Source organism: Hypanus sabinus, chromosome 2 (genome assembly GCF_030144855.1).
Source record: "Hypanus sabinus isolate sHypSab1 chromosome 2, sHypSab1.hap1, whole genome shotgun sequence".
Lineage (NCBI taxonomy): Eukaryota > Metazoa > Chordata > Chondrichthyes > Myliobatiformes > Dasyatidae > Hypanus > Hypanus sabinus.
This window is the reverse complement of record NC_082707.1, coordinates 173,279,753-173,332,009: the sequence shown is the minus strand read 5'-3', so window position 1 is coordinate 173,332,009 and position 52,257 is coordinate 173,279,753. Positions and strand designations below refer to the sequence as shown.

At 38.1% G+C, this 52,257-nt stretch overlaps 1 protein-coding gene across 1 annotated transcript; it reads right to left on the bottom strand.

Annotated features, from left to right (window-relative positions):
• Positions 1–1,516: 1,516 nt before the first annotated feature.
• Positions 1,517–46,294, bottom strand: mis18bp1 (MIS18 binding protein 1). Its single transcript, XM_059990606.1, has 16 exons — positions 45,676–46,294; positions 44,958–45,116; positions 40,868–41,379; positions 39,107–39,186; positions 30,930–31,060; positions 27,769–27,856; positions 27,491–27,672; positions 19,829–20,010; positions 19,645–19,738; positions 16,901–18,014; positions 11,971–12,152; positions 9,678–9,814; positions 8,141–8,286; positions 3,859–3,937; positions 3,717–3,771; positions 1,517–1,788 (listed from the first exon to the last, which is right to left on the bottom strand). The coding sequence occupies exons 1-16, from the start codon at positions 46,187–46,189 to the stop codon at positions 1,685–1,687; spliced, it is 3,759 nt and encodes a 1,252-aa protein (XP_059846589.1). The 5' UTR covers positions 46,190–46,294; the 3' UTR covers positions 1,517–1,684.
• Between the last annotated feature and the right edge of the window lie 5,963 nt (positions 46,295–52,257).

Genomic DNA, 52,257 nt, shown 5'->3' with positions numbered 1-52,257 from the left:
AAACATTAAAAATAGCTTGTAAAAGAAATTTTACAACCAAGTACTTTACCTGGTGTATCCAAGCAAAGGTTCCTAGTTCAGCATTTGTATTTCAGTGAAGCCATTACCTCCTTATGAAAACCAAATAAATTGGAAACAAGTACAAATATTTATATTCCAGTGTAAGAATCAAGCCAAGCCCAATTTGGATTCAGTAATTATGTTCTAGTTCCCACTTCTGATCTCTACATTGAAACTATTTGGTGTTTACCCCTTTTACCTGAGGGGGAAAATACATTTCTTCTCTTTCAATAATCCTCAATACCAATAGACAGATATCCATTCATCTACCCTCTAAAGACATCATTCCCAGACTCCTAACAAGCTTTTACAGTTAAAGTTAGTGAATTGCCCAGATTCTACATGGATATAGCAGCATTAAATTGGCTGAACTAATTCAGGGTGCCTTAAAATGAAAGAAATTTAAGCACAATAGTTAACGTGAAATGCATTCACTATTGCTGTACAAATCTAAAGCCTATTTCTAACTATGTTGGCTAAATTATTTTGGGCTTTCTTGGAACAGTAAGACATTAAAAGAACAATCCTTAAGACCTCTTTTAACTGCTTTAGTAAGAGTTGACCAGAATATCCTAAGGTAATTTCTAACTTTATAGCATCATTTGTTCAAGATTTGATATATATTTGCATTTTCCACATAGTTATGCCTCGTAGCATTACCAGCAAAGAGAGGCTTTAATCCCCTCAGGGAGTACTTTAGAGCAATTCTAACTGAAAATTGTTGCTTGGTATTTGATGGGAGCCTTCCAGAGACAGTAACATTCAGTAAATGGTGAAAAATGTTGTACACTGTGAAGACATATGATGAATATTTCAGTCCTTTGTGCTCTATGATAGCCTCTTGTGGGAGTGGCATTCAACTTTCATGTATCACATTTTCGAGAAGTGCGTTAAGAAGCAAAACAGTGAATTATTTTAAGAATGAGTTGTTTCAAATTAATTTGAATATAACGCAAGGATTACCTTTTCATTTGAATCCTTCCACTCGAATAACTACCACCATTAAGTTTTTGCGTACCAAACCATGAATAAAAAGAGCAATGAAAACTATTTAAAAACAACTAACTTCAATTTCTCTTGCATGATGAATGAAAACAAAATATAACTTGAGAAGCTGCACGTCCCTCCCTTCAGCTATCTGCGTTCTGTTATTGTGGTAGAAATACTGAAGCTTGTTCCTATATGTTTCTTTACCTACATGCCATATATTCACATGTATGCACACTCATATTCAGTCACTTTAACAAGTTAAACCCTGAAGCTGCAGTAACAGTTCATCAAATAATATATTACAAGAGCTGGCCACAAATTATAATTAATGTAGAGTTATCCCAATAATTAGCACACTAATGGAATATTGAAACAAAAAAATAAAAGCAATGAAGATAGATAAATCAGAAATGTTATATTGGAGAGAATATCATACATTTATAACAAACATTACAAAACACTTAAAATTTGATGTTGAATTTATACATTTTATATACATTTTCACTATTTAAAAACCATCAACAGAAGGAACCACAACTTAAATTCCAGTATTTAAATATCACTACATTTCAGAGTCCTATCAACTAAGTAGCTACTCTGAGTCAGGTATTTTAACTTTATCATAAAATAAGATCTATTCCGAATTTGAAAAATAATAATCTTCATCCTCTTTGTCATCATCTGGTTGAACGGTTTTTCTATCCTGGAATAGCTTCGTTATATTGCATTTCTGTTGGCCTGAAAAATATAAAGCCTTAAGTTACATAGGGCATATAACTGCAAATTGACTGAACATTAGATGTGTAGGCTGGTGCACATTTTCCTTATTAGTTTAGTTAGCATTTCAAGCAATGCATCAGTTGTCATTGTTGTTCTTTCATGTTGCTGGGGATAAGAATCCTGACTTACTATAAGATTGGATGAATCAGAATGTTTTAAATAAAACCAGTAAGCCAACAAACATTTGGACCAAGACTGCAGACTCTAGGAGTGTCATTTTCAAATTAGAGCAGAAACTAGACTGATGTCATTGATGGTATGCACAGTGATATTAAATAATGTAGTTCTGAAGAAGGATCAGGGGTTCCAAAACATTAACTCTGTTTCTTGTAGGTGCTGCTGACCCATTGTAGATATCTTCTGGTTTTTAATGTTGCATTTGATGTTTGGTGTGTTCAATGACGTTGACCAATATATAAGGTTACGTTGATACCACTTGTGTAAAACACTTATGCAAGGTCTACTCTCCATCAGAATTGCTGCAGGAATGCATTAAGTGTTCATCCTTCTCGAAGGAGGCATCTTCTGCATCTTGCCATCATTATTGATCATACGATTTTGCATGTACTAGTGGCAAGGTTCCAAATACCATCAGCAGAATCTGCTCACAGGTCCCCACCCCTGACTATCCAGTCATCTGTCTGACCAATCCCACCACACAAATTTCTGTCTGTGAAAGTGTTGCCCAGTCTCCTTGCCATTAACAATGCTTACCATGGGTTGTCATCTGCCAACCTACTCTACAATTACTTTCTGTGTGATGCTCTTTTCTGAAACATACAGTCCAGGAATTTAAGAGCAGGCCATTCAGTCCTACAAGACTGATCCGCCATTGAATAGGATCATGGCTAATCTTTCAATGCTATGTTCTCGATCAATAGGAACAATTGTGCAGACTATTATCTAAATGGGGAGGAGGTTCAAGCATCAGAGGTGCAGAAGGACTTGGGAGTCCTCATGCAAGACTCCCAGGAGGTTAATTTACAAGCTGAGTTTGTGGTAAAGAAGGTAAATGTAATGTTGGCATTTATTTCAAAGGGAATAGAATATAAAAGCAAGGAGATCATCCTGAGCCTTTATAATACACTAGTCAGGCCACACTTGGAATATTGTCAACAGTTTTGGGCCCCATATTTCAGAAAGAATATGTTGTCATTGGACAGAGTCCAGAGGAGGTTCATGAGGATGATTCTGGGAAGGAAGGGGGTTTATAGATGAGGAGCATTTGGCAGCTTTGGGCCTGTACTCACTGGAATTTAGAAGAATGCAGGGGGGTGATCTCATTGAAACTTACTTAATGTTGAAAGGACTGTTTCCTCTGGTGGAGGTATCCAGAACTAGAAGGCACAGCCTCAAAATTGAGGGGTGACCCTTTAGAACAGAGGTAAGGAGGAGTTTTTTTTTAATTTTAGCCAGAGAGTAGTGAATCTGTAGAATGCTCTGCCACAGACTGTGGTGGAGGCCAAGTCTGTGGGTATATTTAAGGCAGAAGTTGATTGTTTCCTGATCGGTCAGGGCATCAAAAGATATGGTGAGAAGGCAGGTGTATGGGGTTGAACGGGATCTAGGATCAGCCATGATGGAATGGCAGAGACTTGATGGGCTGAATGGCCCAATTCTGCTCCTATGTCTTATGCAGTTTGGTCTAAGTATAATTTCAGATCCACAGCAATGGGTTGCACTCAATTAGGCCATGAAATAATTGAACCAGCTACTTTGTTCACAGAGCAAAGTCAACAATATTGGCCTTACTGTCATTTTGGTATTCTACTAAAAATTCAAAACTACTTCTTGGTCCAAAGGCAAAACTTACCTTTGCATTTAGTTTACTGACATGTGGGATAAAATTGAAAAGATGAAATCTTTAAAAAATGCAGTATTCTTACCTTCCGTTACACGTGATGATTTAAGTCTGTATGGTGTCATTAAGAATGTTTGTTTCTGAAATAAGAATAATAAAGAAATTGAGTTCTTGAGCTGTATGCATTTTAAACATTTACATACAAAATTTAGTTATTTGCTTCCTACCGACTTCTTCTTGACTTTGGACCAGTTCTTCATTTTGGATTTTTTTTGTAATTGATGCACATATTTGTCATTACTTGCACTGTAACATATAATAAACGTTATTCAAAATATGGTATATATCATACTTTTAAAGTATGAACTTATGAAAATACTCGTTTATAATTCAAAATTATGAAAACTATACAAATCTTTCACATTTTTATGACAATTTCTTGATTTTTTTAAAGTAATAGAAGTAGTAAAGCCAAGTACATGTGCTGATGTTAAAACCTACATATGAACTAATATCAAAGTCAATAAAACTGGAGGAGAAAAGAAAAAATGGTTGGCATTGGATAAAAAGACTAGAACATTGAAAAAATAAGATTATTGTCACTTTTAACTCCACCATTCAATAAATGTGGCTGATCATCTAAATTCCCGACCTTGTTAATTGTTCTCTCCCCATATCCTTTAATCTCCTCAGCTGTTAGAACAACCTCTAATGACATCTTAAATGCATTTGGCCTCAACTGCATTCAATGGTTAAGAATTATGTAGCTTTACCTTTCTTGCCGGAAGAAATTAAATCCCTAAATTTCTTACTTCACAACTATACACTGTAACCTCAAGTTCCCAACACAGGAATATACTTTCCAAATTTAGTCTATCCAGTCCATATATGTTTCAGTGAGACTCCCTCTCATTCTTCTAAGATGCTGCAAATGTAGTGAAAGACCACACCATAGATGGCAATGGCAAAGCTTAAAGGAGTGAGATAGACTGGCTGGTTGAGTGGTGTTGTAACCTTTCACTCAGTATCAGCAAGATCAAGGAATTGTGTGTGCACCTTAGGAAGGGGAGTCGGGAGAATACACACTCGTCCTTGTTGAGGGGTCAGTGGCAGAAAGAGTGAGCAGCTTCAAATTGCTGTGCATCTACACTGCAGAGGACCTATTATGGCCTCCAGCAACTGTGCTTCATTAGAAGAGATCTGGCAGGTTATTAGCAAATCTCTACTGATATACAGTGGACAGCATTCGGAGTGGATGCATCGGAGCTTGGTACCGAGTATCATTGCGAAGGATTGCAAGAGGCTGCAGATGGTCACAGACGCAGCCATTTCCATCACAGGCACAACCCTCCCTCCTATCATGGACATCTTCAAGAGCTGGTGCCTCAAGAGGGTGACACTCATCATTAAAGAGTCTCACCTTCTGTGTCATTGCCTCTTCATGGTACTACCATCAGGGAGGAGGTACAGGAGCCTGAAGACCTGCACACAATGTTTTTAGGGACTGTTTCTCCTCCTCTGCCATCAGACTTCAGAACAATTCATGTATGAATGAAAATAATTCACTATTCATCTTTTACACTATTTACTTTTGCAACTTACAGTAACTTTTATGTCTTGCACTGTATGCATGTCAATGATAATAAACCTAATTCTAATCCTTAGCACTTTGAGCTCACTCTGCCATTGAATATTATGGTTCCCTTAGCATTATTGATATTAAGATCATAAATAGGATCAATGGCTCAGAATCCAGGGCCCCAAGACTGGGATCAGAAAAAATCTCCATTTTAAATGGTGAACTTCAGAGACAATGCCCGCTTGTTTTAGGTTCTCCAACCAAAAGAATCAGCAAATAGACTTAAGATCCATCGGTCCTTTTCTTTATGTCTCCATCTGATTATCTCCTGTTTTATAAATACCTATGAACATAAAAAATACAGCGCAAAAACAGGCCCATTGGCCCCAAAATGTCTGCGCTGACCCTACTGTTAAATTAATCCACATATCTATACGACCTTTATCCCCTGCTTGTTCATAGGTCTAAGTGCATCTTTAATCTTGCCATCATATTTGCTTTCACCACTTTCAGGCATCTACTAAACATACACTGAATAAAAGAAACCTGCTTTGGTAAAATCCTTCAAACTCCCTCCCCCCCCTCACTTAGAGCTATGCTTAGAGTATCTCTACCCTAGCAGAAAGGCTCTGGTTATTCATGCTTCTCATAGCTTTACATAGTTCTGGCAAGTCACCCCTCAGCTGCCAATGCTCCATGGAAAGCAATCCAAGTTTGTCCAAGCTTTCTTTATAGGCATTACTCTCCCTAACCCAGGCAACATCTTGATGGATAGACACAAGAGATTCTGCAGATGCTGGCAATCCAGAGCAACACACACAAAATGTTGGAGGAACTCAGCAGCTTGGAAATGAATAAACAGTCGACATTTCAGGCCAAGTCCCTTCTTCAGGACTGGAAGGAAGGGTAAGATGCCAGAATAAAAAGGTTGGGGGGAGGGGAGTAGGTCTTGCTAGAATAATTGGTGAAGCCAGATGTGTGGAAAAGGAATGGGCCCAGAGAAAAAGGGATCTGTCAGGAGAGGAGAGTGGACCATGGCAGAAAAGGAAGAAGAGGGGCGGTGGGGGAGGTGATAGGCAGGTTTATTGACCAGGCGCAGTGAAAAGCATGTCCTGCACACTGCTCATACAGATCAAGGTAAAACAATAACAGCCTTGAGCCTGGTGGTACATGCTTTCAAGCTTTTGTTTCTTCTGAATTGACTCAAAGGCAAATGCATCTTTTGGTGACGGAGAGCAAAACTGCACACAGTAGATCAACTGATTCACCAGAGCCTGTATAATATGTATCTCAAAACTTCTTTATCATTGGACTCCAACTCCTTTACAAGGAGTCAAAACTGTGTTTATCATCTTGATTGATGACTGCACATGCACATTTATGAACCATGAGTCAGCTGTGAAGGATACAGTGTTTACTACCTTCTCACCTTATTAGCTCAGCTTGCATCACTAGCAGAATCTACCTTCTTCTCAGTGCACTTTCCCTCCTGTCATCATCCAATAACGTAGATGTCAATAGCAGCAACTTAGTGTTGAAGTGGCACACTACTAGGAACTCTTTGCCAACTTGAATACTACACTTCTATATCTATATTTTTCTGTTCTTTCACTCATCCTGTTCATGGTAATATGACACCTATTGTGAGGTATGCAACTAAACACTCTTTCGAAGTCCAGATATGTTATATGCACTAATTCTCACTTATTCACCCATAAGATTCAGCAGCAGAATTAGGCCATTCAGCCCATCAAGTCTGCGCTGTCATTGCATCATGGCTGATTTATTATTCCTCTCAACCCCAATTATCCTGGCTTTCCCCTGTAACTTTTGATGCCCTGACTAATTAAGAACCTATCAACTTCCGTTTTAACTATACCCAATGACTTGGCTTCTGCAGCCGCCTTTGGCAATGAATTCCACGGATTCACCACCCTCTGGCTAATGAAATTCATTCTCATCTCCTTTCCTGTATTAGGACAACCTGTTAATTACACCTTCAATGAATTCTATAATAAACTCATTAAACATATATTTTCCTTCATATAGCTATGTTGACTCTGACTAATCAAATTAATGATGTTCTACTGTTAAGAGATGTCCATGTAATTAAAAGCTTTGTGTTTCTACATTTATTTACACATCTAAACATAAGAAGAGAATGTGTACTAGGAAGACAGATATCGGAAATAATAAGCAATCTAATTATATTTCACAATGTAGTACTTATTCTATCGCAATGGAGGACCTGAGCACCTCAAGCCTGGCACACCACTGAAATTGATCACGGCTGATCAATGCTGGCCTCAACTTATTTTCCGTATCAGTTCCCCATAATACCCTGGCTAGGATGGCAAGTATAGGAGGACTGCAGCAACTGTTTCAACCAGAAACAGATTGCTCAGATTCTTTGGTTTGTCTTGGCATCAGTTGGATGCCGTCTGCCCCTTAATTCATTTGGCTGCACAGTCTTTTCTGGTACATGCTCAAGAGACAGCACCATTATGAAACATCCACGCTGGGAGAACTGTGCTACCATGGGGAAAGAGAGCAGCTTCTGTAATATTTATCAGGAGGTGATGAGGGAAAATGTTGAATCAACACTTGCAAGTGCTGCTAATCTCTGACAGTGGCCTGCCTTCACTGGCTAGGGTGCAGCCCTAAGCCCCATCACTTAGTGCTAAGTAGAAGCACTGCTTGTTACAGCACACTCAGTGCCATCAATCACAGGCAACCTCTCTGGACAGAGACACGAGGGCAAATCTTTGATTGTATTAGGCTCTCCGAGCAAAATGGCTGTCATATTATGATCACTTTAAACACAGATTCCATCGGCATTTTCATTGCTGAGAAGGCAACTTGCATGCTAAGCAATGTACTTATTTATAAAGACCCATGGTAGCAGTAATATGTACTGTTGTATTAATTACCCATCAGTGGGAGCTAACATTCGAGGACTGATGTGATTCCACTGTGGCGTTTTTGCTATAGGAAAGATGATTGAAGATGGAGTAGTTGGATTTGCCTGAAGTTTGAAAAAATCATCTCCATCTTCTTGGCCCGAAAAACTTGGAAGCTGCAATACAGTTACAAAAAGGGGAAAAATATTTTTGAAATTCTAAATTTGTAGGTTAAGAAATTTGTGATCTAAGTTTTTATTTGCATGCTGCAACTTTATTCAAAATTCAATAATTCGCATCATAATGATTGTCTTTTTGTTACTTTAATTTTTCAATTTATCCCAATACAGTTTATATAAAACCACACTTTAATAATATGTTTATCTAGACTGAATAAACCTGGTAGAGGTTAAGAAAACAAAAGAAGGTCTAAATGAGCTAAGCTCTAAGAGCTCCGTTTTAATAGTCTTGGGTACAAAAATGTCTAACACTAAACACACTGGAAATATTACTGTACATCTGCTTTCTAGATGGAGTTGTACATAGCTTACATTCAAGAAATTATTTCTTTGTTGTATAATTTTACTGATTGTTGGCTTGTCCACTTATAAAATTGAGAGGGTGGTGACCAAAGCCTGTAATAAATGATAATGTCTAACCCACTGTAAAAAGATAATTTGGCAATACCAAATCACCGTGAGAGACACAAGATGATTTCTGAATAATTTTAAAGTGCATTTTTATGTGGCATCTTTGGTGAATTGTGTCACTGCCACTTCCAATTAAAAATGCTCAAAACCACTTTTAGCAGGAATAATTTGCTGATGGTGCTCTGGCTATTGTCCATTTCATATTTCCTTATGACATTAAAAGGAAGCCATTAAGTCCATTAAATCTACATCATTTGACAGGACAATCCTAAAACCACTAATTTTTTTCTTGAATCTATTTTCCCCAAACTGGCATCTACCCTTCCTAGATTTGATAACTTACTTACATACTGGAGGCAATTTACAGTGGCCAATTAACCTACCAACCAGCACGTTATTGGGATGTAAGAGAAAAATGGAGCACCTAATGGAAACCTGAATACTACAGTTTCTTCCTACATCCCAAAGAAATAGGTACAGGAAGAACATGCAAATTGGATGGAGGCCACATAAGAGATCAGGACTGAAACCAGGTTGATAGAAACACAAGGCAGCAACTCTACTAAAGTAGCAATTTGTGCTTCATATTTGCCCATCTTATAGCTTGAAAGGCTGAACTAGGGGCTGAAATGTGTGGTGTAGAGATACGTATGTCTTCACTCTTTACCATCATAGCATCATCAGAGCTATGCTTGTGAAGACTATAATTCACAATCATTTTTAAATGTCCTGCAACATGAAGTGCACAGATATAAATTTGTCTTTCCATTTTGTCCACAATTTTTCAGCTGCATATTCAATTGAAGAAGACATTTTATAATCCTGGTCCAATAGAAACAGCAGTAGATAGAAGAATTTAGTTAGAATACTTCAACATTTTACAATAATTGAAGATTTTTTTGAATGAGTGTCCAAACCTTTATTCTTTTATGCTGAAATTCTGTATCATTGAAAAGATCTTCACGATCATCCTTAGGAATATGTTCTAGGAAAGACCTTACTTGCTGCTTTCTTTTCAGTGTTCCAGCCCGTGCAGTAATTTTCTTGGGTTCCTCTATGGAAATACCATTCATTAAATAATTAGGGCACATTTGGTTAACTTGCCTAATCATACAATCTTGTATGAAGATTAATTCTCATAACTATATGGTAGTTGCATTTTAAAACTAATAGAAGCTCAAAATGAACGTATGAATATACAACATACTGCTATACACAATTTAATCTTTTTAGAATCAAATCTGTTCTGAATGTTTTAGCTGAATTTTTAATTGTTTTCTTTATTGTAGAGTGGAACGGGTAAAAGGCATTAAAATAGCCCAAGAACAAGTAATCCATCAGTCCAGAAGCACTGATAGCATGTTTCCCAGTGTGTATTGGTGCAAGTTCTTTACCAAATACAGTGAACCATTTTCCTCAAATATATGTGTGTAAATGATTAAGAGTGAGAGAGAGAGTAGAGAGCAACATTATTTAGTGATTCCAATCTTAAAAACAATAGGGAACTGTGATTGCAGTTGTCATCATTTTCCTAGAGTCTAAACCTAAGCTAAGCATGACCTCCCTAGGTTACCACAGAGGTCTGCACCCTAGAATTGTTCAGAATACAAGTAGCTTGCAAGTTGAAAGTACAAATAGCCACTGATATATTTAAAAATACGGGTCAAGTACAGGCAACGTATAGTTAATCTCAACTACTCAGATGTGACCACATAGCAGAAGATGCTTTCAAGCCCATAGTAGCCAGAATCCAATTTCCTACTTCATCCTGAATGTTAAGTGGATGAACCTTCCAGACCAGCTTCCCATGCAGGACTGTCCATTAAGATAAATCCTTACCGAAGTCTATCCTTCAACAAATTTTCTGGTAATCTCCTTGAAAAACTCTATAAGATGGTTAGACATAGAGCCATGTTTACTATCCCCAATTAGACCCTGTCTATCCAAATACCTTTATATCCTATCCTTTAGAATACCTTCCAATAATTTAATCCACAACTGATATCAGGCTCATTGGCCTATAATTTTCCAGCTTTCTTGAACAATGGAACAACAACCAGCTATTCTCCAGGTCTCTGGCACCTCACGTGAGGCCAAAGACATTTTAAGTATCTCTGTTAGGGCCCCCAGCAATTTCTGCACTAGCTCCCACAAGGCTTGAAGAAAAACTTTATCAGGCCCTGGGAACTTTTCCACCCTAGTTTGCCTCAACACAGCAAGCACCTTCTCTTCTATAATCTGGATATAGTCCATATTGTTATTACTGTTTGGCCTCAGTTCTATAAACTCCATGTCTGTCTCCAATGTAAATATAGATGCAAATAAAAGATCAATTTTAGATCTTTGGTTACACGCATAGATGACCAATTTTGTTTCCTGCTATCCTTTTGCTCTTAATACATCCGTAGAGGGCTCTGGGATTCTCCTTCACCTTGTCTGCCACAGCAACCTCATGCCTTCTTTCATGCCTACTGATTTCCCTCTTAAGTGTTCGCTTCCTTTTCTTATATTCCTCAAGTGCCTTATTTGTTCCACGCTGGCTATACCTGCAATGCACCTCCTTCTTTTTAACTAAAGCATCAATATCTCTTGAAAATCAAGGTTCCCTAAACCCGTTAGGCTTGCCTTTTTTAAACAGAACATAAACTCAGTGGCCATTTGTTAGGGACAACGGCTTGTTAATACAAATATTTAAACAGCCAATCAAGTAGCAGTAACTTGAGAGGTTCAGTTGTTCAGACCAAACATCAGAATGGGGAAAAATATGACCTAAGTAAGTTGGATTGTGAAATGATTGTTGGTGCCAGATGGGGTGGTTTCAGTATCTCAGAAACTGTTGCTCTTAGTATTGTTATGCACAATAGTCTGTAGAGTTAACAGAGAATGGTGTGATAAACAAGAAAAATTCTAGTGAGTGGCAGTTCTGTAGGTGAAAAACACCTCATTAATGACAGGAGTCAGAGGGGGAATGGCCAGACTGGTTTAAATTGACAGGAAGGTGACAGAAATGTTTTACAACAGTGATGTGTAAAAGAGCAGCTCTGAATGCATAACGTGTTGAACCTTGAAGTGCATCAGGTTCTACTCCTGACCCTAATAAAGTGGCCACTGAGTGTACACACTCAGTCCTCTCAAAATTTCACTCTTGAGGGGCTCCCACTTATCAAGCATCCCTTTGTCAATACAATTTAATAAGTTTAATATTCTAACCTTGCTTGTTTTCATTACTGGAGCTCTTTTTCTTCTTCTGTTTCACTTCAGATATTTTGCACAATTTAGGCTGTTGCTCAGATAGGTACTTCTGTTGGCACTCTTCAGCAGAACGTGTACCGACAGATGCTGCCACATCTTCCCAGAAACCATGTTTATGTTTTGGCAATGCTGCAATGGTTCTATTGGGACAGAGATCATAGACGAGCAAAATAATACAAATGTATAATAAAATTTTTTAAAAATGTGTATCTTCCACATATTGCTGGAAAGAAGCAGTAATAAATCAAAGGAGAGAAGACCTAAACACCCATATAAGATATATAAAGGTGATTTGTGTCTTGCTGATAACCAACAGTAATCTAAAAGACTGGAGGCACCCATGCTAAAGTGTCAATTTTTCAAAATATTTCCTTAAAAAAGAGGATTATTTTGGATTTTCCTGTCAGATTTAAAGAATGAAGACTTAAGAGCAATTTATGGAACTTGCTCCTTTCAACAATGAAGGCAATAATAAACTCCATCACCCAGGACATGCCATCTTCTCATTGCTACTGTTACGTACCCACAGTTTGAACACGGGACAGTGGGATGATGTAATTGTCTCTTGACCGTGGGGTGATGTTATGTCACGTGATGGCACGTTCCAAACGGTATTTAATCCAAACCCGCGGTCTGTGACGCAGTTCTCATTTTAATTTTTGTCCAATGTTGTTGTTCCCTTTCGGAGGTGTGGAGGCTCCACCGGTTTTGTTTGTTGCACGTTTATTTTTCCCTCACAGTCCAGTATCGGAGAGTGAAGGCATTACCAGAGTTATCCAAGTTCAAAGGATTGGATAAAGTTAATGTTGTTCAGCGTTCTGAGGAACGATAGACCGTTGTGACTTTGTTCAGGAATTGTGGCATGCACATTTGAGTTAAACCCCTGCAAGTTCAGGAAGGTTTGTGCAGTGACCACCCTCCAGTCAAAAGGTCAGTTCCTTCTATTTCCTCATGATTTCTGTGAACAAGGCATCTCCTGGCTGTGGAATTGGCAGATCGTCGATACTTCAAAAGAATTGTTTGTTTCGGGGAAGTCTCTCCTTACTGACTGTATAAGTCACATGGACTTCTGAACTTATCACTTTAAGTTTGTGCTTGGATGAGAACTCGTTAAGAACAGTTTCTAAGTTTGAACGTTATGCCGCCTAACTGTTAACTTCCGGTTAAGTTAGTTGTTTGTTTTCTTTTCTAAGTTTGAGCAGAGGTTAGTAAATCTCGGGATTTGTTTTAACTCCTGTCTCAGTTTCATATTCATTGCTGCTGCATTCGTAACACTACCATCAGGAAGAAGGTACAGTATCCTGAGGGCACGCACTCAGTGATTCAGGGACAGCTCCTTCCCCTCTGCCATCCAATTTCTGAAAGGTCACTGAGCCCATGAACACTAGCTCACTACTTTTTTATTTCTAATTTTGCTCTAGTTATATATATAGGAAATATTGAGCAAGATACACAAATTGCAGGAGTAACTCAGCAAGTCAGACAGCCTTCCCTCACTTTTTTATCTGGCTTTTGCCTCCTTACTTTCCAGTCCTGATAAAAGTTGACAGCCCAAAATGTCAAATGTGTATTCTCCTCCATAGGTGCTGCCTGACTTGCTCAGTGAAGGTAATTATGCAGGTTTCTATATTTTAACAACTTTCACTGTGCTTGCTGGCAAGAGCTTTGCTGCTTAACAAAGAGGAGGGGATCCGATATGGATGTTTCAGATCAATGAATTCTGTTAAAAGCTTGTTAAACTTACTAGCACCATTCTTGCTTCATTAGTCAATCTATCATGACTCAGTGGGAAAGTGCAGGGTCAGTTCATTTGAAAGTCTGTTCAATATTCTGAATCAATGGTGAAATTAGACCAATGTGCAGTATAAACAATAGTATATACATAATGCACCTGCTGGCTATCAATCACCCCGTTGCTTCCAGAAATCATCCAGAATCCCTAGGCTCTAATTCAGTGAGACTCAAGAACATGTGTTCTGTTGAAGCTTGAAATATTGGAGATTTATGAAAAACGATAATCAATTGCTCACAGATTTTCAGGAGTTGGAAAACACTCTGTAACTCCAATTGTAAAACACGTTAAAGAATTTTATTATCTAATCAGGTAGTATTGGGTCAGTTCAAGGAGATCTATGATCTTCCAATTTTAGATTAATGTAGAGATTGGTAATTTCAGGAAAATTGTCTGAAAAAGGAAAGATGATAATCTCTGCAGGGAGATCACTTGAGTAATGTGATGAATTCTGATAGGGATTGGAGCATAATTGGAGACAAATAATTACACGGAAAAGCAAAATCTGTTATGAGCTAGTCAGTATAAGAGAGAGTCAGATTAATATATGGCTAAAGGGATGCTGCAGGAGGAGAATTTTAGACTTCTGGATCACTGGTACCATTTTTGAGTAAGGTGGGATCTGTAAAATCTGGGCAGGTTGCAACTGATTTGGCAGAGGAATGGAAACACATCTGGGGAAAAGGTGCCGTTAAATACAGAAGGAAGTTAAGTTCCTCCAGTACACAGAGCAGACAAGGATGACATAAAATACATGGGAATCTTTTGGAAATCTTTATTTTCTACAATTTCTAAAGCTTTGAAAATTAACTTACAACCTAATAGATTGACTGTTCTATTTGGAATAGTTCCGCATCATATTCAGGGTATCTCATCTTAAGGTCAACATGTAATTGCATTTGTTACACTACTGGCAATAAGGGCTATTTTATTAAAATGGAAAGATATTTCTTCCCCTACATTAATTGAATGGTTTTCTCAAGTAATGTTATGTCTTAGTTTGGAAAAAAATTAGAAGTAGAACTTTTGATCCTCGATTTGATTTTGAGAGATGATGGGGTTCTTTTGCCAAAATATTATCATTTAATTTGAAATAAGTTATATGGTTTCCTTCCAATTTTATTTTTTTATTATAAATATGAAATGGCAGTTGATGACTCTTTTTTTATATTTAGATGATGGTCAAACGTATTGCTCTGGGGGCGGGGGGGGGGGGTTGATTCCTAATGGTTTTTTTTCTTTTTTTTTGTAGTTAGTGGGCTTTTTTTTCCTAGTTAGATGGGGTTCTTTTTTCCCCTTCTTTTTCCTATATATATATAAATTTTATTTTCCATTTTTATATTTTATGATCGGTTTTTTTCTTCAGCTTTATTAATTGTATACATATTAATCTGTTGAAGTTTTGTATCATTTTATAGCTGTTGAAGATTACATACCAATAAAAAATTCTAAAAATGAAAATGAAATACACGGGAGGAAAGGAATGCTGATTTAGTCCTGACGAAGGGTCTCGGCCCGAAACGTCGACTGTACTTCTTCCTATAGATGCTGCCTGGCCTGCTGCGTTCCACCAGTATTTTGTGTGTGTTGCTTTATAAGCATGTGGGAATATGACATTGCTGCTATTGCAGTGACATGATTGAAAGAATAGGAATTTCTGCTCAACATTCTGGAACATAAAATCTTCACATAGGACAAAGACAGAATTAACATCAATGTAATATTGGGTAGTAAAGTTGTTCAAACACAACTATCTTCAATCAATGAACAAGGAATTATCTATTTCTCCTTCTGGTAAAACCCACCCCCATCTTCCTCTAATTTGAATTCTGACCTTTCACCTCTTCTCTCTTGTCTATCACTTCCCCCTTGATCCCCTCCTCCTTCCCTTTTTCCTACGGCCCACTCTTCACCTGTATCAGTTCTCTTCTTCTCCAGGCCTTGACCTCCCCTCCCCAACTTGGTTTCACCATCGCCTCCCAGCTAGCCTCCTTCCCCTCCCCCTACCTTTTCATTCAGGTGTTTTCCCCCTTCCTTCTCCATCCTGAAGAAGGGGTCTTAGCCCAACATGTTGACTATCTATTCATTTCCATTGAAGCTGCCTGACCTGTTGAGTTCCTCCAGCATTTTGTGTGTGTTGCTGCAGAGAATTTCCAAATTTTAACTGAAAAAGTAGTAAGAAATTATTTAACTGAGCAATTATGGCATTGGTACCTTGAAATCAAACATTATTATTGAATTAGGAGGAATGAACTAATAACTCTGGTGCTATATAGTTTGACAAGGGAGTAAAACAGGAACATCAGAGGTCTTAACCAGGTGTTTTCAAAGTATATTGTAGCACTGCTTCGTTCTGGGCCACTTCAATATTGTCCAAAAGATACTATTTCTGAATTATTGGGCTAGATCTATACAGGTGTATGCTGCTTATCGTCTGATCGCATATAAGTCCATAGTCCTGATCGGAGAACGTGACGTAGTGGACGTAACCAATCTCGTGTATTGTGCGTCTCTTAAGTGCAGTAGATATCACTCTGTTTAATTTTCTTTTGAAAATATTATTTAGCCAATACAGGTACACGACAGTACTCCCTATAGGTTTGCTAAGTATATAATATAGTGTTCACACACCCACATCTAAACCACATAACATCCGATTTCACAGAACATGTCATGGACGTTAAGCAACGCATACCTGTATTTCTTTTCTAGAAGTTAACAAACTAGATTATTTTCCTGTTTAAACCCGCCTTCGAACCTGTCTCTCATTGATCAGGCAGAACTGTCTGCCTCTTGGATTGTAGTTTGGCCCTCAATACTAATAATTCAGGCAGCACCAACCCGCATTGGCATTATTGGCATATAACTACTAGAAACACATCCGTGCCTAGTAATTCTCACACAGGTAACAGTCCTTGCTAAACACATATCAGATATCCAAGCTCAGTGGACAAAAGGATTTACCAAACATATTCCCAGCACTTGCAGTTGTTTTGACTTGTTTTAAATAGTAAAGGATACAAAGATAAATTATCAATAAATTGGTTTGGAAATAAAAGCTTTGAGCATAAAAGAAAGAGGAAATACATTTCTTACTTGTGTAGACAGTGGAGTTCTTTCTTAGTCCAGTATTCTGCTCCAGGATCATCAATAACATGTAGAGTTTGTTGTACTTTCTGACCAGACATGGAACACAATTCTGATCTTGTATCTGCTGCTGCTCTATTTTTGGGTGCTGCCTTTTCTAAGGATATTGCTGAATGTTTTAGTTTTCTTTTTGCACTAACTTTGGTATGTTTTGCTTCAGTCAGTGAAACATCTGTAGTGGATGATAGAATTCTATTGAACTGATTTTTCTGTTTTCTTTTTGAAGATTGTTGATTGCACTTTGACACAGTGCTTCCGCTATTATCATCACTTAGTTCTGCTGCATCTATTTGAACCAAAGACTCTTCAAACTGTGACTCTGAGACTTGCTTATTAACTTGTTCCAAGCTTTGCTTATAGACAGACTGTTTGAGATTCATTTTTCTCGATTTTCTTTTAATATTAATCTTGATACCTTCATTGGACTGAAAAGTCTCATTTTCTGTTGGACTCAATGAAATAGTTTTGTTGATTGATTTTGAAGAACGATTTATCCGTGTGCGCCTTTCAGAAGCATACCTTTCATTTATATCCTTCATTTTAGATGAATCGGTCACTTTTGCGGGGGATAGATTTCTTTTCTCATTCTGGCTTTTTTGGATGTTCTGCGATGACATGCTTGATTTTACAGTTCTATTTCTTAATTTGTAAGTATCTTGATGTTTTGCTTTTGTGGATCTTAGCTCAGATTTGTGTTCATAGATGTCACTCTTGCTTGTACTTTCCATTTCAGATGAACTAGTTGTAGTTACAGTGACCAATTTATTGCCTTTCTGGGCATTTTTCTGAACATCGTGTCCAAGTTCACTTAATTTTACTGTTTTGTTCATTAATGAATAAGGATTGGGAACTGGGCTCAAAACAACAGTAGGGTTTAAGTAATTATGCTTTTTGTTCTTTTTATTTTCGGTATTCAAAGTAAATCCATCTGTTCTTAAAGTGGTTTGTCTTGGCAAATGCTTCTGTGGCTGTTTACTTAGGCTATATTTCACTGGTTGATTTTTTGATTTTTCTTTTGCACCTTTTGTCTTTTTGGCATTTCTTTCCATCTTTAAAATATGATCTATGAGAAAATACATTACAAAATATACCTGTAAATCTGGTATTAAAATAAAGTGAACATCTACTGTAAAGGATGTTAGTCTTTGATATTCCATGAGAAATCTATTGTAATAGTGATATTTTTGCACATTTTTCCACTAACAACACACTAGTTTGTTGGTTTTGCTGAGGAAACTTGCAACATCTGGAATTGAGATACCCCTTCTTGCTTTTAACAAAATAAACCAATGTAGCGTACCATTCCAAAAATACGCAACTGAAATGCAGATTGCTTTATGCATTTATTGAAGGGCAATACAAACAATATTTGTCATTCCATTAAGTTAATAACATTTTCAGGTAAGGCAAGAATGTTTAACAGCACATTGAAACAACTTACTATTCTATCATTCTAAATGAACACAGAGGTCACTGAGGCAGGAGATTTCAAAACAATAATCTTATACAGACCTTGCTTATGCCACAGCAGGTAACAGATACTCAGCTATATACTGTCATGGACTCTAAATTACAATTTCTGAATAAAACATGTACAATGTACTGCATCTAAAGCAAAACATCATTACTTTGAAGGAAAATCAAAATCTGATTACTTTACTAGTAAATGCTCTGATCTGACCAATTGTCTGATATTTGCTGATCCCAAGTATCTATGGAGCCTTGGTTCATATCAGAAAAATCTTCAAATATCTCGAAGAGCATCTATAATATCTGTTGCTGTACTCTGGTGACCCAAAAGACTGCACTCAAAATTACTATAATGCAATTAACAAGAAATAGTTCCAACGTTGTCAAGCCGAGGAGCGGTAGTTGGGACAAGCTCCCACGACCTGAAAGTGCTCCTCACGGCATGCACCTCAAATAGCCTCTGACAACCAAGTTCAACTAGCCTCTAAGCCTGGTAAAACTGTTTCTACTGACAGGAGAAGGGGCAAAGGCGAGCCCTAGCACCTTAAAATCAGTGCTTCGGGTAGATGGAGCTCATCAGCCTGGGAAGGCAGTCCATCTAAGAGAGGGAAAACTCTGATTTCAAACCTCCGCTGCCTTGCAGCCATACCTACTCATGGGAAAGGTTTTGGGAGCAAACCCTGAGGACGAATCCAGAGCTGGAGTCCCTAAGGCAGTCCAACATTGCCTTCAACCTCACTCTGGCAACTTCTGTGACGACACCGGTGCCTTTCCTTTCTCTTCCCCCCCCCCACATCTCCCATCCAGGTACACTTCTCTCAACTGCATCTGTGATATATCTCAACAATATTTTATGACAAAAATACAAAGTTCTGGAGGAACTCAGCAGGTCAAGCGGCATCTGGACATTTAGTCTGAGTCCTGATGAAGGATCTTGACCCAAAATGTCACCAATCCTTTTGCCTCCACAGATGCTGCCTGACCCATTAAGTTTCTCCAGCACTTTTAGTTTTTGTTTTTGCTCCAGATTACAGCATCTGTAGTCTCCTGTCACCCTTTCCAACAACCTGGGCTCAGTTTCATTAACACAAGGATTTGTAGAGTTTGTTGTCAACACGAACAATTGTAGAAGCAAAGAAAAATAAAACAAAAATAAAATAAAATTTAAAATATGAACAAGCATGCATTATAGAAATATTTACAATAAAGTTGCATTTCCTTACTTTTAGTTTTCTTTCCAATTGGTTCTTCAGTGTGATTTTTTGGTTTTTGATGTTGATTTGAGTTCAAGGGATTTTCAGTTCGGCTATTCATTTTCTGTATTTTTATTAGCACAAATACAACAAGATTTAAATTACTTCAAAGTCACAAGTATTTGTCTATTTATTACAAAAAATATCTACTTACTGTAGTATCAAGTTTAGGGGGAGTCAAATAATTAGTTCCACCCTCAATGACAGTAACATTCAAGTCATTGTCAGTAACTAATCGCTGTCCCCGCCAATATTCCATTGGTGCTTTAATGCAACGGCCACTACGGCTGGTCAACAGGCCCCTCTGTATTGATACTTCCATTGAAATTTTAAGATCTATTTAAAAAAAAATGAAAATAATTTAAATATATTTCAGAATGAATATCTAAACAATAGTGTTGGAATGTACAAGAGGAAATTAAAAGTTTCGCTCTTGCTATGACTATAGCATGAATAAAGAAGACACCTTCAGCTATTGCCTGGATATTGGTAAATAGCAATTCTAGCACTACCGACAAACTCCCTGACCTACTACGCCTTTGATTTCCTTTTCCAAACAAAACCTTTATTGTTCACATAAAACAGTACTGTGAAAAAGTCATAGGCACATACATACAGCTAGGGTGCCCAAGACTTTTGCACAATACTGTATTTGACAACGTGGGGCAGACAGCGCATTTGTAAATCTTGCAGGGCAAAGGATGTTGGGAATGGTGAAGGTGGAGTACTGCAGGTGGGGTGTAGAACAGATGGCAGAGAGCGAGTGCCGGGGTGGAGGGGTGGCCTGGGTGCACATGCACCCAACTCTGAGACACCAGGCAAGGTCATTTAATTCCAAATAATTGTTTTATTAATCATTACAGAATTTCTCCCTGGTGCTTCCTGCTCTTTCCCCGCTTTCTTCCACTTTTCCCAACCATGATTCCCCTTTCTCTGCCCCCTTCCTACTTCGTCCACAATAGAGGCCCATATCAGACTAGGTTTATCATCACTCACATATGTCACAACATTTGCTTTTTTGGGGGCAGCAGTACAGTGTAATACATAAAATTACTACAGTACTGTGTAGAAATCTTAGGCACTCTAGCTCTATCTATATATGTATATGTATGTGCTGAAGCCTTTTGCATAGTACTGTAAATAAAAAGGTCTTATGTGTAACAATTTGTATTCCCATATAGGACTCAATGGTCATAGAATCAGCCCTACAGCCGGGAATAAGTCCCTTCAGCCCAATTCATTTATGTTGACCAGTGCCTTCCTTTGCTGGTCCCACTTGCCTATATTTGGTTCCTATACCTCTAAATCTTTCCTATACATATATCTGTCCAAATGTATTTTAAGTGTTGCACTTGAACTTGCTTCTGTCTAAAGATAAACTTGCTCGATTCTATTCTCATATTAACCCTCAATGTGACAGATGTCATTCAGAAGTGGCCTCATTGACCCATATGTTTTGGTCATGTCCCACTTTACATAATTACTGGAAGGACATATTTACTACTATTTCCTCAATTTGGAATATAGATTTACAACCTCATTTTATTACTGCAATTTTTGGCATACCAAATGAAGATGGTAATCAGTTTTCCCCTTCAATCAGACGAATGATTGCTTTTGTAACATTAATGGCCAGAAGGTCTATATTACAAAATTGGAAAGAAGTAAATCCTCCTACCACGTTTCAGTGGTTTTCTCAAACTATTTCTTATCTGAGCCTGGAAAAAATTAGAAGCACTATTTTTGACTCATCAATTAAATTTGAAGAAACTTGGAGACCGTTTATTCGACATTTTCATATGAATTAATTTGGCCTTTTTCAGACCTTCTTTCTGCTTATTCATGTTCAGGTATGGAGTTCTGGAGTTTGTTGACACTATCATATACTTGTAAACTATTATTATTGCCCATGTTAGTTTAGTTTAGTGTTTTATTTTTCTTAATATATACTTTTTTCACATATTTTCAAATTTTTTTTTTCTCTTTTAATGGTTATTTTTGTTTTTTTTCATATATAATCATATGGACTTGATTGATTAAGGTATTTTTTTCTGTTGATGTTTAATAGGATATTGTTATCTTATTATCAATGTGATTTCAAGTCTATTGTATTCATAATTTACTCATTATTATGTTATGTTTTTTTTATATGTATATATGAAAATCAATAAAAAAATTGAAAAAGAAAGAAAGAACTTGCTTCTGCCATTTCCTCTGACAGGTCATTCCATATACTCAGCGCCCTCTCTATTGAAAACTGTCCTCTCTGAATCAGAATCAAGTTTAATATCACCGGCATGTATAATGAAAGTTGTTGTTTTGTGGCAGTAGTACATTGCAATACATAATTATAAAAATTATAAATTAAGATAATAAGTATAAATAGAAAATAAGTTTTAAAAAGTAGTACGAGAGAGAGGAAAAATACTGAGGAAGTGTTCATAGGTTCATTGCCTATTCAGAAGTCTGATGGCAGAAGGGAAGAAGCTGTTCCGGAAATGTTGAGTGTGTGTATTTTGGGTCCTGTACCTTCTTCTTAACGGTAGCAATGAAAAGAAGGCATTCCTGGGTGATGAGGTCCTTAATGATGGACACTGTATGTTTGAGGCATTGCTTATTGAAGATGTCCTGGATGCTGTGTAGGTTAGTGCCCATGATGGAGCTGGCAGGATTTACATCTCTCTGCAGTTTATTGCAATCCTGTGCAGTGGCTCCTCCATGCCAGATGGTGTTGCAACCAGTTAGGATGTTCTCCACAGTACCTTTGTAGAAATTTGCAAATGTCTTTGGTGATATACCAATTCTCCTCAAACTCCTAATGAAACATAGTTGCTGTCATGTTTTCTTTGTAATTGCATGAATATATTTGGCACCGGAATATACTGAGAAATACTGACACCCAGGAACTTGAAAATGCTCACCCTTTCCATTTCTGATCCCTCAGTGAGAACTGACGAGTGTTCCCTCAAATTGTACTTCCTGAAGACCACAATAAATTCCTTGGTTTTATTGACGCTGAGTGCAAGGTTGTTACCGTAACACCACTCAACCGGCTGATCAAACTCCCTCCTGTATGCCTCATCACCATCTGAAATTCTGCCAACAATAGTTATATCACTGGCAAATTTATAGATGGCATTTGAGCTGTACCTCACCACAAAGTCGCGGGGGTACTGAGGATAGAGTAGTAGGCTAGGCACACATCCTTGGGGTGCGCCAGTGTTGATTATCAGTGGGAGGAGATGTTACTTCTGATGCTCACAAACTGTGGTCTCCCGGTGAGGAAGTCAAGGATCCAGTTGCAGAGGGAGGTACAGAGGCCCAGGCTTATTGATTAGAACTGAGGGTTGATTGTGTTGAAGCTGAGCTGAAGTCAATAAATAGCAGCCTGACACAAGTATTACTGTTGTCCAGGTGATTCAAAGTTGAATGGAGAGCCAGTGAGATTACATCCGCTATCGACCTATTGTGGTGATAGGCAAATTGCAGCAGATCCAGGTCCTTGCTTAGGCAGGGGCTGACTCTAGTCACGACCAAGCACTCAAGAGTACTTCATCGTAGTAGATGTGCGTGCCACTGGGAGATAGTCATTAAGGCAACTCACCCTGCTTTTCTTGGCAACAGATATGGTTATTGCCCTTTTGAAGCTGGTAGGAACCTCTGACTGAACCAGTGAGATTGAAGATGGCCTTGAACACTCATGTCAGTTGGTTGGCACAGGTTTTCAGTGTCCACCATCAGGGTCTGACACCTTGCAATGATTTATCCTCTTGAAAGATGTTGAGACAGAGATCACAGCGACACCAGATGCTGCAGGGATTTCATAGATGTAGTTTTATTCTCCCTTTCAAAGCATGCATAAAAGGTGCTGAGCTCACAAGGGAGTGAAACATCAGAGCCATTCAGGATGTTAGGTTTTGCTTTGTAGGAAGTAATGGCCTGCAAACCCTGCCAGAGTTGATGTACATCTGATTCCTCCTTTAGCCTCAACTGGAATTGTTTCCTTTTTGCTCTTAAGGTGTTCTTCTGTAGGTTGTACTTGGACTTTTTGTATAGTTCTGGATCATCCATGGCCTTTGATTTGGGTTTGTCCGGTATTTTCTTGAAGGCACACACTCATCCACAGGTTTTGATGAATTCGGTAACAACTGTGGTGTATTTATTCAGACTCAAAGATGAACCCCTGAATATTGTCCAGTCCACCAACTCAGTAGTCCTGTAAGCACTCCACTGCTTCCCTTGACCATACCATCTTGCCCCTCACCAGTGGTGTTGTGGTCTTCAGTCTCTGCCTATACGCTGGGAGTAAAAGTATAGCCAGGTGATCAGACTTTCTAAGGTGTGGGTATGGAATGGCACAGTAAGCCTTCGTGATGGCGGTATAATAGTATTCAAGTACATTGAGTCCTTTGGTTCCAGAGGTGATTATGTTGGTGGTAATTGTCCCCAGTCATCTTCAAGCTGACCTGCTTGAAATCCCCCACAACAAAAGGGTGCACTTTTTTATGCCTGCTGATTATGGAGCTTAGTTCTTCCAGTGTCCGCCTGATGCTGGCCTGCGGTGGACTGTACACTACCACCAGGATGATGGCAGAAAACTCCCTTGGCAGATAAAAAGGACGACATTTGACTGGTAGCTGTTCCAGGTTGGGAGTGCGGTACTGAGACAGAACTGCCATGTCTGTGCACCACGATAGTTAATTATAAAGCATTCTCCACCTCGTCTGCCTTTAAAAGTCTGAGCTGTCCTGTCTTTCTGGTGAATGGTGAAGCCTTTGAGCTGCAGTGCTGTGTCTGAAATGGCTAGGGATAGCCATGTTTCCATGAAGCAAAGTGCACAGCAGCCCCTGATGTCTCTCTAATACAGCAATCTTGTCTGATGTTAACTTTATTTTCCAGAGACTGTATATTCGCCAGAATTATAGAGAGGAGTGAGGGTCTAAAGCCTCTGCATTTCAATCTCACTTGAGGCCTAGCACGCTTTCCTTGCTTCCTTATTCTTAAAGGGAAACTGCAGTCTGTGATCCATCGATTTTGAGTATTGGCAGATTTTTTAAACGCCTTAAAGCAATGCTGAAGTAGCTATGGGTGTGACTGTGAATTTCAGCTGTAGTAGTCCTGAACGGTCTACTACATAAATCTTTCCTCACTAACCTTAAACCCTTATCTTCTACTTTAGACTATCTCTGAGAAAAAGACTGTGGCAGTCCATCTAATCTATGCTGCTTGTGATTTTACAGCCCTCTATAGTGTCATTTCTCAGTTCCTACTCTAAAAACAATCCCACCTTACCCATCTCTTCTTATATGTTATGCCCTCCAATCCTAGCGACAACCTTTTGAGTCTCTTTACATTCTATACAGCTTAATCACATCCTTCCTTTAGTAAGTGAAGAGAAATGCTCACAATATTCCAGTTGTGCTAACATCTTGTAAAGCTCCTGTTAGAATCTAATGCTTTGCTCACTTATCGATACCATGCAGATAAACTTCTTTGAAATTAACACACTCTTAAATGGCAGTCACATCATTCCAACTCTCTTTTGGAAGAACTACAAGCAATATAGGGCTGAAAATAAAATGGCCAAGTTAGAGCACAAAGTATTTTAATTAGTTTATTATTGTCACATGTATGGGATACAGTGACAATAACAAACTAATTTGCATACCATCTGTACAGATCATGCCTTCAGGTTGGAGGCTACCCAGATGGAATATGAGGTGCTATTCCTCCAACCTGAGTTTGGCCTCATTGTGGGCAGTAGAGGAGGCCACAGAGATATCTCAGAAAGGGAATGGAAAGTCAAGTTGAAATAGGCAGCCACTGGGAGATCCTGCCTTTTGTAGTGGACAGAGCAAAGATGCTCAACAAAGTGTTCCTCCTACCTGTGACGGGTCTCATCTACAGCATGGCAAGGAGGCTGGACCAGAAGCACTGGTACAATAGGTGTCTGACAGAATTGTTTATTGGCCCTTATTGCAAGAGAATTTGAGTACAAGAGTAAACATTTCGCTCCTATCATATAAAACTTTGGCAATATGGAGACAGGGTCTGCAATACTGTGTGTAGATCTGATCTCCCAGTCCAAGGAATAAAATACTTGCTACAGAGGGAGAGTGGTAAAAGCTCACCAGACTGATTCCTGTATGATGAAAGAGTAAGCAGATTCGATTTATACACTCTTAAATTTAGAACAATGATTTTTAATGCCATTTGTACATACAAAACTTTTATGTCATTTAATATGTTTGACATGGACAAAATATTCACTTTAGCTGGTTGCCCAGAACAAGGGTTCATTGAATCAAAATAAGGGATTGAGCATTAGGAAGGGTTATGAGCTTTGTTTTTTTTTACATTTAATGCACAGTATATCATGGAGGTTTAATCGGTAAGTATATTTGATTATGATCAACAGATTTTTAAATATTAAAAGAATCAAGGAATATGGTACTAGTGCAGAAAATGGAACAGAGGTGAAAGATTTGCCGTGATCTTATGAAATGTTAAGATATATATGAGGGGCCCAATGGTCTAGTCTTGCTTTTCATTCCTCTTTTTTCTTGTTTTACTTTATTCATGCACAAGATGGATATCAAACAAAGGCAGATCATTGGAATTGAGGTACAATTTAGCCATAATTTGTTCAAAGTACCAAGAGGAATATGTCTCATGCTATTCAAAACATTTCTAGATTATGCTTTGTAGATGAATCAAGGGATACAGGGTTAGTGAAGGAAAATGGCACTGAGATATAAAATCGGCCACCATCTTAATGAATAACACAGATAGCTCAATGGTCACCTGGCCTCAACCTGTTCCTGCTTCTTCTGCACTTAAATTGAATTTATTTGACTCTTCAGATAGATTATGATTTGTCATATGATTCTTAAAAAAATTGCACATTTCTATGAGATCAAATTATCTTATTAGATTTCGGGATGAAAACTGGCTGCCATTATTGGTAAGACATCTTCCTACAAATTTCTTAACTCAACTTCCTACTCCACCAATACAAGCCTAATACAAGTATACTCATGATATACTACATGACGTCAATTCACACTCATTAGATCATATGATGTCAATTCACACTCATTAGATCATATAATTATCAAAGAACATTTTTATAATGAATAAAATAGTCAAAAAGCGCAGAAAAAGAAAACATCTTTCCACAGTACTGCCAGGCCATTGCAGTTCTACTTTCAATTGGTCCAAATTTGCAAGGTACCTTTGATTTCATCAGCAGACAAGGGCAATTAAATCTAGCACAAAAAGGCCACATTTCCTCTACAGTTTGATGCAACTACCTTTGAGATTACCAAATATTGCACAAACTTGCTATGATTTAGTATGGCAGCTGTCAGAAAATGCAGAGAGTAGTGGACAAGGCTCAGCACATCACGGAAACCAGCCTCCCTTCTACGGACTCGGTCTATACTTCTCACTGCCTCAGTAAAGCAACCTGGACATTCTCTCTTCTCTCCTCTCCGATCAAGTAGAAGATACAAACACTTGAAATCATGTACCACCAGGCTCTAGGACACCTTCCAGCCCACCGTTATCAGACTCCTGAACAGACCTCTTTTACAGTCAGATAAACTCGTCACCTCACAACTTACCTTGTTACCTTACACTTTATCGTTTGCCTGCACTGCACTTTTCATGGTAGCTTTTATATTTTATATTTTATTGTTTTACCTTATTCTACCTCAATACAGTGTGCAATAATTTGCTCCAGATGAACAGTCTGCAAGACAAACTTTTCACTGTATCTTGGTACGTGACAATATCAAACCAATACTAAGCTTACCAGTCTCATAGTTTGTCTTTTTATGCTTTTCCTTTGGCACCCTCATGTTAGTGAGCTTTTGCCTGGTACTTGCAGTCTCAGATGTTGATATTATATCTTGTGATTTCAATGATTTCATTGAAGATAATTTTGGAATTCTGGCATTTTTAGTCTTTTTTATGACTGGATCTTTAGGCTTTTCCCTAAAAATAAAAAATATTATTAAAAAAACCTCAAGATATAGCAATATTTTAAGTCTTGAATTTTCAAAATAGGTTTAATTTCTTTGCACTGTGTACCTCCTACTTTCAAGGAGTTGTTCAATACGATCCTCCCAATTCAATGGAAAACCATGAAAGAAGTGCTTTAAGGAAGAGTCAGAGAATCCTGTTTTATCAAAAAAAATGTTGGAACAATGAAAGAAGAAATGGAGTCAAACACGCACTGAAGGAGAATGAAATAATTGTTACCCTGGATCTGATACAGCAGAAAAAAATCACAATAAGACAAACAATGCAATTATAAAATTTTTAAAAATGCAATAAATATAAATACATTAGATTGTTTATATACATTGATTGTATAAAGTTACAATAGTCACAGGAATGTCTGCACATAAGGTGAAAGGATTTGGTTTCTTTGTTTTTGAAAAAAGAGATTGAGAAGTGGAATAATGAATGCTTTTTAAAATCTGGGAAATTTTGTCACTGTAGACTTGGAGTCCTTTACTTACGTGGAATAACAGAAACTAAAATTACCACCAATAATATGCCATATGGTCAATGGATAAAATAACAGAATTTAGAAAATCTACAGAACCTGACTTTATCCCTGTTAGCATTTCTATCTGAGATCCTGTAGGTTATAGATTATTTTTTAATTAATGTAGATCTTGCCACTACTACTTTTCCAGACAGTTCAGATCGTCCCACCCCCACCAATCCATATGGTAAGTTTTCCCTCTTAATCTAAATTGACCCCATCTAGTTATTGACTATTTTGTTAAGGGAGTCATATTAATTCATTTACACATAATGTCAGACTCCCTCTTTCAATTAAGCAACCCCAGCGAAGGCAGTATTCTTTTGATTGAAAATTCTTCAGCTCTGATAACATATTCATAAATCCCATTGGCATACTCTCTGGTACTTATGCCTTTCCTATATTTTGGGAACCAGAACTACGCACAATGCACCGGCTGTGGAATTTCTAGTGCTTACGTGAACTTGCATTTTAAACTCAGTCAATAGTCAAATCTCTGTATGTTTTCTTAACCACCTAATTTATTTTTCCCCACCTACCTGGCTTCACCTATCACCTTCTAGCTACCCTCCTTCCCCCACCCACCTTTTTATTCAGGCATCTTATCCCTTCCTTCTCAGTCCCGAAGAAGGGTCTTGGCCTGAAACATTGACTGTATCTGCTTTTCCATAGATGCTGCCTGATCTACTGAGTTCCTCCAGCGTTTTGTGTGTGTTAAATTATGTACATGTTCTGTTAATTTCAGGGATCTGCAGACATTCACTCCTAGATCCCTATTCTTCCAATATATTGTTATATCCATCATTTTACATGAATTTCCTTGTCTTATTTCCCTTTTTCATGTGCATTATCCCACTTCTCTATCAGATTACATTCTATTTACCACTCTTTCCATCAATCTAATTAGAAATTGGTACTTCCATGTCGCCTATAACTCATTCGTTCAATTAATCTATACATCAAATTTGATGTTACCTCTAAACTTAATCATAGAATCTACACTTAAGATAAATCATATATATATTTCCTGAAATTCACTAAACAGTAATTAATGTCTTGGCCAGAAGACTGTGGTGGTACTTCTATGCATCACAATAAACCTTCAAAAGCCAATGGACAAACATTTGAACATAAGAAATAGAAGCAGACCATTCATAAGATGATAACTGATCTTTTAACTGAGCCTCACTTTCCTGCACTAAACCCATATCTTTTGATTTCCTTAATCTCCAAAAAAATTACCAATCGCAGGTCTGCAGAATCTACACAACAACTGAACTTTTATACCCTGAAATTCTTAAATCTGCCATTAAGTTTAACCGCTTATTTTGGTTTTGTGGCCCTTGCATCCATCCTGAAAAATCCCATAAGAATTTTGTGTTATAATGGAAGTATTACTGATTTCATATTCAGGTGATTGTATTGGGAAAGAGAAATTTGAGGCTAATTGGCAACAGAAGATACTGGAACACCTTAACAGGTCAAACTACATCAGTAGGAAACGAAAGCTGGCTTTACAGAAGTGGAATTTCCCAGTGGCCAGCCTATTCCACTTCCAAATTAAGGATATAATTCCTATCCTTAATACTTGTTCTGACAGATCAGTCCATTGCCTCCGCCTTTACTATGGCGAGGCCACTCAGGGTGGAGGAGCAACACCTCATATTCTGTCTAATTAGCCTCTAGCCTGATAGCAGGAACATCGATTTCTCCTTCTGGTAATTTTCCCCCTACCCCTTCCCTCTTTTGCTATTCAACACTATGGCCTTTTACCTCTTCTCCTCACTTGCCCTTCTGGTGCCCTCCTCCTTCTCTTTCTTCCACGATCCACTCTCCTCTCCTATCAAATTCCTTCCTCCCCAGCTCTTTACCTTTCCCACCCACCTGGCTTCACCTCTCACCTTCTAGCCAGTCCTCCTTCCCCTCCCCCCACCTTTTTATTCTGGCGTCTTCTCCTTTGCTTTCCAGTCCTGAAGAAGAGCCTTGATCTGAGACATGGACTGTTTATTCATTTCATTTGATGCTGCCTGTTGAGTTCCAACATCTTGTGTGTGTTGCTTTACAGATTGATGACATTTCATCATACAATCAAGTAGTTCTGTAACAGTTAGCCAAATGTGATATATGATTTCAAAAGATACCCAATTAGACACAAAATGCTGAGAATATGGAACTTATGAGGAAGCAATGGCAATAGATACAGCAGAATTTATGAAACAGCTAGAAAAGCATACATGGACTTGGAGTAAGGTACAGAGTGGATGTTAGAGGCAACTTCTTTACACAGAGAGTGGTGGGTGTATGAAATGCCCTGCCAGGAGTGGCAGTGGAAGTAAATACATTAGGGGTACTTAAGAAACTGTTTGATAAGCACATAGATACATGAAAAATGAAGGGTTATGTAGGAGAAAGGATTAGATTGATCCTGAGTAGGTTAAAAGGTTGGCACAGCTGTGCTGTAATGCTCTATGTTCTATGTTCTTTATATGTACTATTCTGAAACAAACAAAGAAAAATTACAGGAATTTTCAATAGAATGTAAACATAATAGACTAGTTGAGCAAATTGAGCTGCTCTTAGCAATGTATATTATAATTTTAGGTTAAATATAAAACATCTCCGTCTAATTATTGCAATGTATTAATATAACATCACTATGCTCTGAATGAATAGAACAAATATAGCCACTCTTATATACCTTGGTTCTTCATTGCAATGTAATCCATTGGACCTTTCAAAACATAAACTGAGCCAGTAATAGATTTAACTTCTGTCTGGCTTATTCGTTCAACAATTACATTACTATGCCAATATGCTCCATCTTCATCTCTGTTTGGGAACGCACAAACATAAATGCATCACTTAAACTGCGACAAAGTAGATTTAAATTGCAAAACTAAAATTAAGCACGAATAGTTCTCTTGATGCTAAAGCACTAGATATGCTATTGATCCTAGCCAAATTCATTACTACAATTAAGGTTTGAAGTAGTTGCTCATGTCTATAAAAACTGTTAGTTGCATTCAATGGAGTTGATGATGTTCAAGTAAAAATATATATTGAAACAGAAAGGAGTAACTGTGTAAGTGTTTTTGCTCTAATTATTTACACCATTCTAAAAAACATTATTAGAAACAAAACCTCTAATGGTTTTAAGATGCTCTGGGACTTCCACAGTACTTTATTCCCAGTATCTCAAAATACATTGTTTTCCACCAAGTCAAAAGATGCGACTTAATCAGATGGTTTTTTTTTGTTTTTCCTTCTGTACGTGGGGCTTTTTATCACCCAAATTCTTCCCTTCATGTCACAGAAGCCTTCTTCATTGAATAGGTACTACCACAACATAATCCTTGCAACATTTCCAGAGCACCTAACTGGAAAGAACACCAAAGGTAAGCACAGTACTTCTTTTTAAATGACAGCAGCAACTGAGACACCGTGCTCTCTGCTGATCACAAACCTGGTCATTAGCTCTGGTGAGGCAAACAGGTTGAATTTACATGCTGTATTTTTAATAATGAAAAGATTACTATAATGGATATCTGTAGAGCGACAAGGAATTCCAAAGGATATTTTCAAGGTAGCCTTGAAGCTAGGGGATAATATAAATCTGCCAACACCGATTGTCTAATGGAAAAAGAACAGAGACTATACAGTTTCTGTTCGGGACTTCCGGTATGATGGCGATTGCTTAGCTGTTCCGAACTTTTGTTCCATTATTTTCACTATCTTTGCACTAAATGTCTCCATTTTTTAAACCTTAGTTAGTAACTTTATTTGGTTTCTTTCACTTGCCTGTGAACACATCTACCTTACAATGTCTAACAAGGGTTCTAAAACCGGGAGAAAGGAAGTTCCCGCTCTGCCTTCTGAGACCCTCGCTGCGCTGGAACAGCATCGAGATGATATTTTAAAGGAATTTAGAACCACTTTCAAACAGCTGGAAGCCAAATTGGACCGGATCAACGACAGAGTGGACGAACATGCTGAACACTTATCTCGTATCGATTCGACTTCTGAAGATTTAGAAAGTCGTGTTCGATACTTGGAGACTCTCTGTTCCAGCCTAGAAGGAAAATATAACAAACTCCTTTCCAAAATGGTGGATTTCGAAAATCGCAGCAGACGCTGTAACCTTCGAATTCTTGGGTTGCCAGAGGCCACCGAACAGGGATCAACCGTGAAGTTTTTCGCCGAGTTTCTCTGTGAGATATTTGGGAAAGATTTGCTTCCGAACCCGCCTGAGCTCGAAAGGGCACACCGGGTCTACGTTCCCCCCAGAATTCTGGGCTCCCGCCCGCGACCGGTAATTTTGTGTTTTCATCAATACCGGATAAAACACCATCTGATTATGGAGGCACGTCGCAGAGGTACTTTTACTTTCCAAAATACAGTCATTCGCTTTGTGGAGGATTTTGCACCCCAGATCTTAAAGATGCGTGCTGAGTTTAAAGGCGTAATGAAAGTGCTTTTTGATCGTGGTTTTAGACCCTCGCTTCGCAATCCTGCCGATTTACGAATCACGCGTAGTACTGGAAAATATAAGTGGTTTAAGTCAGTGAAGGAGGCTGAAGCATTTATTGCAAGTCTTCCGGCTATCCAGCCATCTTCGGAACCTGATCGGACCTCCTAAAATGGTGGATAAGTACTTCTCGTAGTAAAATTACTTTTTCCAGACTCAGACTACTTGAATCACTCAGTCATTATTTACTGAAACTCTAAGGGCTGTTGACAATCTCTCCCTGGATTTGGTGTGTCTTTTTTAAATAGACATTCTGTGCTTAATGTTTCCCTATGGACGTTAAATAATACTTGTGTTATCTATTTTATTCTTGTATAACTTTATCTATAGAGTTCTACAATTGACTCTAACTTGTTTTGGAGGTTTGAAGTCTTTATTGAAGGCCTCCCTGTTTGTTGGTTCACAGTTTAACTGCTGATTATTTTTTATTTTTTTATTTATTATTTTTTTCCCACTTTTTAAAAGATTTTTGATTTTTTTTCCTCTCTGTAAATGGTTGATAAGCACTCTTCCTGAATCTATAATTTTCCCCTTCCTCCCTTTTTTTTCCCCTTTTTCTTCCTTTATTCTTCCATAATTTTTCACGGGTAGGTTAGTTTTGGTTTTCTTCCAATTTCCTCTGTATTAAGTTTTATATTTCTGCAGAAGATGTTCCAATTTGTAGTTATGTTTTCTAGTGCATAAACTAGTCATTATTTGCTATAGTATTTATACGGAACTGCTGTTAATGACAGATCTGGAAGTTATATTTGGGTTAATTTTTTTGGTAGAGCTAGCTGCTTTTTTTGGTAGCCGTCTAGTTTTGGGTTGTGTGGGTGGGGTAGGTTTTCCAGTTCCAACATCATTCACTGTATTTATTGTTTTTCTTTATTGCTCAGGACATGTTTATGTTTTGATTTTACGAATCTCTGTTTCTATTTCTGCTCCCAGACTGCTATTGTATTGCTTGACTTTTTATATGCCTGCTGCCTTTTATGCATTGGTGGTTGATATTGGCTGGTGCACTTGGATTCGTGAGCTGGAGTGTGAAGGGATTGGATCACCCTGTTGGAAGGAGGAAGGTATTCTCACATATTAAACATCTCAAAGCTGACATTGCTTTCCTTCAAGAAACTCATATTTGTTGTTTTGATGACTCCCGGCTTCTGTCAGAGTGGGCGGGTCAGCATTTTCGTTCATCCTTTGCCATGAGGGCTAGGGGAGTCGCCATCCTTGTTAGTTCAAGCATTCCTTTTGAACTCCATAATAGAATATCTGATACAAATGGTCGTTTTATTATTGTTTCTGGTGAACTATATAGCACCAGAGTTATGCTGGCAAGCCTGTAAGCCCCCAACTTTGATGATGTTAACTTTTTTGAACGTTTTTTTTCCTCACTACCAGACCTAAACTCATACTCTCTTATACTGGATGGTGACTTCAACTGTTGGTTAGATCCTGATCTGGATCGATCGTCCTCTGTTACAAGATCACCTACTAAATCTGCCTTAGCTATCCAATCGTTTCTCTCTAATTTTGGTATCTCTGATAAATGGCATTTCCTTCATCCTGCTGAGAGAGATTATTCTTTTTTTTCACATGTTCACCATACCTTCACTAGAATTGACTATTTCTTACTCGATAACCAACTTATTCCATTTGCCTACTCTTGTGATTATTAGAGAGTGCTGATTTCTGACCATGCCCCAATTACTCTCTCTTTAAATTTTCCTGGTCTCCCTCAGAGGAATAAACACTGGCGGTTTGATTCAACTTTATTATCGGATGATGATTTTCTAAAATTTATTAAGGATCAGATAACCTTTTATTTTAACACTAATACATCACCTGAAGTGTCACCCCAGGTTGTCTGGGATGCCATGAAAGCATATCTGAGGGGTCAAATGATCTCTTGCGCAGCAAATCTCAATGGAAGATCCTGTGCAGATCGATTAGACCTCATTAACCAGATTAAAGAATTGGATCAACTGTATGCTCAAACTACGAACCCTGAACTATACAAGAAGCGTGTAGAACTCCAAACTAAATTTAAACTTCTGTCTACTCAACCTGTTGAACGCCAACTTCTCGAAAGCAAGAGTCGCTTTTACATTCATGGGGATAAGTCCAGTAAATTTCTAGCCAAACAGCTGAGGCATTCCAAAGCCAGACAACATATTACAAAGATCCGGAAGGAGAATGGAGACTTTACATCGGATTATTTAGAAATTAATGACGCATTTAAAAATTTTTATTCTCGGCTTTATTCCTCTGAATCTTTGAATGACAATATCTCTGTTGATCAATATTTAAATAATCTGAATATTCCTTCACTTTCATCTGATTTTAAAGCCAAACTTAATGCGCCTATATCATCAGAAGAAATATCTTTTGCAATTTCTGCACTGTCCTCAGGGAAATCTCCTGGACCTGATGGGTTCCCCGTAGAATTTTATAAATCATTCTCTTCACTTCTTTCTCCTCAGTTACTTTCAGTATTATCTGACTCGTTTAATTACGGCAAATTGCCACCCTCTTTTAATGAGGCATCTTTTATTCTTCTATTAAAAAAGGGTAAAGACCCAACAGAGTGTTCCTCGTATAGGCCGATTTCTTTGCTCAATGTTGATGTAAAGATCTTAGCTAAAGTTTTGGCTTATAGATTAGAAACCGTTATTCCCTCTATTATCTCTGATGACCAATCAGGTTTCATTAAAAACCGTCTCCCTTTTTTTAACATTCGGCGTTTATTTAATATTTTGTATTTACTTCCAATTGGGATTCCTGAATGTGTTATTTCCCTCGACGCGGAGAAAGCATTTGATCGTGTAAAGGGGGGTTTCTTCTTTTTTCTTTGTTACTGTGTATGTAATCAAAAGGGCTTCTTTTGTTTTGTTAAAAGCAGGAATGTTTCTTTGTTGCGAGAGAGTGCTGGGAGAATTGTATTCCTTTGTAAAACAAATGGGGATTAATGTTCTTTCTTCTGAGTATGTAAGCTTTTGTTGATGGGCTTTTGGGGAGATCGGCGCAAGGGGGTCGAGAGAGAGGTCGCAATGCTGTAAGCTGGGCAAGGATCCGACCCCAAAGGGGGGTCCGAGGCCAAGAGGTACTCTGAGGAGGGAGGATGAAGCTAGATGTGCTTGGTTGACCACTCGGAGGGTCCTGAGCTGCGAGTCGAGGAGTTCGGAGGGGATCGAATGGTGGCCAGAAAACTTCAGAAATTGAGCTCCAACGGTTGTGCACGAAGTGGTTTGGACTTTGATAAGTTTGGCGCCTTTTCTTTATATTTCCCTTCATATATACTGTATCGTTATTAATCACTTAGTTATAGTAACCTTTACAAATTGTACTCATTTAATCGCATATGGTGTACTGTCTGTTTTTGGGCGAGGCGGGGACATCACACAGCATCCACACCAACTGATTACCCAGTTTGGCGGGGCCGAAGGCTGCTCCCCCTAGACGAAATGAGCTGAGCGAGCCTGAGGCGACCCAAGGGGTTACAATCGTAAAGAGTGGAACTACCTTTTTGCAGTCTTAGAAAAATTTGACCTCGGTCAAAGTTTCATCTCTTGGATCAAATTGCTGTACCTGTGTCCTACTGCTTCTGTTTTAACTAATTTTCAGAAATCCCAGGTATTTAATCTCAAACGTGGCACCCGTCAGGAATGCTCCTTAAGTCCCTTTCTCTTTGATTTGGCTATAGAACCTTTGGCAATAGCATTTTGAAATTGTCCTGAATTGACCGGGATTTGGAGAGGGGGTGTTGAGCATAAAGTTTCTCTTTATGCTGATGACTTATTACTCTTTCTCTCAAATCTGTCTACATCCTTACCTCCAATGTTTTCACTTCTTGACCAGTTTAGCCAGATCTCTGGCTATAAACTTAATTTACATAAGAGTGAACTTTTCCCAATTAATAAAGAAGCACAAGAATTAGCATTTCGTGATCTCCCTTTTAAAGTAGTCCATAATCAACTTACTTATCTTGGAATTACAGTCACAAGGAAGTTTAAAGATCTCTTTCGTGAAAACTTTGCCAATCTTTCATATACTATAAAACAGAGTCTGGTACAATGGTCACCTCTATCTATGTCTTTGGTAGGTCGTATTAATGTTGGTAAAATGTATGTTCTCCCCAAATTTTTATACTTATTTCAATCTATCCCAATTTTTATTCCTAAATCTTTTTTTGATTCCTTAGACTCTATTATTTTGTCATATCTGTGGAAGAATAAGCACTCTAGAATTAATAAAATCCATCTCCAAAAACCTAAAAAAGAGGGTGGCATGGCTTTACCTAATTTTCGTTTATATTATTGGGCAGCTCATATACGTTGTGCTACCTTTTGGTCTTTCTTCCATGGCCGACCCGAGTGCCCTAATTGGGTGACAATGGAGTTGAGCTCCACTAAAGAATTATCTATCTCTGCACTTCTTGGCTCTGCACTCCCTAGTAGTCTATCCAGATTAATAGCTGGTCCTCTTGTTGGACACACTTTGCGTGTGTGAGCTCAGTTTGGGAAATGCTATGGTTTCCATGGTTTTTCCGTCACCGACCCTGTCGTACATAATCACCTTTTTTTGCCTACTACGTACAATTCAGCATTCCATGTTTGGTATAGGAAGGGCATTAGACATTTTGAAGATCTTTTCATTGATAATCGCTTCGCTTCTTTTCAGCAGCTCTCTGTTAAGTTCAATCTGCCCAATGCTCATTTTTTTAGATATCTCCAAATTAGACACTTTGTTGCTCCTTTAATTCCTAACTTTCCTGAAATGCCTGCGAGGAATGCTATGGACTTGTTTCTTTCCATTGATCCACTAGGTGAAGGTTTAATGTCAATTATTCGAGATGGGTTGGCAGCCTTGTGACGGGCCCCTGTGGATAAAATTGAAATGGCATGGGAGCGGGATTTGAATACCTCCTTGTCTGATGAGAGTTGGGATTCGATTCTCAAATCGGTTGACTCAGCCTCTCTTTGTGCTCGCCATTGCCTTTTACAGTTTGGGATTGTTCATAGAGCCCATATGTCTGAATCTAAACTATCTCGATTCTACCCTATCATTAGTCCGCTTTGTGATGGATGCGGGAGGGGCGGGGCTTCTCTCATTCATGTGTGCTGGTTCTGTCCTAGCTTGGAGAAATTTTGGAAGGATGTCTTCGCTTGTTATCGTATGTTCTGAATCAGCACCTAGAACCAAACCCCTTAATTGCTTTGTTTGGTTTCTGGGGCGAGACAGATTTGCGTCTGAGTCCGACCAAATGCCAAATATTATCCTTTGCCTCTCTCCTTGCTTGATCCTCCTTAGATGGAGAGATGTTGCCCCGCCCACATGCTCAATGGCTTAACGACATTATGGCCTGCTTGGACCTCGAAAAAATCCATTATTCAGTTCTTAATTCGGATTTAAAGTTCCATAAGTTTCATAGGGTCTGGGGACCTTTTATTGAGTACTTTCATAACCTTCCTCTTGACTAGGGTTTTTTTTTCGGTCCCTTGCTTTCAGCATCCTTTTTTTTCTGGTAGTAGGCATTATTATCCTCTGTTGCTAAGTGTATTCACAGTCTGGGAGTTTGATTATCCTGATTTATATTCTCTATATTGTGTTGTGGTTGGTCTGGAGTTTTTTTTGTGTGTGGGGCTTGGGGAGGATACTAAGTTTACTTGTCTTCAATTTAGGTGCTTTTTTAAAAAATTCTCATTCTTTGTATCATATTGTCATTGTATGCTTAATTTTGCACTGTATTAATGTTCCTCATTTTGATTTGGGGTTTTTTTAAATTTGTAAAATGTATAAAAAAACTAATAAAAAAAAGGTTTCTGTTCAACTCAAGCTTTTCCTCATTCACTTATTAGGATTTGGACTTATGAAGAAGTAGGCACTTATTGCCTTTTGAACCACAACAGTACTAACAATGGTTTTGGATAGAAGGTTCCATGATTTAAACTCTATGCCAATGACAGAAGATCAATACAGTTCCTTGGCAGGATAATACATAGTTGTACTTGTGGCCCTTGCTTTCTTGGTAATGAAGAATTTGTAGGGTACATTAAAATGGATTTGATAAACGGCATACAGCTAAAAAGACCTAGAATTCAGACAAAGGCAACTTAGCCCAATCTGGCAGGTGTTCTAAAATTTTTCACACCATATTAGCCAAGGGAAAATTGACCAGATCTAGTCCTAAACGTACAATAATTATTTCCTTCTGGGTGCCAAGTTAGGTGACACTACATTCACATCTTTCTTCCTGAGCAGTCTGTAAAGAGACTAACCAGAATGGCAACAAACATGTCCTCTCACAAAGGGAGCAGGGGAAAGGTGTTGATTGAGAATGGACTAAGTCCTAATCAAAATCTAAGTACCTTTGTCCTTCAACACAAATTTCACTGCTGGTTTTTATTTGCTGGATGATCCATTTTGTGAGAGTAATCTTCTTTTTTTTCTATATGATTAAAGGAAAGAGTATAATTATGCAAACTTATCAATAAAGTATCTATCATTACTGAAAAAATTAACTAGTCAAAGTTATTAGACTCAGAAATTCTCCTCTAAGAGACCCCCGCTAATAAACTATCCATTAACAATGGGAGTGCTTTCTCATGGTCCCTAATAATTTCACATATTGTAAGTCACCAGTTAATCAATATCTATATTTTTGAAAAATATAAATTCCTCTGTTCAAAAAGATCCTTAACAAGCTTGCTAATGATGCCAAAGATCAACAAGATCTTTTTGAACAGAGGAATTATATTCCTAAGCTTGCTAATGATAGTAAATTTGGTGGTTCGTTGATTACAATTGCAACAGTTTACAATAAACCGAACAGACATCTTAATCAGTTAGGGAGAGGGGCTACGGAATGGTATATGGATTTCAACTTAGAAAAGTTTGAGGTGATGCATTTTGGAAAGCCAAATTAAGGTTGTGTTTATATAGTGCATGACAGGTGCTGCGGAACAGAAGAACAGGTACATGTGCAGAGTTTGCTGAAAGCAGCCATGTAAATACAGGATGGTGAAGGTGGTGTTCAGTATGTTGGCCTTCATTAGTAAGGGCATCAAGTTTAAGAGCAGGGACATTACGTTGCAGTTATATATGTTGGTGATGAGGCCATACTTGGATTATTGTACATCAGTATTCTGGAGTAAAGAATTCCAAAATATTCCTAACATGATGACAGCAATTTCTCCTCAGTTTAGTACTAAAACTGTGTACCTCGACTGTGAACTCTCTGGACAGAGGGAAAGTCATGGTGGTACAACAGATAAAGCTGCTGCCTCAGTTCAAACAACCTGCATTTAATCCTGACTTGTGATGTTTATGTGCAGTTACACATTGTCTCTGCAACTGCGCGGACTGTTCCTTAGTCCCATAGTTTCTTCCCGGTTTCTACAGTCTTGTGGAGTTATTGACCACTGTGAGCTGCCTATAGTATGTAGGTGGGTAGTATGTAGGGACTTGCTGGTAATGTAGGGAGATCAAATGGGATTAGTGTAAATAGGTCTTCAATGGTCAGTGCAGTGGTATGAAGGGCCTAAGTCTAAAATTCAATAAAATTGTCTTTGCATGTTGCAGAGCAACCAAGCACAACTCTTGCTTGGTGAATCAAACAGCAATGTTCCCCACAGGAAATGGTGCAGCTATCAGCTAAACAATAGTATTTTGACACATACGATTGTTTCTTATGAACCTCAAAAACTTAGCCATTCTGAAGAAATAGACAACTATTTCAGTTAATGACAAGTGGTGTTTAGAATGTAGCATATCATATGCATTCCCCTAATAGCTAAAAGAGTGAACATTTATCTTTATGGTTATGCAGCAATTTTGTTTTATATTTCAAAAATGGCACATAATCCAGGAGACTAAATGCGGACTGTATAATTATTCCATGACTTAATCTTTAACTGTATACAAAATGGAAAGCTTGCAAATTGTCTCAATTTTGGAACCATGACATTATGTTCTATTAAAAGAAAGTATATGACTAAATTAGTTCCCAATGAATTATATATATCTTACCCATCATCCACAACAGAAATTATTATTTTTCAGAATGTTTATACAGAGATGCATCTGCCCTATATAAATGTAGACAATTGACTAATGCTGATTTTGCTTACCTCTTTGCTTTTGGGACTATTAGCAATGCTAGGCTTTGATTTTCCAAGTTCAACTTCTGCAACTTTTCTTGGTATTCTGATCTTTGGTGATCTCAGCAAAATATTGCACAGCTCCTTACACCCTTTAATATCTTCAATTGCTCCTTCAGAGTCTGTGTGTTTTGTCTGCACCATATTTTTATCTGTTTGGGCAAATGTTTGCAAAGAGATGGTGCTGAAACCCAGGATGTCCTGCGTTTCATTTTTTGTGCAGTTGGAGGGGTTGCTGTTTGAAACTGAATTTACTCTATTTTGTGTTATGCTGTGTTCATCATCAGCGTCGTTCCCGATATCGGAATCCAGCCTCAGAGGAAGAGAACTCCAATTTTCCTCCTTTTTGTCAGCACTATTAACTTTGGATATCATGCCTTTTTGCAGAAACTCTGTATTTCTTGTGGGCTGAGAAGTACTTGGTGCATTTGGCACTTCTGTTGAAACTGATTTTCCATGTTGGTCACCATGTAGGAATCCAACTAGTATCCAAAAAATAAATATCGTTACATACAAAGACAAAGAAGAAAGGAACAATATTTTAACTAGAAATTCTAGACCACCTTAAAGGTTGCAAATACATGACACACCCAGTGATTAATTCCATCCCATTGTGTTGAAAGGAGATTTATGAGGCATGGATAATCTAAAGACAAAATGGAGAGAGAGAATTCCAGGAGTTTTAAAAAAATAAGTCAAAATAAGGGGTGAATTAACACAAGGAGGTTAAGGCTCCATTAACTAACTTAAAACCCATTGTCAAATAGAAAAAGAAGTAAATTCCTATCATCAATATGGATTCAGGTGAAAACCCTTACAATATCACCAGGAAGGGTAGATCGTATGTTGATCTGGGGCGAGCCAGCCAATTGGATGAAAAATTACCTTGGTTGCAGGAGTCAAAGCTTGGTAGTTTGGGTGGGGGGGGGGGGGGGGAGAATTGTTTTCTCAGATTGGAAGCTTGTGATCGGTGGTGTGCCAAAGTGATCACTGCTGGGTCCACCATCACTTGTCATCCAAAGTAATGATTTAGATAATAATGTAGCTGTTGTGGTTAGTTTACAGTTGGTATCACAACTAGTAGTATAGTGTTTAGTGAAGAAAGTTATTTAAGATTAAAACAGGATCCTGAACTGGGTAAGTAGGCCATGGAATGACAGATGAAATTTAGCTCCGATAAGTGTGAAGTGTTGTATTTTAAGAAATGAAACAGAGCAAGGGGTTGCACAATAAATGCCAGGCCTCCACAGAGTGTTGTAGAACAGAGTGAGCTGTGGGTCCAAGTCTATCAAATCCCTGAAAGTGGGGACACGGGTAAAATAGGTGGTGAAACTGGCAATCTGGCATGCTTCCCTACATCGTTCGGGGCACTGACTACAGGAATTGGGATGCCACGTGAGACAGGACTTGAAGTATTGTGTGTAGTTTGGTTAATGAGCCACAGCAATGACATCATTAAGGTAGAACTAACTGGCCTTTCGAGCAGCAATGAAGTTCCTCCATCTCTGGCGGTGTTCAGGACTTCCTTCATCATGTCAGTAACTTCCTCTCTGTTTTCATCACTATTAGTCACGCAAGTCGCATGGAGACTCAGGAATACTGTTAAACTCAGTTGGTCAAGGATCCTTCATTGTTGTTTCCATAACAATTTTGTTTTACCAGTTAGCCTTGAGCTGAACCACTGACCCCCGCAGGGCCAGTAGACCACTCTTAGTCTGATCCCTATTCTTTGACCAGTTCAGCATGGGTGACTCTACCAAAAGCCAACACATAAAGCTCTGACACCAGACAACGTTGCTCTCCAGGTCATTAAGGCACACACGCCTCCAAACCCAATGACAAGGTTGTGGTCCTCTTGGAGGTTTAAGCTGGAAAGGGTGCAGAAAATATTCACTAGGATGTTATTGGAGAGCTTGAGTTGTAAGGAGACACTGGATAAGTTTGTTTTTTTTTGCCCTGGAGTGTAGAAGACTGAGAGGTGATATTAGAGAATTATACCCATGTGAGCAGCCATGGTATGGGCATCAAGGCCAGAAAAGCACATGAGCATCTCACGAGCATCTTGACAAAGATTGTTAATTCAGCATGTTGTCGATGACTTTCACCAAGTTTTACAAATGTACCACACAAAACACCCAGTCTGAGTGAATTAAAGCTTGGTAGGGCAACAGCTGTAGTGAAATCTGCAAGAAATTACAGAGTTGTGAACACAGCACAGTCTATCATGAAAACCAGCCACCCTCCATTGACAGTGCTACACTTCCCCTGCCTCAGCAAAGCACTGCACATAATCAAGGGCTCCTCTTCCCCGGTCATTCTCTCTTCTCCCTATCCCACTGGGCAGAAGATACATGTACAACCAGACTCAAGAACTGCTATTATAATACTCTTGAATGGACTTTTTGCACAACTAAATCAATTCTCGAGCTCTTGGTCTACTTTGTCTGTCCACCTGCACTGCACTTTCTCTGTAAATGTAATATTATATTCTGCCTTCTGTTTTATTCTGCTTTCGTGCTATTTCAGCATACTTATCTATGGAATGATCTGCCTGGATGGTATGCAAAGCTTTTTACTGTATCTTGGTACACGTAACAATAAAACAACTACCAAAATTAAGTCACGAGGGGCATATGATAGGGTGAATTGTCACAGTCCTTTTCCCAAGGTTGGGGAGACTAAAACTAGTGGACATAAATCTAAGGCAACATTTAAAGGGATTCGAGGGTCAAGTTTTTCTATACAGAGGGTGGTTGGTATGAACAAGCTGCCACAGGAAGTGGTGGAAGCAGGTACAATTACAATACTTACAAGCCATTTAGATAGGGACATGGATAGGGAAGGTTCGAATGGATATGGGCTAAAAGCAGGCATACAGTACCAGTTCAGGTAGTCAGCATGAATAAGATGGGCCAAAGGGCTCATTTCCACACTGCATAAGTCTATGGTGTTCCAAATGATATCCTTTCCATCTTTGATAAATTAGCACCCCAAGTGATAAACTTTAATTATAATATATTATACTTAAAATTTCAGAAGGCATTTGGCAAGATTCATATAAAAGGCTGCAAGTTAAAGACAAAAACACCAGATAGAATTACATCAAGTCATCAGATAGAAAAAGACAAAATAGCAGAAGAAAAACACTTAAAAGAGTTTTGCTAGGGTGAAAAATACTGTTGGTACAGAAACAGTTGAGAATGACAATGATTTCAAACATACAAAGTGATTTGAATTGAGAAACCCCAATGCAATTTTACATGTGATACTAAAATAGGAAGAACTGTGAAATCAAAGAAATGATATTCCGTATTTTTCGCTCATTCCCCTCCCCCCACCGATTTGCACGATTTATGGTTTTATGCCCATTTGGGGCCTGATGTTATTATTTGAACAGATACCATGGTTGTTCCTTGCTTTGTGGCTGTCTGCGGGAAAACGAATCTCAGGGTTGTATAGAAAATAAGATCAGGGTCAAAACCAATTTTCTCCAAGAGGATCAAACAAGTAGGGTTTGGAGACTTGTGTGCCTCAACAAATGGAGAGTTATGTTGGGTCTTGTGCTTTGACTCTTGGTAGGGTCACCCATGCCAAATAGGTCAAAGAGTAGAGGCCAGACTAAGAGGTGTCCACCTGTCTTCCAGGCTCGGGGATTCAGCTCAGGGCTAACAACCGGACTGTTAAAAAAAATTGTTATAGAAACAGGCTGCCCTAAATGCCAGTGGCATAACAGGCAGTAGCTAAAGAAGAAAAAGAATGCCCTTAACCCCTGGTGGAGTCATCGAGGCGCCATCATGACAAGCTTTTTGCACCAATCTTTTTGGCGATTGCTCATCATGTGGCGTTTATGAGGATGAGTTTCTAACTCGATGCTCAACCCAGCACGGATGGAAAGCGTGCAAGGGAGGCAGCTGGATTCAAACTCAGGACCATTCGCCCCAGAGTCCAGTGCTGATGCTACTATGCCATCAGCTGGCCAGGCAGTAGCTAACTCAAAACACATTTGATAGTCAATTCTATGAAAACATTAAAGCTATATTGAAAAGTCAACTGATGATACCTTCATGTCCTGAAAGTTTAAGTGCAGATAATTGAATGTGTTGATTGTTAATTTCCATATTTTGTTTCATCTGTAAGAAAATTTTGGCTGGGGAAAATGGCATCAAAGAATCACGGTTCTTCATTGGTGAAATGTGACATACGTCCAACGGATTGGGGACTGCAATCAACCATAAATTTACATTAGACATTTAGCTAAGATAATATATTAAACACTCCAATATCTGCTTTAAATTGAGACTATGTGTTGTTAAAGCTTTTTTCCTATAACACCACATAACTTTTGTTGATCCCAAATGGGTCTGGTGGAATGATATTGATATTCTACGGACAATATCAATTTTTTTTTGGAAATTATTTTTATAGCATTGGTCTTCCAAAATTTGAAATATCAAGTATATTTAAGTACCAGTATAATGAAAATGGGATGGATAAATACATTTTAACCAACAAACAATCTGTTGGAGGAACTTAGTCGGTTGAGCAGCATTTGTGGGGTGGGATACGAAAAGTTGATATTTTAGGTCAAAATTCTGCATCAATAAATTTGCACAGTTGGTATTAAATATTGTTACGAATATTTTCATATGATAAGTAGAAGAAAATCTTTGTATTTTATCAAATGTTTGTGCAATAATACATGATAAATACTAGAAAGCAGTGGCAAATTTTAAATATCCAGTCAATTATAGACAATATTAATTAATAATACTTCATACCTGTAAAGCTGGTTTTTAAGATGCATCCATTCATAGTGGCATCAGAATATTGTCCAGTTTCTTTACATTCAAAAGTTGTTTTTTGCGATTTTTGAAGATTGTGATTTTCAGTTATTGGATTACAGTGAAGCTTGCCTTTCATTCTTTGGAATGTTTTGGCAGGACTCTCAGAGGCCACTTGTTCACTCAATTTGAATCCAACAGAACTTAAGTGATTTTGGTCTATATTTGCACAAACTGAGATTGAATCAGAATCTTTTATGTCACTGAGTTCTGGAGAAATTACATTAAATGTCCCTTCATTGTTTAACAATGTGGACTGAAGATGACAATTAACTTTAGGTTTTTTATTTTTAAAAGTCATTAAATTGAATTTGGCTGGAGATACAGAATTGGTACTCAACTGAGTATTTGATGAACCACTCTGAAGTTTACGTAACTCCTTTAAAGGGGTACCATTTGGAATCTCATGAAGAGGTATTCCTTTACGAGCTGTTTTCTCTCCTATATCCATTTCAGTACCTTGGAGAATTTTCTTCTTGCATGGATTAATAGACTTAATGAAAATATGATCGTTTCCCTTTTCACTTCCAATACTCCTCACAACTTACATTGTGCACACGAATCTGTAAATGATAAAAATGTTGACGCAATGCCTCAAAAATCTATTTACGCTTTGGATGAAAAATCCATTTGCTGTGATGCAAAGGAAAAAAAAATTACCTAACAAAATTACCTCAAAATTTTCCTAATTTTCAGATCCAGTAAAATTTGCCTTTTTTAAAAAAAAATCCAATTACATGTTTAAAAGTAAAAACCAAGTATATCCTCTCTAGAAAATGACAGATAATGACTATAAAGCTTTTTTAGGATGGATAAAGCACTTGAATAGTTATTCCCAACTGATAAACTGCATGGCGTTTATAAGAAGTCTTATTTTCCAGACAGATCACTACCTCAGATAAACTAAAGCCATCCATAAACCCTAGGGTCTTGAACCCTAAACTATTAATTATATTTTTAAAATTCATTTAACCTAGTATTTAATCTTTCCCTACAGACCTGCAACTTCTCTTCAACTCTACTGAAGTAAAATTAACCCAGGTTCATGCAGGTAACATGTATACACCTCAATTCAGATCAAGAAACAATTAGTTCTCTTATAATAATGATGGAATCAACTTTTTTGGTGGAGGGTGTGTGGGGGACCTCATAGAAACATAGAAAACCTACAGCACAATACAGGCCCTTCAGCCCACAAAGTTGTGTCGAACACATCCCAACCTTAGAAATTACTAGGCTTACCTATAGCCCTCTGTTTTACTAAGCTCCACGTACCTCTCTAAATAGCTCTTAAAAGACCCTATCATATCTGCCTCTACCACTGCTGCCGGCAGCCCATTCCATGCACTCACCACTCTCTGCATAAAAAACTTACCCTGACATCTCCTCTGTACCTACTTCCTAGCACCTTAAACCTATGTCCTCTTGTGACAACCATTTCAGCCCTGGGAAAAAGCCTCTGACTATCCACACAATCAATGCCTCTCATCATCTTATACACCTCTATCAGGTCACCTCGCACCCTCTGTCGCTACAAGGAAAAACGGCCGAGTTCACTCATTGGATGTCTTTGCTTGAAGCATGTAAATATCTGCATACACATCCTCTTATACTACTCTTAACTGTATAAATAAAACTGGCTTTCATAATTCACTGAAAACTTTAGGTGTGTTTCAGGTATTATTTCAGATTTAATAAGGCTGGTTCTTCAAGCAGAACTATTATGTTCAGGATTTACAAAAGAAAAATGTTGGACTAATCTATTGGAAGTCTAAAGACTGGTAGAATAGAATATTGGAAGTATACGTGACTAGTGGAGTAGAAATGGAGGAACCAGTTGGTATATTTAGATCATTAGAACACTTTCAATAAAGGTCTCATGCAGGAGGTTGGTCAACAATGTTAGAACATACAATTGTACAGGAATATTGGGTAGGTTGTATCTGGAGCACCATGTATAGTTTTGTCCATTTTAAGATATAGTTGCTTTGGAGACAGTCGGGAAGAAGTTAATTGGACTAATTCCCAAAGAAAAGAAGGATGGCCCAATACAGGGATGGCCAACCTATGGCGCATGTGCCAAAAGTGGTGCATTGGATGATTAGAAGAGGCGCATTGCACGCCAGTGATAATAATAAAAGTAAGCCTACTCACGCAAAAAGTATTAACCAAAAACCGATTTGTAGAAAAAAAATCTATAACAGGAATTCAAGTAGCTTAGAGCTAGAAATGGGTTTTACTGAGAATAAATCTAAAACTTAGCAATTATTTTTAGCGATTTTATTATTTCGTGCACATCTTTTGGCGAATGTTATCTTCTTTCACATTAATCTGTTTTCAATTAAAAAAAATGTTCAATGAGTCAAACTAGGAAAGAACTTCTGTTCTGCAGTCATTCCATAACTGTTCAATACACGTTTGATACTTGTTTGATCCTAAGGCGTCAGGCGTCTGCACCAGCGGTTCATTGCAGGTTTTTGCCAGTTTACAATTGACACTCGTGCACTATGGAGTTGTGCTTTGTTTGTCCTTTGTGGACATTTGCAGATTTGTACTTTTTTGAAAATTAAGCCTTGTTTTTACATTCAGTTACCCATCACACTGCAAAAGAAAATGAGCAAAAGGGAAGCAGAAAGCGTGAATTCAACGAACAGTGGAAAAATGAGTTCTTATTTATAATGGGTCTGTCAGGAAAACTGTTGTGCACAGTTTGTGAAAACCCTTTCTCACATAATAGAAGACATGATCTTAATAGACACTATAAAACACAACACCAGACTGAAATAGAAGGAAAACTGAAGCTAGTGCTTGGGTCTGAGTAACGGAAAGAATATGTGACTAAGAAAACGGAAGAAATCAAAAGACAAAATATATTTGTTAAAAGTCTCATTAAGGTAAGTAATGTTTATCTTGTTTTTATATTAAATCAATATATCATGTAAAAATGCTAAATATGTCTATATTAACATATCTTTACAAGAATTGAATGGGGGTACAAGAGTTGTATGGCGCATCTGAACTCATGCGTGAAAAAATTGATGCATGAATGTAAAAGGTTGGCCACCATGTCCTAATATGAATAGCAAAATATCAGTACTTTGGAATTTAGAAGTAAGATTGAAGTAATCGTAAAGAATGCTCTTCTTTGTTGGGAGCTTGAGGAGATTGTATATGTTCCGAATTCCGAAGATTTCTATAGATATACGGTAGAGAGCATTCTGACTGGTTGCATCACAGCCTGGTATAGAGGTTCCAATGCACAAGATTCCAGAAAAAAACTTTTGGGATCATGTGCATTGGAGCCTCCATATTAGGATGTGATGCTTCTAGACTCAGCCAGCTCCATCATGGGAACAACCCTCCCCACTGAGGGCACCTTCAGGAGGAGGTTCCTCAGCACCTGTGTCCAATACTGAGGGCCCTCACCGAATGGGACATACCTCTTCTCATTACTTCCATTGAGTAGGAAGTTCAGGAGCCTAAAAACCCACACGCAATGATTCAGAAACAACACCTTCCCCTCCACCATCAGATTTCCAAATGATCATTATAATCTTTTATTTATTTTCCTAATTTATAGTGATTTAATCTTTGCACTGTACTGCTACTGCAAAACAAGAAATTTCACATCATAAGTCAGTAATAATAAATTTGATTCTGATGATCCGAAGAGATGAATCTGGTGGCAGACCACGCATGATCATAGTTGTAATTATGCCCACCTAAGGGCTATGTAGCTTATTCCTGCTATATCCTGGTACATCCTTGTTTTAGAATTGGTTACCTAACAAAAGCAAGTAAGTGGAATAAACAGATCACAGGATATTGGGGTACTACAATTATCAGTGTCAGGTCCTCACCTATGCAAGACCTAAATCACTATTATTTATATGTTTCCATCTTTGCTGCTGATTAAAAACAAACTAATTGATATCTAGTATAGAGAATGGCAAGTGGTGATAGTCAAGCTAAAGAATGGGTAAGAATAGGACAACAGCAATATGTTGGGGGAAAATGTTAATTTATCTACTTTAGTGCACAAACAGAAAAACAGGAAGTTTAAAAATGATGAGAGACTGGATAACATGACGTAGATGCAAGTGACATGTTGGCATTCATCGTGAGAGAATATGAGCTTAGGAGAAAGATGTCTTATTTAAAGTATATCGGGCCTTGACGAGAGTACATTTGAAGTAATTTATACAGATTTAGTGTACTTACCTAAAGAATGTTGGATATTAAGGGAATAAAGGAATGAATGACAGAGTAGAGCTAAAGGCCCACCCTTGCTCCTACTTCTGTCCTTACTAACCACAATACATTGGCAAACTGTATCCAGCTGGACTCAGTGGACCTCTGAATCCAAAATGGCTTGGTGATATGAGGCAGAGTGGCCAATAATGTTTTTCTGTCTGTAAGTCTATTACAGGCCACTTACGGTAGGGATCAGTGTTGGGACCTTTACTATTTTGATACACTGATCATGGTTAATTGGGAAACATTGGTACCAGTATATTTGGGCCCAATTAAGTGGCTGCCGATTAGCTGAAGTTTCATGGAATAGTTAAAAAGGTATTAAAAAAATAATTGAGCAATAAATTACATATTTACATGAAATACGGAACAAATTAGAACACTACCAAAACTACTACAGTACTACAGAACGGTGTATTAGTTCCTAATAGTTATCGACAGAAGAATTCATTCAGTGTACACTGCTGTGTTCTTTTGATTGTCTAAAAATGAACCAGATCAGAGCAGACACCTAGTGCAGATCGCAGACTGCCTTCATACAATTTTGACTGCATCCTCCTAACCTTCAATTTCATTCTAACATTCCAAATGATTGTCAATACCTTTATAGTTCCTAACTTGTTGAAGTACTGAAATCATTCCATTTTCACTCTCGGCCAGTTCTGGCATTTCCGACATTTCCAAGCCTGAATGCTCGAAAGTGCCGTGAGGAAAATAGATCTGAATTGTTTTCCTGTTAATTACTTGTCAACTATCAGTGACAAATATCACTGCTTTTTGAACACAAACATGCAAGTGATGCTACTTAAAAACCATTCACTCTAAGCACACTGAAGTGTCTTAACGGCCACATGACGTGTGTGAGACTGATGACAGTTACAAAATGTTCCACAACAATCTCCTGCCCCAATTAAGCAACATGGTGACCCAAATAAACAAAAGAAATCCCGGCTATTTTCTCAATTTAGTTTCTTTCTTTAAGAATTGTCCCAGGTAAACAGATGCCCAGTTTAAACGATAGCTCACTTAACCAGAATCCCTGTACATGACATGGATTTGCAGAATGTATATGTAACTGGTAGAGTCAGAGAGTACAGAAGCCTGATTAAGGATACAGCATGACAAAGATCAACTGGAAAGTCATGTGCAAGTTAAAGACCCCCATGACATCTTCTGTTCCATTCATTCATGCATCAGATGTTTCTTGGTTTATTGCCCATGCCATTGTAATGTTATGATTCGATGAAAAAGGATCTTTTCCAGTGTATATTATGAATAAACTCTTCTTGGGCTTCCAGCTGGGTACTGGTGTTGATTTTAACTGACAAACTCTGCCACCTTCAGCAGGGGTGATGCCCAGGCATGTGTAGTCTGGTGGTATTTATACCCCTGAAGTCCATCCCTCCTGATTCATCCAATCACGTTTATGCTGGAATAGGAACTGAAATTTCATTGTAAACAAGGTGGCACAGTGGAAACCTGACTGGATGGGGACCAATGAAGATGGCAGAGTTTGTCATTGAAACATCGGTTAAAATTGACACCTGTACCCTGCTGGAGGCCGAGAAGAGTTTATTCAATGGCCTATGGTCAACTCTCACCAGTGATTTGTTCCCTTTCCTAATTTCTTCTCAGATTCTACTGTTTAGAATTTATATCATCTCACACTATCTCCCTGATCTCATCCTTATTTAAGAGCGCTACCTCCCTTGCCTTCCGACCTATCCTTCTGTATTAGCTGATACCTTTGGATATTTAATTGCCAACCACCTTCACCCTGAAACCATGTTTCTGTAATGGCCACTAAATCATATCCTTTGTAATGATTTAAGACACATTCACCGAATCTGCTTCCAATGTATGGCCATTACACACATTGTCTTTTACAAATCCAGCAACCTTTGTGTCCTTTGCATGACTTTTCAGTATTTTATTGTGACTCTTCTTCATTCTCACTTTTGCCTCCTTATCTTTCTGCCAGGATTTGGGAATGATCTGCCATTTAATGTAAACCCTCCCCAACAGCACTAGCAAACAACCCCTGAGGACATTGCCTCGGTGTAGACCATTCGGTTTGTGAATAAGAAATTAATACAAGAATGAGAGATTTCACCTAATGTTCAAACAAGAGTGAGAGATTTCACCCAGTGCCCAAACAAGAATGAGAGATTTCACCTAGTGTTCAAAAGGCTTTTGATCTCAGACCAAAATACAGATAGTTTACCAAGTAGCCACAGGTCTGGAGTCAAGTATTCCAAAGATTCG

Coding starts and splice junctions, on each gene's coding strand:
- mis18bp1 (XM_059990606.1), bottom strand. CDS start 46,189: ATGGATATAGGAGAGAAAACAGCTCGTAAAGGAATACCTCTTCATGAG. Junction 45,117..45,675: donor CTTAAAAACCAGCTTTACAG/GTATGAAGTATT, acceptor GGTTGATTGCAG/TCCCCAATCCGTTGGACGTA. Junction 3,772..3,858: donor CCAAAGTCAAGAAGAAGTCG/GTAGGAAGCAAA, acceptor TTCTTATTTCAG/AAACAAACATTCTTAATGAC.